The sequence below is a fragment of the Adiantum capillus-veneris genome, chromosome 26 (genome assembly GCF_014529385.1).
Source record: "Adiantum capillus-veneris isolate H3 chromosome 26, ASM1452938v2, whole genome shotgun sequence".
Classification (NCBI taxonomy): Eukaryota; Viridiplantae; Streptophyta; class Polypodiopsida; order Polypodiales; family Pteridaceae; genus Adiantum; species Adiantum capillus-veneris.
Genome location: NC_140956.1, coordinates 86,292,675 through 86,364,763, shown reverse-complemented (window position 1 = coordinate 86,364,763; position 72,089 = coordinate 86,292,675). Strand labels below are relative to the sequence as shown.

The following is a 72,089-nucleotide window of genomic DNA, read 5'->3' as shown; positions in this document are numbered from 1 at the left end:
TAAGGCACACTGTGTCCAAAAATGGCATTTCAATAGATCTTGAGAAAACATGGGTCATTTTTTCTCTTCCAAGACCCACAAAAGTAAGGGAAGTATTAACCTTTATGGGCCATTGTGGCTACTATAAAAGGTTTATCTATATGTACATAGTCATTGCAAAACCTCTCTATGCTCTCATCACAAAGTTCGAGTGGATTGAAGAGTGCAAAAAATCATTCTAGCTCTTGATTGGAATAAGTGTCCACGTTGATGCATCGGTATACGTAATTGAATGCATCCTAGCACATTCTGGAGAGAAAAACATGTATTTTACCATCACTTACTCCAGTAGACAACTTAATAATGCGGAAAGAAATTACACAACCACTGAAAGAGAAGGCTTAGGAATGGTCTACGCCATGAGAAAGTTTAGACACTACCTTCTTGCAAATAAATTTGTATTCTTTGTGGATCATCAAGCACTATTGTACTTGGTAAACAAACCATGCAATACTGGACGAATCATTTGATGGTTTATCATATTGCTTGAGTTTGATTTTTTCATAGTAGTTAAGAAAGGGACTACACATCAAAGGGTTGACCATTTGTCTAGATTAACTCATAGGGAAGCCCCTTAAGGAGTTGATGATGACTTGCCTAACTCATATCTATTCAATATTGAGATGGTATCAAGGTGGAGCGACATGCAATACCTTTTCTCACCATTGAATAATTGCAAATAGAAAGGTAGCCATCAATCATCGAGAAAACATCCAGAAAACATGAACACTTGTGCTAATGGCTGGGAGGCTGTACATGCATGGGAATGATGGAATATTGAGGCTATGTATAGAGCCAATAGAAAAGAATTTATACTTGAGACAAGCTCATGTGAAAATGATGGGGATTTAATATGGAAAAACAGAAATATTTCAACAATTAGTGTGGCTTGGAGTGTACTGGTCTGATATGCGACAAAATGTTCATGACTATGTTAGTTCATGTGACATTTGTACATTCCAAGCACCTATAGAACATGCAACACTATTCAGAGTGACGATTGCACCCAAGTGGAGTAAGTACATTGTGGATTACCTGGAAAAATCATCTTTCCAGAGAAGATGAGTAGATCCAGATGGAAGTCAATTTAGACGAAAGCTGAAGATTATGTGATAACTGAGAACCACCTCTACAAGCAGGGAAACGACAAAAACTTTCGAATTTGTGTCACGAAAGGTGAGTACATATCGATTCTTGAGCAAGCTCATGCCGCATAGCAGGGCAGACATTTTTTTGTAGACAAAACTACAAAAGCGACACTTCTTACATGAATTTGGTGGCCGGCCTTGTTCATGGGATAATGAGTTATATGTGGAATGTTGTGATGAATGTCAATGCACTAAAGTTCCTATGAGGTGCAACAAAATGCCATTACAACCTATGATGGGAGCAAGGGTTTTTTCCAAGTGGGGAATGCACTTTGTTGGACCTATTGCACCACCTACATATAGAACACATGCTCAATATATCATAGTGGCCACATATTATCTAACCAAGTGGGTTGAGGCCAAAGCAACAAAAAATATGATGCATGAATAAAAACACAATTCTTGTACAAGAATATCTTTACCAGATACACGCTATCGGATCAAGATAGTGAGTCATCAACGGACTCACTTTCTAAACAAAGTGACTGAATTCTTGTTGAAATATGTGTATCTTTTAATCAATCATAGAGCGTGGTGTTTTATTGTGTTGAATCTCTCTCTCCCTCTCTCTCTCTCTCTCTCTCTCTCTCTCTCTCTCTCTCTCTCTCTCTCTCTCTCTCTCTCTCTCTCTCTCTCTCTCTCGTTTTCCTCATCCTCGGTTGCACACTCAAGATGCCATGGTGATCCTTGCCAGTCACCATAGCCTGTCTCCAACACGTGGTACCAGAGCTGATGTGAAGAGACCTAGGTGCTAGGCATGCATCGTTCTAAAACACCATTGTTGTAGGCACTGGTCAAGGCAATGACTCATTGCAAGCACAACCCTGCAAAGGTGTTCCAAAATACTGGTGGATAGAGCTCGTACGCCTAGGCAAAGGTAGTGAGCATCAACATCTCAAAACGCAGGCCCCTCTGGTGGCATAGACAAGCAACACAGGAAAGCATTTTGAAACGCTACTGGTAGTAGGCAATTTTGGTTGATCTTTTCACAACATCTCAACATGCTGCCTATAGCTACTTGACGAGCTTCTCAAAATGCCATCCAATGGCAACGCACCAAAAGACCTTTGCACACGCAGCATATCAAAAGGCTGCTAGATACATGTGGTGGTTGTAGCATGCAAAGTGGTAAGAAGGTGCAATTTTGCACAGCTTATCAAAATGCCCTATCTAGCTACAAGCTATGAAGCATATGTAACAAGTGACTCAATGTTGCAGTACATAGCCCATCAACGACCAGCAAAACAAAATGCTCACATATCAAAAAGCACTACAAGGGTGATACATGTCAAGCATTTCTTATAGCTCTCAAAATGCTATCACAAAAGGACTCGCACACGGTGTAAGAATTGTTAAAAGAGGCGTTTAGGTTTGTGGGACTGAGTTGGAGAGACCGTATGCAAATTGATCTAATTTTAGTGACCTTTCTTCTCAATCAAATACCATTTGCAATACGAAAATTGATGCAGAACATGAAGATTTGCTTCGAGCATTCGTCGATACATCATCAACATGGCGTACAAAAAACTATTATTCCCTGTCCAGTGTCCTAGATTTTTTATATATTTTGTAGTTTTCAAGGCAATCACACATTTGGAAGACAATGTAAAATCCATAGTGCACAAGAAAGAAAAGCATTGAGATGCAATATATGATTTTTTTTCAAAATGCAGTAGTTGATCATGCAAACAATGGTGCAGCTAGGACACATAAGGCAAAGGTATGGAAAATCTTGGATGCAATATTTAAGTTTTGTGAATTGAATACATGGACTGATGTTGACTATACAAATTTTCAAGAGGATTTGGAGAGCTTCCATAGACTTTCAACGGGGCATGAACAATCACTAACTACATGGTAATGTAATCAGTTTGTTGATATGAAAATGTATTGATTTGCAAATGTGCTTCATTGTGATGTTTGTGCTTTCATTTTGTGCAACACCTTATAGGTAATCACATGCCTTGGTGCAAAAGGCAATATGGTATCTTGGGTTTTGGTCTTCATAGAGCATGTAGAAGGCCCATAACCAAGTTCATACTGGTTAGTTCATCCACACTCAACATGGAGGTTGATGTAGACAAAGCCAATAGCATAAAGGAGCTACATCAATAGATGTACCAAAAGCTTATGTACAAGTCTCAACAAAAGGAACAAGTCAAAGATAGTTAGATTGGCCATGCAATGAGATTAGCCAATAAATGGCAAAGGAAGGAAATATAGGAGTTATCCATGAAGTAAAACAACATGCAGATTGGTGGCTATAGAAAGAATGCATGGGAATGGTTTGGACAACACTAATGCAAGTTGTGGAAAACACTGTTGCAACACTCTCAAAGTTTTCCTCATGTGGGAAAGGGCCCGTTCTATAAGTTGAAGGATTGGTTGTTTATGTTTGAGTAGATCTTGCTTTTTATAGTGTGGAAATTGGCCTAGGTCTATGATTCCATATGTCAAACCATACGTAGCTTGTGTCAAAAAGTAGTGATTGCATAGGCCATAGATGCTAGGGCCAACACTACACATTGAAACTATTGCTTGATTTCTAGTATCATGACCTTCTCTGCATTCCATCTAACAGTTGCGCCTTCTAGATATCTCAAAAGTTTCTTCAATGCCATAAGAGAAAGATCAGCCTTGTCCTTGGAGAAGCTAGAATGGAAGATGAAAAAAATTGGATAGCTCAAACTCTCTAAGTACTATCCAAGTGAAAAATTCTTTCCTAGGTCTCCCTTGGCTTGCCCACAAGAATGAGAAATGAGCTTATCATTGAAGACGACAAGCTAGAATAAATTAAAACCAACTATTGGTACATACACAAGAAAGTCTTCATATTGTTGGAATTAGGGTTGCAGAGAAACACACACAGCTTGGAGAAGACGAAGGAAGCTCAAGGTACACAATAGAGAGTGTATTCCTTAGTGTGCAATGGAAAGATAGATAGCCCTAGAGTGATGGGCGTATATACAATGCACGGGGGAAAAAACCTCCTAAAGAGGGAAAAAATGCCCCGGCGGTCCTAGTGTGTTCACACACATCACTACCACATGTATATGGTAACAAATCCCCCCTGGAGTGATGCGGTGAACGAGAGCTGGCACATGAGTAAAGGGAAGTGCCATGCCCTGAGGACAGGATCAGTCCACAAAGGGGAGTAAGCCCAAAGCTTTGCGGAAAGCTTCAAGCTTCTCACGAGACAATGCCTTTGTGAAAAGATCTGCAAGGTTGTCCTGTGTTGGCACATAAGCCAAGCTGATCTCTCCTGCTGAGAGCCTCTCCCTGACATAGTGGTAATGCACCTCAATGTGCTTTGTGCGAGCATGAAAAACTGGGTTCCTCGCAACTGCCAATGCGCTCTGACTGTCAGTGTAGATAGTGTTGGCAGTGTCCTGTCCAACACCCAAGTCAGCCATAAGGCGTCTGAGCCATACACACTCAACCGTAGCTGTGAAGACTGCCCTGTACTCAGCCTCACAACTCGAAGTGGCCACAGTAGGTTGCTTCTTGCTCAACCATGATATACATGAACTGCCAAGCATGAAACAAAAACCACTTGTGGACACTCGCGTGTCAAAACAACCAGCCCAATCTGAGTCCGAAAAAGCATGTAAGTCTGGCGGCAATGATCCCCCCTTGGGATAAAACAAGCCAAGATGTAAAGTGCCACTAAGGTAGCGGAAAATCCTCTTGACAGCCTGCCAATGCTTAGACCCTGGGCTATGCATAAATCTGCTGACCTGCGAGACTGCAAACTGAATATCTGGCCTCGTGTTGCATACATAAATGAGGCAGCCAACAGCAGTTTGGTAAAGAGTGACATCAGCAGGATCGCCAGCATCATGTAGACTCAACTTCAAACCTGTTTCCATGGGAGTGGCAATAGGTTTGCAATCCTCAAGTCCAAACTTACATAGCAATGTCTCTATGTAACTTTTCTGACACAAGGCAATACCACCATCACACTGCTTAAACTGTATACCCAAGTAATGATGCAACAGCCCCAAATCTTTCATCTTGAAAGTAGCATTCAAATCAGCCTTAAATTCAGCAATATGTCTCTCATTTGGTCCAGTGATCAGCAAATCATCAACATAAAGAACCACAATGAGAAATACATCATCCTCACGCTTTACATACAATGTGCTTTCTGTTGGACTGTTACGAAAGCCTCGTTTAACCAAATGAGTGTCAGCTTTCTCATACCAAGCACGAGGAGATTGCTTCAACCCATACAAAGCCTTCTTACATTTGCACACTTTGTCCTCTTGTCCTTTTATGACAAAACCGCGAGGCTGCGTTACATAAACTTCCTCAAATATGTCACCATTCAAGAAAGCAGTAACAATGTCTGATTGATGTACATCCCAACCAAAATGAGCTGCCAATGCACATAGAAAACGCACAGTAGTCATACGACAAGTGGGAGCAAAAGTCTCTTCATAATCTATGCCTTTTTGTTGTGCATAACCCTTTGCAACAAGTCGAGCCTTATGGCGATCGATCTCACCATCCGGCTTGCGTTTCAACTTGTAAACCCACTTCGTACCAATGGCCTTTTTGCCAGGAGGCAAATCACATAAAGTCCATGTGTCATTCTCTATAAGTGCATCATATTCTGATTTCATGGCAGCAATCCAATTTTCTGAATTATGTGCTTCATCAAAGGACAGAGGCTCCTCAACATCATGTAAACTAGACACAGCCAAAGCATAACACTTTGATGCATAAGATGCATGGTGAGAGCCTGAACGAGTACGACTAGATAAAGGTGCATCCAATTTACTGTCACGCAAAGTGTGCACCAGCCATTTTGGCATACCTCTAGCCTGCTCATTTTCAGCCCTTTCCTCATCAAGTACATCATGTACATCTGCATCAGTAATAGGCTGTTCTATAACATTTTCAGAAACCCCCATAGGCTGTACATTTGCCTCATTGGAACTTACATTCGTATTTCCACCACTGAAAAGAGGCAACAAAGTGTCATAAATGTCCTGTGAGCTTACATTACTGTCTCTAGTACATGACAACAAGGGTTGAACAGAATCTTCCACAAACACTACATCCCGTGAAACCAAAATACGTTTTGTTTGCGGATGATACAACCTGTAACCTTTGCTTTCAGCACTATAACCAACAAAAATACATTTGACAGCCTTATCATCCAATTTTCTGCGCTGCACTTGTGGCACCAAAGCATATGCCAAACAGCCAAAAACACGCATGTGCTCAATAGAAGGTTTTCTATCATGCCATGCTTCATATGGAGTAATAGACTGCAAAGCTTTCGTAGGACACCTGTTAAGTACATAAGTGGCACACATGATGGCCTCAAGCCAAAAAGAATGCGGCAAAGCTTGACTTTTGACCATACATCGTGCCATTTCCGTTAGTGACCTGTTTTTCCTCTCAGCAACACCATTTTGCTGAGGTGTATAAGGCACTGTACATTGGTGTTTTATCCCACGACTAGCCAGAAATGCATTAAATTCATGAGACATATACTCCCCCCCTCGATCGGAACGGAGGGTGCCCATAGTACATTTTGAGACATTTTCAGCCATAGCCAAAAATTGTTTGAAGCACATAAAAACTTCGGACTTCGCTTTAAGCGGAAATACCCACGCATGCCTGGAGTAATCATCAATGAAAGTCACGAAGTACAGGTAATTGCCCAAGGACGGAGTTTGCATGGGCCCACAAACATCACTATGCACAAGCTGCAACCTGCATGTGGCCCTAACTGAACCATCCTTTGGAAACTTAGAACGCTGCATTTTACCCAGAATACAGCCTTCACAAACATGTTTGATAGGTGCTTCAAGAGGCGGCAAAGAAGCAACCATATCAGATTTCTGCAAACGCAGCAAACTGGCAAAATTCAGATGACCAAAACGTGCATGCCAAAGTTTTGCATCTGAAATAGCCCTTGAATCTGCAACAGCATTTGCAAAATTTTGTCCACACTTGTCATACAAAGTGAGCTTATACAGCCCACGGCACAAAAGCCCAGATGCAACAATTTCATCACCAAAACTGAGATCATGAACTGTACATCTGTCATCCACAAATTTGACTACAAGTCCAAGTCTAGCAAGTGCGGATACAGACAAGAGATTCTTCTTGATCCCAGGTACATAAAGTGCATCAACAAGTGTGAAGGAACTGCCATTAGCAGCAGTGAGCACAATCTTTCCAACTCCCTGAACTGGATAAGAGGCGTTGTTGGCACAAGTGACTGAATTCCCATGAGGGACAGACTCGAGAGAGGTAAACAATTCACGATGTGAGGTAATGTGCTTTGTAGCACCACTGTCGAAATACCACACATGTGAATCTGCAGCAACTGACAAGCATGCATCATGGACAACAGGATTGTAAGTGCACTCTGCGCTAAAAGCCCATTCTGCATCAACATCAGCATCACAATCTCCTTTCACAGAAGACTCAACAATGGCTGCATTTGTAGTGGAACCAGCATTTGCAGTGGAACCACCCTCTTTCTTCTTAGCCTCTTTGGCCTTCAACTTAGGACACGACTTGATCAAGTGATCATTGGCTTTACAATAATGGCAACGCATCTTCTTTTTGCCCTTATCACCAGAATTGCCAGACGAAGTGCTGCCAGCAGAAGCATTAGGAACAGAATTTTTGCCACTCGCAGCAGAACCATAAGAAGTGGCTGCATTACTGTTACCACCCTTTCTTTGAGAAGCAATAAAAGCCTGTTCAACTGCACGCTGCCTAGTCCTGTTTTTTCTAGAAAGTGACTCTTGCAACAGCAATGTGCATAATGCATCAAACTTGACAACTTCAGGATTTCCTTGGGTCATCATTCTCCAAGTACTAGCAAAAGTCTGGTAGGAATCTGGTAAGGCATCAAGAACAGTCTGCACAAGGGAACTGTCAGAAATGACTTCACCTGCAGAAATGAGTTGCTCATTGATATCCTTGACACTAGCAAGGAAAGTGTCCATATCATCTTCCTCATGCATAATCTTCGACTCTAGCTCTTTACACAGCAAAGCAATTTTAGCCTCATTGCGGCTTGCATAAAGACCTGCTAGAATATCCCAAGCCTGTTTTGCAGATTTTGCTGAACGGATGTGAGGAATAATGGTGCGCTTCACAGACAACGCAATCAATGCATGAGCCTGCGCATCCTTAACATCCCAACGAGCTTGTTCTGCTGTAGGCAAAACAACTCTAACAGCTGCAATCCTTGCAGCAAGACCTGCAACATCCTCAATATCGCCTACATCTTCAGAACCAGGACGTACATCAATGCCCTGCACAATGTTCCAGACACCTTTTGACACAAGAACGTGTTGCATCATATAAGCCCACATAGGGTAGTTGTCCCCATCCAACCTGTCCTCAGCAGCAAACATCTTGAACACATCTGTGTTGTTGTTGTCAGCCATGGTAAATGCTGCACCTGATGTGAAAACTGCCCGAAAATAGGAGAAATGGAGCGGGAACAACTTGTGCTATATAGCACAAACCGTAGAAGACTATAAGGCACCTGTTATGCAGAAAACGGCACTGACAGAAAATCTGCACAAAATGACGAAATAACCTGTGCAGTACTGCCCGTAGTGGAAACGGAGGCCGAAATGAGCCCAAATCAAAATTCTGAGCAGACCAAGCTCTTTGAGCTCCCCCAAAATATTTGTCGACCTGCGAACGCTTGCCAAAGCTCACTGAAATCGGAGAAAGTGAGCAGGCGTGTGCTGGAGCAGCTGGCGACTAAGCCCGGGAGGACGTGACCTGCTCTGATACCAATTGTTGGAATTAGGGTTGCAGAGAAACACACACAGCTTGGAGAAGACGAAGGAAGCTCAAGGTACACAATAGAGAGTGTATTCCTTAGTGTGCAATGGAAAGATAGATAGCCCTAGAGTGATGGGCGTATATACAATGCACGGGGGAAAAAACCTCCTAAAGAGGGAAAAAATGCCCCGGCGGTCCTAGTGTGTTCACACACATCACTACCACATGTATATGGTAACACATATATGCACTACCAACATAAAAGAAAAGAATTGTATAAAATAGAAGTATAACTCATCTTCCTCACCTCATGCGGAATTCCATAGGCTAAGGGAGCTATCCATCTTGTAGAGAATGAGGAGGTCACCAAGGATGTTGACGGAGGAGTTCCCACAACTTGGTGATTCCCAAGCCCTTCTTGTATTTCCCTAAACTCCTCCTCTGTTTGACGCATCACTGCACATGTGTGGTTACATCCCTGTATATTGGTGATTCCCAAGCCCTTCTTGTATTTCCCTAAACTCCTCCAAGGTTTGACGCATCACTGCACATGTGTGGTTACATCCCTGTATATTGTTTCTAGTGCCTCTATAAGTTCAATAATTTCACCTACTATTACATGGCATCCATGATAGAATACTTATCATAAATAGGGTCAATTATGTTATCATCCTCCTATAGATTATGACCAAGTATAGCAAGGCAATAGTCCTCTCTCAAGTCAGACAACTCCATGATGCCATTAAGCATTACATAATGATGATCACCGATGGGGAGAGTAGGAAGCACATTTATTGACAAAGTCCCCTACAAGTTGTACACTCTCTGATACCCATAAAGCGCCACTTTGTGGTGACATCAACTCGTCACACTCTCATCCATAAATCATATCATCCAAACTCCCACTAGAACTATGATGGTTGTCACTACCAAAGATGCTCATAAGGTTTGTTGTGTCCAAATAACCTGTGACTGCCCATATGCATGTAAAACTGTACTTGAGAGCTATTTTTGAGAAGCCGTCAATGGCTATGCATAAGCAATACCATAGAGAACATACATCATGACCAAATGCATATGGAAACCCAAAAAACTACTCTCAAAAATTGCATGAGACTATTGCTAAGAGTAATTTGTAACCTATCTTTCATTGCCAACACACTATCTCTTTGTGTTGTTCTCTACAATTCCAGAGAGCAGGTAAACACCCGTAGTCGATGTCTCCAAAAGTGATGCCGATGTCGGGTGTCACTTTTCTATGGAAGAGGCACCTCACATGTGCACGTCAATGTTGGAGGAGAATTGGATGCCTCAATCCGGGAAAATAGGTTGAGGATGCCGAGAAAATTGGGTGTCAATGCCGACTTCATCACCGAAGTCTCTCACCTACTCAAACATGTTGGATTCACCAAAGCCAAAAATCACAATGTGAGTGAGTGTGTGTGTGTGTGTACCGAGAGAACTTGTGGATACCAAGGGTATGTGTCCTCAAGGCCTTCAATGTTGAAAGTGAGATGAAGCTATGTATTTCTCTCTTTACACTCTCTCTCCTTAGTTGTAATGGAATTAGCCTTTTAACTTGAGTTGGAGCGGAAAGTGAATAACATATTGAGCATTTCCTTGAGCATTCTTTTGTGTGTAGATGTATAGTGAGAAAGAAAGTTCTTGGATGGAGAGAGCAACACTAACACATTACTTCATTAACATGGCATGAGCAATACTTGTAAAAGAGAGTGAGAGTTTAGAGAAATTGACACCAATAGAGGACCGGATTAGTTGGAGCCGGTCCCCCCTCCAATAGTCATTTTTATTATAGATTCTTCCATGACGGAAGACTTGTTTACAATACGATTGTTTGTGTTCCTTGAGACCTTCTTGATGAGATGAAGATGGTAAGCTTCACTCACCAAGCATTAGCATGGTAACAACAATCAACATGATTAGCATGAACTTGAAGAATGCCCAACCTCAATCCCAAGACCTCAAACACCATGAAAGGTGAGGAGAGCTGGCAAGGAGTGAGGAAGAAAAGAGAAGTAGAAGTAGCTCTACAAGAAAGAAATAAACCCTTGCACATAATCACTCATAGCTCTTGTAGCATAGCTTAGCATAGTGTTAATGGAGATTAAAGAGATTGATAAGCAAGCATAAGCATTCTCTTGTGTGGATTTGCATTCATAGCCAAGAGCTTGTGGTAGTAGGCACTCAACTTCTCAAGCTTGGAGAAGGAGATGGAGTTCTTGCTTCACAAGAGTGTGTGAAGGGAAGAATGAGAGTGAGAGAGCTCGTGGGATGCTCAAAATGAGAGAGAGAGAGAGAGAGAGAGAGAGAGAGAGAGAGAGAGAGAGAGAGAGAGAGAGAGCTAGGTCGACCCCCTTTCCTAGGCTTCCCTTGAAGCTCATTGGACCATGTAGCCCTCTAGCCAATGAGAGATTGGCTCCCTTTCAGGCAAGGTGAGTAGCCTCTTGACAAGTGTCTTTCTTTCCCCTTGTGAGGCTAAGCTAGCACCCCCCTTGCTTAAGCACATCCCCTACTTGCTTGCGCAGTGTGTCTCTACACTTGAATGTGGCCCCTTTCCTCCCATGAGATTATGGGTCCTTGGTGAGGTACTCACATAATATCCACCTCCCTCCTTTGTAGGGCTCGCCCCCTCATTTGTAGCAAGTACTTTGAACTTGGTAAGCAGGCAAGCCCCGTGCTTAAGCACAGCCCTTGCTTAAGCTAGCTGCCCCCTTGCCTGCTTGGACCTTAATTGACTAGAGAGTAAAAATTAAAGACTATGTCTTAAGGCTTTTAACACTTACCTTTGGAGGCTTTAATGAAGCCAACCCTAAGGTCTTTTGCTCCATTGGTTAGCCTTGCTCTTTGATAGACCATTTCTCATTTGGGTCCCTTTACCATTGGCCCCATGTTGAAATAGATCTATAAGCACGTCTATATCTTAACCCTTGTTCCCATTTATTCTCCCACATTAAGTGATCAGTTTAATATGAGAAAATCATTTGGGTTGGTTAGATATTAGATTTTATGACATTACCTCTCTCTTGAAATCATAGTCGTCGTCGACTATGAGGTAGAAGAGATAAAGTCGTAGTCATTAGTCAATTTTACTTAGCGGGTAGAGGATCCCTTTTTACCCTACGACATCCTTCCAAGATGGATGACTAATCCATTTGGTGCTTGGGAGATATAGCTGCCGCAAGCATGTCTGATCTTTAGTCCATTTCATTCTCCCAAAGTAGAGTGACAAATTCTACTTGGTGTTTGAGAGACGTCGTCATCACAAACATGATTCTAAGCATGTATACTATTTACATTTGTGCACAATAAAAAGAGAATTAGTCTTATAAGACAAAAACATGAATCATTTAAAAGCAATTTGTACATTTGCTTATTCTAATGTAGCATTGTAAGCATTAACAAGGTTTATACTATCCTTAAGCTATATTCCTTGCATCCATCTAGCATCTTCAAAAGGATAATTTTTGAACTTAATAAGATACCGCCTGATGATCTTACCATATCGTAGTACCTTGTCTTCATGGCGAAGGATAGCTTTGGGTTGTAGCACCTTTTCTTGATCTTCAACTTCGGGAGGGTCTTTAATAATTGGTTCACTTGGTGGCTCTCTCTTGTAGGGCTTCAGTAGGCTCACATAAAAAGCATTGTGTATGAGCCAATGGTTGGGTAATTTGAGTTGGTAAGCCATCTCATTGATGGGCTTCATAATTTGGAAAGGACCATAGTATCTTTTTGCTAGTTTAGCATAATACTTTTGATGGCCGGTAGGATTCTTGCTCGTCGTTTGCCTTAGTCGAGCCTTAGGAAACTTAAGTAAGACCCAATCATTTTCTTTGAATGTTAAGGCCCTTATGTGCTTGTCAACAACAGTTTTGTGCCTTTGTTGAGAGATGGATATAACCTCCTTAATCTTTTGAAAAGATTCTTGTAGAAGAAGATCTTCCCATCTACTCATCTACTAATCGGGGAAGAAGATCTTCCCATGTACCTTAAGTAGCAAGGGACTTTTGGATCTTCCCTCTTTTACCTCTAAAGATATCTTTCTTGGAGTAGTATGTACAATGTGATTGTACACATTCTCTACTAGAGGTAAGTGCTTTTTCATTATGATCAGTATTGTACATTCATGACAACTTTATTCTTAGATTCAAAAAGAATACAAACCCTTCCTAATTTTTTTTTGGTGATTCTAGGATCTCTATCCAACACATTAGATGTTCGCAAACCATGGTATTTTGCTATTCCATGCATGTGGAACTATACCCTTGTCTATTTTTTTTAAATGTTTGGCCAATAGAGGTATTACAGAGAAAGTGAATAAGTCATAGCTTTTTGCCATTTAGAAAATAACCATTCCCTAAGATGAGTGGCTCTTCTTTCTTTCCTAATGCAGATGCTATTGCTGCTTGGTATTGCCACCCCAATTGACCCCTTTGGCTGATGTGAAAGTGTTGGTCATTTGATTGTGCTTGCCAAAATGTGAGCGATACAAATTAAATTGCAAAAAGAAATATTGCTTACCTTGTTCTTTTGTTGAAAGAATTGACTTGTGTCATGAAGTACCTGGGATTTCAGTGATTTGTTCATAGAATGAATGGAGTCTTCCATAGATAGTGCTCATTGTGTCTAGGATGATAGTATAACTTGTAGCTCCTTTGGTATATGCCCAACATTTACTCATTGTAGTCAAATTTTTAACTCTTATATGCTATGGCATACTCTTTTTGAAGTAAAACTTACTCAAAGGTAATCACCATAGATATTACATTAAACCTCAATTAACTTTGAGTTTTTCATGTAGATCCCTTGGGTTAGGCCAACCTTTTATTACCTCTATCATTGCTGGATCCATATGGATGCCATCTTGAGAGGCAATATTGTGACCTAAACATTGAATCTCTTGTAAGAAAAATTCGCTTTTCTTTTGGTGGAGAAAAAGCTTATTCTCCCTCAATGCTTGGAAAATCACTTGGAGGTATTTTTATTATGGATTCTTCCATGACGGAAGACTTGTTTACAATACAATTGTTTGTGTTCCTTGAGACCTTCTTGATGAGATGAAGATGGTAAGCTTCACTCACCAAGCATTAGCATGGTAACAACAATAAACATTATTAGCATGAACTTGAAGAATGCCTAACCTCAATCCCAAGACCTCAAACACCATGAAAGGTGAGGAGAGCTGGCAGGGAGTGAGGAAGAAAAGTAGAAGTAGCTCTAAGAGAAAGCAATAAACCATTGCACATAATCACTCATAGCTCTTGTAGCATATCTTAGCATATTGTTAATGGAGATTAGAGAGATTGATAAGCAAGAATAAGCATTCGCTTGTGTGGGTTTGCATCCATAGCCAAAAGCTTGTGGTAGTAGGCACTCAACTTCTCAAGCTTGGAGAAGGAGATGGAGTTCTTGCTTCACAAGAGTGTGTGAAGGGAAGAATGAGAGTGAGAGAGCTCGTGGGATGCTCAAATGAGAGAGAGAGAGAGAGAGAGAGAGAGAGAGAGAGAGAGAGAGAGAGAGAGAGAGAGAGAGAGAGCTAGGTCGACCCCCTTTCCTAGGCTTCCCTTGAAGCTCATTGGGCCATGTAGCCCTCTAGCCAATGAGAGCTTGGCTCCCTTTTAGGCAAGGTGTGTAGCCTCTTGACAAGTGTCCTTCTTTTCCCTTGTGAGGCTAAGCTAGCACCCCCCTTGCTTAAGCACAGCCCCTGCTTAAGCACAACCCCTACTTGCTTGAGCAGTGTGTCTCTACACTTGACATGTGGACCCTTTCCTCCCATGAGATTATGGGTCCTTGGTGAGGTGCTCACATACTATCCACCTCCCTCCTTTGTAGGGCTCGCCCCCTCATTTGTAGCAAGTACTTTGAACCTGGTAAGCAGGCAAGCCCCTTGCTTAAGCACAACCCTTGCTTAAGCTAGTTGCCCCCTTGCCTGCTTGGACCTTAATTGACTAGAGAGTAAAAATTAAAAACTATGTCTTAAGGCTTTTAACACTTACCTTTGAAGGCTTTAATGAAGCCAACCCTAAGGTCTTTTGCTCCATTGGTTAGCCTTGCTCTTCGATAGACCATTTCTCATTTGGGCCCCTTTACCATTGGCCCCGTGTTGAAATAGATCTAAGCACATCTATATCTTAACCCTTGTTCCCGTTTATTCTCCCACATTAAGTGATAAGTTTAATATGAGAAAATCATTTGGGTTGGTTAGATATTAGATTTATGACATTAGTTACTCAACTCAAAAATTTAGACACACCTCCATTCCAAATTAGCTAACAAGCTCTTCTACAAAGTTGTAAAGCTCGAAAAGAGCTTCATTTAAATTTTAATTTTTTAAAATCCAAACTTTCTAGCTTAAACTATCAGCAAAATAGTGACCTACTGTCAATCTGGTCTGAACTGAGCAACTTGCTTCTCTCTCTCTTTGAGCTCACAAAATGCTCAATATCTCACCCCTTTTGGCTTGTGGTGTTTAGCTCCTTGCCACCTTGATAAGTGAGCTCTATGTGCCGAGCTCACAATGCCTCCATAGCCATGGAAGCTCCGAACTTTGATCCGTTGTTGATGGGGGAGAGGAGTAGCACCAAAACCTTCGGCTATGATACCACTTGTAGAGTGGGTGGTGCGTACGGAGTGCGAGGGAGAAGAATAACAAACACAAGTACAATGTGGGTGGAGTTCTCAATGAGGATTGGTTATCCCTCAATAGTGCCATTTCCCTTTCTACTAGCCTACTCATTCTAGCTCTTGGTCAATAGTGTAGCCAGATTGACACTTTGCGAGGAGAATTTTAATTTTAATACTCAAATAGCTGTTTGCAAGATAATGGAGAGTGCTCTAGGATAAGCATTCATGATAGGCGACGTGGGTACCCTTCTTTGAAGGTGTTGTTAGTGCCATTTCTCTTTCTATGAGCCTACTCATGCTAGCTCTTGGTCAATAGTGTAGCCAGATTGACACTTCGCGAGGAGAATTTTAATTTTAATAGTCAAATAGCCGTTTGCAAGACAATGGAGAGTGCTCTAGGATAAGCATTCACTATAGGTGGCGTGGGTGCCCTTCTTGATGGTGTTGTTAGTGCCATTTCCCTTTCTACTAGCCTACTCATGCTAGCTCTTGGTCAATAGTGTAGCCAGATTGACGAATGGGAAGAGTGTTGGAGGGGAGGGAGGGTTGGTAAAACATGTTGGGGTATAGGCGTCTGTGCCTTGCCCGGCCGCCCAGAGTCTGGGCGCCCACTGACTTGTATACCTTATACATAGCATAAGTGTATAGGGGGCTGCTCACTCTTGGAGTCTCCCCACCCACATCGTGTCTGTCTCCTTCTCTCTCTCTCTCACTCTCCGTCTGTGGTGCTCCCCGATCCCCTTCAATTGGTATCAGAGCTATGGTGACCGCGGAGAGCACGACGGCTTTGAGAGCTTCGAGGCGATAGCTCGCTCGCTCTCGACGGTGGAGTTCGATCGCGGAGTTTCACGGAGAGCGATTTTAGCTTGAGGAGCATTGTCTTTGGAGCTTAGGAGCTTGGTGTGGTCAAGCTTGGTCGAGGAGGCGGTTGCGGCTTCCTTGGTGAGAGGAGCTTTTGAGCTCAGTGGAGCTCGTTAGAGAAGTGCTCGGCGGAGGAGAGCTTGACATTCGAGTGCTTGGATGTTGTTGTGGCAGAGCTCTTGTGTTAGAGCTTGCATTGAGAGGACATTGCATCACGCAGAGTGGAGCAGGAGCAGGTTCAAGACTGTGTGCAACTCGTTTTTGCCATTTTCGGGCTCTAAAACACAGTTTTTTGTGTAGCTCCGTCATACAGAGTCAGATCTACATGATCCAAGAGTCTAGGTCAGGGTTTTGGCACGCTTCGGACGCGATGGTGATGTCTATTTGCTGAAATTATGCTTTGAATTACAGCAGGTACAGCAGCAAGTTTATTTGTGCACTCTTGGGTCCCAAAAACACTGTTTTTGGCATAGCTTTCACACCCGGACTCGGATACATATGATCCAGGAGTCTACCTTGGGGTTTTGGCATGCTCCGGACGCGCTCGTCATATCAGAATTTTAAAATTCTGAACGCTGAATTTTCTGCATCAGCAGCAGTTGTTTATTGTGTGTCGAGAATTCCACACATGGTTTGCTCTCAGATGTGAGAGTGATATTTGCTGCAAGTTTCCTCACAGGTGGGAGGATACGATGTATGCCTTATGTGGTTTGATGCTCAGGGAGACTAATGTGATTGCATTCTGAGCTCGGCAATGTATGCCTTGAGCATGTTTTTTGGCAGTCACAGGTAGAGCAGATATTTGTGTACTAGATTTGCAGGTGTTTGCAATGATGTATGCAAAATGTGGAGATTGGTGCATGCATTTGGAGTGTGGTTTGATGCGCTTTGGTTGCTCATGGTTTTGAGCGTGCAGTCAGTTTGGTTACTGGGTTTGTGGCCGTTTTACTGACGAAACTCTGGCGAAATTTTCCCAGGAGTTTTATGCGTATCATTTATGCGATCTAGGTAGAGATTGCGGGTTGCACTCAACATTTGCGTGCGGTGTTCTCTGCAGGTGGGAGATTGGTGCGTGTGTATGCATCGATACCGCACAGTGTGGGCTTGGTGATTAGCTCACGGGTTTGACAGGCGTACAGTTATCTTGGCACACTCACAGGAGTGAGTATTGTGATGTATGCTTGTGTGGCTACGAGCTAGGTAGCCGGATTCGAGCACTAATGGCTTGAGGTTTTTCAGCAGGTTTCAGCTACAGGTTTACAAGTTTACAGGCAGGTTTGAGGGCTTATTTGGGCGCTGAATTTTCAGCCATTGTTTCCTCTTTGCAGGCGTCCATGTATGGCTCAGTTGTAGGCTGATCTGGGACACATTTGTGACTTGTTTATGCAGCTGTTTAAGAGCTGAATTTTGGGGCTGTTTTGGGGCTGATTTGCAGCCATATCTTACAACCATATTTGCAGACTTTTGTTGATGCAATTCGAGCCAGTTTAGGGCTAATTTGGTTGACATTTACTACTCATTGTTGCTTGCTCTTTTGCGAGCATTATGGCTGATTTTTCATTTGACTTCCAGCGTTATGGTTTGACACAGTTTGATGGTGCAGATTTTGTTGCTTGGAAGGAGCATATGCTTGTTGCATTGGCGGATTTGGGGCAGGATAAACCCTTGCGTGGCTTATCGGCGAAGCCCAAGTCTATGCGTGATGATGATTGGCAGGATCTTGATGAGTTAGCCATGTCTACAATTCATTTGCATCTGGTTGAGTCTGTTTACTGGCAGGTCTCGAGGGAGACTACAACTCATGCTTTATGGCAGAGTTTACATGCTATGTACGCGACATCCATGTCTACAGGGAAGTCTAGTCCCACTTCTATGTCCATGGGAGAGATTGATCCCACACGCAAGTCTCGACAGCATAGAGACTTGACATGTTGGCATTGTGGACATAGAGGGCACATTAGGCGTCGATGTTTCAGGCGTTTGAGACAACGGAGGCGACAGATTCGTGATGCAGATTTGGGCATGACAGATGCTAGTGAGATCAGTACGGTGGTTACTGAGTATGCTTGTGACGGCGATGTCACATTTACATCTAGCTTGTCTTCAGATGATCTTATGTCTACGGATTGCATATCGGATTGCACATTGTCTTCACATTGGTTACTAGATTCAGATGCTACTTTCCATGTCACGTCGCATCGTGAGTGGTTTAGCACGTTTTCTAGTGGGAGACTTGGTTGTGTGCACATGGCTGATGGTGCTGTGTATGACATTGAGGGTGCAGGAGACGTATGTTTGTCCTTGCCCAGTGGTATGAGATTTACCCTGCGTCATGTGCGTTATGTGCCAGATCTGAGTCGGGATTTGATCTCAGTCAGACAGTTACGGGATAGTGGATGTCAGATTTCGCTACGAGAGCGAGATTTTGTGATGCATTTGGGTTCGCTAGTGATTGCGAGAGGTGCCAGGAGTGGTACAGGTTACCCATTGCATGTGGATCACGCGAGAGACGGTGTTGTCTCTGTGATCATGCAGCCAGGTACACAACGAGAGAGCAGGCGAGTCTCTTTTGCTTGTGGGTTGCAGGATACTTTGCATGGAGTGCAGAGTAGTGAGCTCGTTGTGCACACAGTTGGGGCACGACTTGAGCAGTCACACAGAGAGGTGACAGAGTCAGACATGCATACTTTGCTAGTGACTAAGCAAAGCAGAGACTCAGTTGTGCTAGATACTTCTATGCAGGATAGACAGGTAGAGCGGTCTTGCTCTAGTGAGTCACGACAGGAGGACGTTGTGCAAGAGTCTATGCATACGGAGTTAGAGCATGAGAGCTCTAGTGAGTCACAACAGATTGAGTGTTCATGTTTGCAGTGGATGATTGCAGAGGAGGCTGAGATGTCAGCGATTATGCAGTCATTCCTTTCTATGCTCGACAGTGAGCATGGGGATATAGTTGTGCAGGATATGTCTTCCAGCAGACACCTAGAGCAGCTGGTTTGCTATGAGGTTGCACGACAGGTTGATGCGTCTTTTGCGGACAGTCAGGAGATGCATGTGGCTGACACGCCTTGTCAGTCAGAGATGCCTATTGCCAGGGACATATATGTTGATGCATGCTCCGTAGAGCTAGCAGGGCCCGCTAGCATTGCATCGGCATTCGGTGGTCTCATGTATGAGATGCTGATCTTGAGACCGGATATCGCAGCTATAGTGGGAGCATTTGCAATTGGGGTTGTCAGTCATTTGTTGACTGATGATGGCATAGTGCATGAGGGAGATATGTAGGTATTGCGTACATACTTGAAGTACGTGTGCGGTACGTCTGGTGGTGTATGGACTTACACGGGATCAGGACAGCCGGATGCACACGATCACAGCCAGCTAGTGGGCATCGGTTGAGAGCGGTTTTCTCTCGGCTTTTGTAGTCTTTAGACTAGGTTCTCTTGCTTAAAGGCACAGTCGCCTTTAAGTGGGAGGTTGTTGGGGTATAGGCGTCTGTGCCTTGCCCGGCCGCCCAGAGTCTGGGCGCCCACTGACTTGTATACCTTATACATAGCATAAGTGTATAGGGGGCTGCTCACTCTTGGAGTCTCCCCACCCACATCGTGTCTGTCTCCTTCTCTCTCTCTCTCACTCTCCGTCTGTGGTGCTCCCCGATCCCCTTCAAAACAAGGGATCTGGAGATAGACGTTAGCACTGCCTTTCACTCCGATGAGAGAGAGAGAGAGAGAGGGAGGGAGGGAGAAGGAGGGAGAGGAGGAGGAGGAGGAGGAGGAGGAGAAGAGAATAAAGTTGTAGGAAACTATCCCAAGAGACCATAAAGATCTATCTGATGAGGAGAGTTGAACTCAAGACCTGTTATATATTAAAGAGGAAAAAAATAAAACATTCCTTACAAAATTTGAAGAGTGCTCTGTTGTACACGGGCTGAAACTCCCTCGGCGTTTACCCTCCCTCTCTGCCGAAAGGAAGTGCCAACAAAACTGCCCCCTTGCTTGCCATGAATTCTGCTTGGCTCTATCTTGTGTTGGTTGTAAAACCCATTTTGCCACTTGTCAATATTTGAGAGTATTAGCTAGGAGTAAAACCAAGCTTATGACAATTCATTGAATCCTGTTCGCTCAGAATGGCGTCGTGTGTGGTTGCGGTTCAATCACATGGCTACTCCAAGCTGGATGCGGTTCAATCACATGGCTACTCCAAGCTGGATGCGGTTCAACTACCCTCTTCTCTCGCGAGCAGCAGAAGCTTCTGTCCTCTGCAGCCCCCTTATACCCTAGTCAGCTCCTCTCTGCGCCTCCCACAGGCTCGCTCACGACATGCAAGTAATGTCTATTATGTGATGAAACGATGCGGGTACTCCCACATTCGTCCCGTTTGCTTAGTTTGCTCTCAAAATGTTTTTTCGCAGCTGTAATTGTCCATGCTTCAACTGGTTCTGATGCTGATGCTTCGCAAGAACAGTCACAGTTTGGGCTTGGCGGACCTGGAACATGGTTTGGATTTGGAAGGCGGCAGGAAAGAGCAGTGGGCCGCCTTGCTATGGTGGGATTTGTGGTAAGCCATACTTATTTCAACCCATAGCTTCTCATACTTGAGTGTTGTATACCTACAATACTTTTTGAAATTTACCAGAAGGCCAGATTTTTTGTGTGAACAAGAGCTTTCCTTGATTTCTAAAGCTATACAATTGGTGGTCATTCTCCGACTCTAACCTAGTACCTACGCCTACCCCTTCTGAAACTCTCACAAAGCTTGGGCTTTTTTGAGTCTTTTACCTTTTCCGAATCAACCTTCTTATTGGGGTTGACTTCACTAACTTGTCAAAATTGTGTTTCTACCTCATCTAAGTAGAGGATCTTCTAAATTGAATCCCCCTATTGGCAATGGGATATGAGTACATTGGCCTGATTCCTCTTGCAAAAAAAGGATCATTATGGAACTAGGACTCTCCTGAATACGTCTATTTAGATCTGCGGAAGCATCAGGGTTGTGCATTTGTTTAGTATGATGTGAGAGAGAGATTCTACTGCTGTAATAACAATCCGGAGAGGTCATTTACTTTGAGAGACAATTTATAATCTGCTTAACGTTAAAGGGTATTTGAACACAAGACGTGTTGAATAACAAGGACGACATCATCATCATTTATGGGCTGCTGCACATCATCTTCAGCCCTATTTTTAGCATGTTCTCTTGGCTGCAATCACCTTCAGGTGCATGCAATGGTTGCCCAACATCTTCTGGCTCAATAACCATTGGCTCATTAAGAATTTCGGGTCTTTGTGATGCATCCTGAGGTTCAATTTCAGAACTAATAGGCGGCTGAACATGCTGGAATTCGACCTTTTTAGAGTAGACATCATTGTTTTTAAGCAGCTTTGCCCCATTAAACACAATATCTCGATTGCGTATAAACCTTTGAAGTTGAGGTAGTGAGACTCTATAGTCCATTTCTCCTTCATCTCCATATACCATGAAGATTCTTTTCATGGACTTAGCATAAAGCTTGCTCTTCAACTTAGGCCTTATGTGCACAAATGCCTCACAACCAGAAATGCGTAAGTGGCCACTCTCCCCCAAATCCTTGAGGGAGATTAGTGGTGGACAACATGCATCAGACACTCTCACACGTCGTCTTATTATTTCTCGTAGCCACACCATTAGACAAAGAACTAAAAGAGGCTGTTAGCTTTCTCTTGATACCATTTTCTTGAAAAAACTTAACAATCTCAGCTGATGTGAACTCACCACCATTGTCTGTACACAAGCATTTCAACTTCTGACCTATTTGGGTAGTCACAAATGCATGAAAAATCTTGAAAGAAGGAAATGTGTCACTTTTATTCTTGAGCAAATAAACCCATATTTTCATAGAAAAATCATGAACAAATGAAACAAAATACACAATTGTCTCACGAAATGGGCACATGGTGCCAACGGAAAGAATCAAACTGAACAGACTTTTAGCACTTCAATAACAACTGAATTGAAAGAGAGAGAGCACACACGACTCAGAGTGGCGGAGTTCCCCCCCAAGAGGGCCCTGTCCCCAAACATTGACGCCCCTTTCGGTATTTCTTTATATTGCTTCAATTGAGTACAATGCCGGTACTCCAATCCGTGCACCTTCACACTGAAGCATGCCAGAGAATGAGCCCTTGCACATATTTAAAGGCCCTTGGCCTTGAAAAGCAGTTACATGAAAAGCAGTCAAACTAAAAAACAACAGGTCCCAAAAGCAGTAGCGCCAAAAGCTGTCAGCGTGTTTTGCGAAAGTCTGTACAACTGCCACATCAGCTTGTACATGCGAAATCCGGGATTCTGTTGTCACGTGACACATCCAACCCTATGTGTCCGTGGACAAGCTACAACATGACCAGGGTTTAGTTCAGTCAAGCCAGTCTAGTATAGGAAGTGATCTGGCACTTTTGTGAGTCTGTTCGCAGACCGTGCATGTCCAGACACTTAGAGTAGATGCATATCCTCTGGTTGCACACAGCATCATCATCAGTATTCCCATCAGATTCCATCAGGATTATTTTACAAGGCAGAAAACCTATTTTTCCTATTGTTGACATTTTCACTTATCTATTAAGTGACTTTTGTTGGGAACTGGGTAGGGCAATTTGACTGAGTGAATATATAAGCAAACCTAGCACTAGCACTTTCTGCCAGAAGAGGAAGAAGTGCACAGGCAAAAGACTTGCAACAGGCATCTCTCTCTCTCTCTCTCTCAAGCAAGAACCTTGAAGGCCTGGCGTTTTCCAACAGTAAAGGCCAGCGTTTTTCAGCAAGAAAGCCAGCGTTTTCAGCTTGGATTCATCGGCGATTTTCAGCATTGATCCAGTGTTTTTCAGCATTGTACTACAACATTTTCCAGCCTGCATAGTAGCGTTTTCAGATGCAACAGACTAGCGTCTTCACAGGCAGCAGATCAGCGATTTCAGCCTAGCAGTTCAGCGTTTTGAAGACATCAAATCAGCATTTTTGCACGTGCAGCATCTAGCGTTTTTGAGTAGCAAAAGCAGCGTCTTGCACCAGCAAGGGCAACTTTTGCAACAGCAGAATTCAGTAGATAAGGAACAACCCAGAATATAGCATTTACAGCCATCGTCGTTGCCATCCTCGTCGTCGCCGTCATCCCCAAGTCTAGATCCACCTTGCTGATAGTCTCACGACTTGCATTAGCATCTTGTACCAAATTGTGCAATCAATAGCATAGACCGCTCACGCCATTGAGAGTGGGGCCCTTGGAGGAGGGTTTGACAACTTCCTGGTGTCGTAATCTCTTCTCTCTCTATCTCTTAGTCTCAGCACCTTCTTTCACAGTGTTCATTTACTTTGTTTGTGATCACTTGCACTCTCTCATAAAGAACGGAAGGCTCTCCCTTCCCTAAGTAAAAGGAACCTTGAGCACAGTTTGGAGCACTCATCTTGAGCAAAGTTAAACATTCACTTCCGGTGCACCTTACATTGATATCAAAGCTTTGACAGTGTTCTGTATCACTCAAGGAAAGAACCACATAATTTTTTTTTTGCTTGTTGCGGTTGCGTATAACCCAAGTTCTCTTGGGCGTGTCGTTTCCTAATCGTGTTTTTGAAGAGTGACAGGAAACCCAAGAAAGAAGGGTTTGTCCAGCCTCCCTTTGTGCCTCTTTTCACTCATTGAGAGCGGACCATGTACTTAGCGGCCGGCCAATCTACGTGAGGTGGAAAAAAGCAACCTTGGTGTAAGCACAAGGCCGCCAAGGGGTGCACCCGTGGAAAGAGCAGAACTCGGGTGAAGAAAAGATACTTCTCTAACACAAGTTGCAAGCGAAAGAAGAACCTCAAGAACTCAAGAACGTCAAGAACCCAAGAACCTCAAGACCCCCAAGAACCTCAAGAACCCAAGACCCACAAGAATCCAAGTTCCTCGTGAACTTAAGAACCAAAGATCACAGTGTATGGTCATCACCTGAAGCGGAATGGATAATTCGCATGGAGGTGATGGGCATGACAGTAGCGAAGAAGAATCTCGCCACCAAGGAGGTTTTTCGGATCCTCCCCCTTCCCCATCTACGCCACGGATTGTACCAAATCCTATGGAGGCTTTGATCAAGTTGATGATGGACATGATGGCACAACAAGAAGCGAATCGCGTTGTGATGGCACAACAACAAGAAGCTAATCCCGTTGCAATGGCACAACAAGAAGCGAATCGCATTGCGATTGCTCAACAAGAAGCGCAACGCGTTACCTTGGAGCGTGAGCGCCAAGAATAACAGGCAGCCTACGACGAACGGATGATTCGCGAGCGTGAACAAGCGCGCTTGGCGGACAAGGAACGAAAAGAAAGAAAAGCAGAAAGAAAGGCAGCTTTGGAGTGTGAGCACGATGATGCGCGCTTGGCGGCCGAAGAAAGACAAGCGGCCTTGGAGGCCGATCGTGAGGCACAGAGAGAATTACGCATCCAAGAATTGGTTTGACAGGTTCTCGCCTCGTAGTCCGAGCCAGCCAAAGATGTTGGTAGTTCATCAAGTGGCGCAAGCCGAGATTCGGACTTCAACAACCCAGTCATAGAGAAGATGATGTTCAGTAAGTATAATGGTAAGATGGATGCTACGGTTATTCATTCTTGGTTGCATCAATGTAATGCTTATTTTGCGACAACTAAGAAGACAAGGAATAGCAAGGTTTTGATGGCAGCTATGTACCGTGGCGGTGATTCCATCAATTGGTACCACGCCTGGCAAGAGGCACAGTTGGCAGCGCACCTAGAGGAAGCCAACGAAGACACGCCCCTTTCTCTCAATTGGGCCGACTTTCAAGACAAGCTCAAGGCGCGGTTTATGCCACCCTAGTACCTTGTACGATTGAAGGACGATTGGTGCAGTCTCAAGCAAAATGCTATGCCAGTTATGTCTTTCTCTAATCGTGTTTTGCAGCTCGGCACTCAATTACGCAAATCGGATGCGGAGCGCAAAGAGGCATTCCTTTATGGATTGGACGAGTATATCAAGTATGATGTCGAGGTGCTCGATCCAATTGATCTCAACAAGGCGGTAGCAATTGCTCTCGTAGAGGAGATGAAGCATAACAAGGGAAAGCCTAAGGAAAACAAGACTTCAACAAATACCTCTCAAACTTCGCAGAACCCTCAGAACGGTAAGAACGGTAAGAATGGTAAGAACGGTAACTCTTCTAACCAATAGTCTCTCAGAAAAGAACTCTCCAAGTGAACCTAAGGGTAAGGCTAACACAATTGCTAAACCTAAGCTCACTCCAGATGAAAAGGTAGAACAAGGAATTTTAGGTAGATACATCACGTCGGAAGAGCAAAGCACTTATTCTAAGAAAGGTCGTTGTTTTCATTGTCACATCAAGGGTCACATAAAAAGAACATGTCCTAAGCTTGAATCGAATGAACCCAAAGCACCCACAAAACCCACTTCCTCTGTCGATGCAATAAATGAAAACACGAGTGTGACCCAAGTCTCTCATGATCCTCCCATTGATGAGTCTCTCATTAAGGGTTCTGGTCATGTGAATGGTCAGCCTTTTGTGATATTGTTTGACCCAGGCAGTATGCATGATTTATTAGTGACTCTCTTGTCAAAAGTGCCCGCTTGGAGGTTCGCAAGAATCTCCTTTCGAGGTGTCTGGCTTCTCTCTCGGTATGGACTCTCTCATCACGCAAGAGTGCCTGGATGTTTTGTTCACTGTTCAATAAGTGTCCTTCCGCAGAAAATTTGTAGTCTCTCCTCTTTTAGGACGTGATATGCTTTTGGGCATTCGATGGTTTCGTGAGCATAACCCTCTCATTGATTGGGCAAAAAATACGTACATTTTCAATGCCAAAAGTGACTCTCCCCTTGTCATTCGTGGAGAGCAAGTTGTTCATTCTCCATCTCTCATTTTAGGCGAAGATTGAACGGATTCAGGAGAAGGAGACTCTCTCAGTCTCGTCTTCTCCAAAGCATGACACACATGATTTGCATGATAATGACAAACATGATGAATTGATAATGACGAGCATGATGATTTGGATAATAAGGACAAGCATGCTGATCAAGATGTGATTTCTCACAAGCATGATGATTTGCATGAAGATGATGTGATTGTTCACAAGGATGGTGTGTTAGTTGATACTTTCTGTAGTGAAGCTAACCTCCTTGCAGATTCGATCAATCACGAAGAACCGATCTTGGCTCTCGAGCCTAGGTCCAAAGAACCCCCACAGGAAGTACTATGTGTTCGCATGATTAGTTAGCACGCATTGTTCGAGTGTTTCATTCGTGATCGTTTCCTGTATTTTAGTTAGCGTCTTTATGTGATCCCTTTCCAAAGGCATGACATATTGTTCACTGAGCACGATTCACTCATGAATGAGCACGGATGTATGCGGATTTCTGATGAAAAGCTGAAAAGTATGCATTCAAGGAAGTCACATTCCATGTCTCTTCCTTGGCATGACACAGTTGTAGAAAGAGCTCAAGAAGGATTGAGCATCAAGCATCGGCATTTCCATTGTGATTTGCTACAGTTGATTGACTTAGATCAGAAAGTCACGATTCGACCCCATTGTTTGCGTGTGTTTGATGAATGGTTTGGCACTCCGTCTCTATGTTCATCTACATTGCATGCATAGTCTTTAGAGAAGAAGAGATTTTTTTCAGTCACTTTACATGGAATGGGTATGTTCATGTTTTTGTGTTGGAAGTGGTTTCATGAATTTTCAGCCTCGGAGATTCTTGAAGAAGGTAGACGCATGATTATAGACGAAGTGGAAGCATTGAAGATGACTTTGTGTCGCTTTCGGTGCGGCCCAAAGAAGAAGGCATTGCAGACCTTTGTGAAGTTCAAGTATCGCACGACCCACACATCAGAGTTGGTCGGCGAAGAGTCTTTTCTAGGATTCCAGATGCAATTGGTGATCTCCCTCGACGCTATACAATTCGGTACCAGTACCTCACTTTGAAAAGGAGGGGATGTCACTTGACACATCCAACCATATGTGTCCGTGGACAAGCTACAGCATGACCAGGGTTCAATTTAGTCAAGTCAGTTTGGAATAGGAAGTGATCTGGCACTTTTGTGAGTGTGTTCGCAGACCGTGCATGTCCAGATACTTAGAGTAGATGCATATCCTCTAGTTGCACACAACATGATCATCAACATTCCCATGAGATTCCATCAGGATCATTTTACAGGGCAGAAACCTACTTTCCCTATTTTTGACATTTTTCACTTATTTATTTAGTGACTTTTGTCGGGAAGTGGGTAGGGCATTTTGACTAAGTGAATATATAAGCAAACCTAGCACTAGCACTTTCTGGCAGAAGAGGAAGAAGTGCACAGGCAAAAGACTTGCAACAGGCATATCTCTCTCGCTCAAGCAAGAACCTTGAAGGCCTGGCGTTTTCCAACATTAAAGGCCAGCGTTTTTCAGCAAGAAAGCCAGCGTTTTCAGCCTGAATTCACTGGCGATTTTCAGCATTGAACAACAACGATTTTCAGCACTGATCCACAGTGTTTTTCAGCATTGTACTACAACATTTCCCAGCCTGCATAGTAGCGTTTTTGGCTGCAGCAGACCAGCGTTTTCATAGGCAGCAGATCAACGATTTGAGCCTAGCAGTCCAGCGTTTTGAAGACATCAAATCAGCGTTTTTGCACCTGCAGCATCTATTGTTTTTGAGTAGCAAAAGCAGCGTTTTGCACCAGCAAGGGCAGCGTTTGCAACAACAGAATTCAGCAGATAAGGAACAGCCTTGAATATAGCATTTTCATCCGTCGTCGTCGCCATCCTCGTTGTCGCCGTCGTCCCCAAGTTTAGATCCACCTTGCATCATAGTCTCACGACTTGCATCAGCATCTTGTACCAGATGGTGCAATCAATAGCATAGACTGCTCTTGCTATCGAGAGTGGGGCCCTTGGAGGAGGGTTTGACAACTTCTTGGTGACGTAATCTCTTCTCTCTCTATCTCTCAGTCTTAGCACCTTCTTTCACAGCGTTCATTCACTTTGTTTGTGATCACTTGCACTCTCTCATAAAGAACTGAAGACTCCCTTCTCTAAGTAAAAGGAACCTTGAGCATAGTTCGGAGCACTCATCTTGAGCAAAGTTCAACATTCACTTGTGTTGCACCTTACATCCGTACATGCTGCCACGTCATCAGTTATTACGCTTTGTCTGTGTGTGTGTGTGTGTGTGTGTGTGTGTGTGTGTTGGCCCTGCTTTAATTTTTAAGGCCTTTAGGTCACTTAGGCCCCATCGGACGTGGTCCCATAAGTGGAACCTATTCATCTCTTATATAAGGAGCCTTTGTATCACAGTTTCAATGAATCAAACACAGAGTTTCCTAAGTCTTATCACTGAGTCAAGTTTAAGTTTCTAATGTCTTAATCATGAATTTAAGTACTCAATTAAGGATTAGTAACTAGAATCCTTATAAGAAGAGTGCCTCAACCCCTTTCATTGTCGCATCAATTCCACGATTTCTAGCACATGGTGGAGCATGACATTTCATCAAAACCCTGAGCCGTAATTGTTTAGTAAGGCATAACTTTCCATGCATCATGCAAAAGTCATTCTTAAGCATGTAGTGTTCATGATGTTGCCCATCAACAAGCTGATCGTAAATTCTTGCAAAATCTGAATCTTCAGCATATTGTCTCTTCATTTCGTCTAGTTCACAATGGTACGGAATTGACACTGCTGAAATTTGGGGCTTTCGTGACAACGCATTAGCCACCCATGTTCTTTTCCCTTCCACATGCACATTGTGAAAATGGAACATTGACAAGATGTTTGCCCATCGCATGTGTTTCTCAGACAACTTTGTTTGCATGAGAAAGTATTGCAAGGTTTGATGATCTGTTTGGACAAAAAAATTAGCCCCTAGCACATAGTGTTTCCAACTAGTGAGGGCGTGAATTACTGCCAACAATTCTTCTCATAAACTTGCAAGTTCTTTTCAGTCTTCAAAAGAATTTTGCATTAGAACTGCACCAAGGCTGTGGCCACATGTATCACATTGAACCATAAAAGGTTTCAAAAGAGCTGGCAAAATTATTACCGAATCTGAAGTGAGCTTTTCTTTCGAGTGTTTGAAGGCTAGAATTTCCTTGGCTGTCCACTTGAAAGTAACTTTTTTCCCTTCGTAGCGTATGGAGTGGAGAAGCAATCTCAACAAAATTTTGGACGAACCTCTTGTAGTAGGAACATAAGCCTAGAAAGCTTTGAATGTCATGTACGGACTTCAAGTCTGGCCATGACCTAATTGCTTCCACTCTGGCGGGATCCATACGTACCCCGTCCTTTGAAACAATGTGCCCAATGTAGTAAATCTCTTCCAAAAAGAATTCGCTCTTCTTTGCATTAATGAGTAGCCTATTAATGTACCCATGAAGTTTCTATGTGGTCTAAATATTCTATCCATCATTCTATTGAGCGTGGCAGGAGCATTTGTGAGATTGAATGGCATGACAAGAAACTCGTAGAGATCAAATGTTGTCCTGAATGCAGTCTTATTCACATCTTCTGGCCTAATGCGTATCCGAAGGTACCCACTCTTTAGGTCTATCCTGATAAACAATGACGCTCCCTCAAGACGATCAAGAATGTCATCTATCCTTGGTATGGGGAACTTGTGCTTGATGGTATTCTTATTCAAAGCGCAGTAGTCAATGCACATGCGCCATGAACCATCCTTCTTTAGCACTAGGAGTACAAGCAAACAAAAAGAGGATGAACTGGGCTGAATCAGCCCCTTCTCTAAAGGCTCGTTGACTTGACTCATAATCTCTTTCTGCTGGATTGCACTAACCTTGTACGGTGATCTGTTTGGTGGACTAGAACCTTGCACAAGATCTATGGTGTGATCCTTAGGTCTCTGATGAGGTAATTCCCCTAGCAAAGAGTCCGAAAAACAATCACGGAAACCACTTAGAAAAGTTGACCTATCGTTATCCAAGGTAGATAAATTAGATACAACTCCAGGTACTTTTTTTGCAAAGATCAAGTACGCAGAAAGACGATTCTTTATTACAGAAGAAATAGCAGAAGCAGAAACAATTGGAAGAGACTCACCAATCTTTTTGTTGTAAGTATCCACCATATTATGCAACTTGTAACACCATGCGATACCCAATAACACATCACAACCCTCAAGTGGCATAATATGGAATTCTTATGCATCCACATAACTTTGAATGTGCAAACGAAGTTTCCCTAGAATGGGAGTAACAAGCTTTGAATGACCTGGGCATGCCAAACATGCTTCACCTGTCATACCCATCTCCTCTGCACGAATGTCCAATTTTGATGCCAATTCTAGTGAGATGAAATTTGCACGGGCTCCTGGATCAAAGAAAACCAATATTGTTTGGTCTAACTTTGCCTCAAGCTCTGCACAACTCTGTGGCATCTATGTTTGATTGGTCACCAACCAAATCTGGGACAAGTTCTGCCCTGGGCTTTGGCTTCTTTCCTTTATGCCCTGACTTGTTATCCTTTTCGTGTGACTTCTTTTGTGGGCATTCATTCTCAAAATGTCCCTCCTGTTCACAAATGAAACATTTCTTGGCCTCTCTTGGAGCTTTTCTTTCTTCAAAAGATTTGCCGAAAAAATGCCTTTTCTATCCTTGTCCTCGCCCAAAAGAAGGTTAAGACTGCTTCTTGGACGTGTTAGCTTCATCAGTGGAGAGTTTCTTTGGGGGAGGCTTTGAAGACTTTGCTGCAACAATGCTCTTTGTTGAAAACTGTTGCTATTAAATCCATCGGAATATCCTTTCGATAGATTGATGGCCACTCTCGCATTCTCAATCAATTGTGCCATATTCATGACAATAGTCTTTGTGCAGTAGTCCTTGATCTTCTTGGGCAATCCGCAACAATACTTCTCAATCTCTTTTGACAATGGCACAAACCTATAGGAGGTTACTGACAACAATGCGGCCTAGAACTGTTTATTGTACTCATCAAGATTCACACATTTTTTAGCATTCAACTCGTGCCATTACGTCATCACATTCACTTCAAAAGTGTTTGTAAGCCATGCAGGTGCAAAAAGATGTTTGAACTGGACCCACGTTGTAGGGGCTTGACCCTGATTCAACAATGTGGTCCACCATTGAAGCGCATTTCCTTTCAAGAAAGTGGCAGCCTTGCGTATCTTCGAAGACTTCGTGAAGTTTTCTCCCGCATAAGCTGCATGAAACTGTTGTATGAAGGTCAAAGCCTTCAATTGATCTTCAGTTCCCCTGAAAGTTTCAAACTTCACTGCCTGTGTCACATACAGATGATGTGGCATGACAACTCGGGTAGAGACTGCGGACAGATGATGACGTTGTAGAATTTTCACAGTTCGCACTGACAACTGATGACGTGGCAACCTGTACGACCCTCTGGCAAAAGCGTTGATAGCATGCTGACGTGGGAGAGCTGTATGGATTTTCTGCAAATTGCGTTGGCTGCGTTTGTTGGCAGATTCTTGGGACCAATTGCTTTTGGGACTAATTTGCTTTTGAGTTTAACTGTTTTTGGGGCTTTGCTTTTGGGGCATCCCTTGTAAGAATAAAAAGGACCCAAGGGGCCTCACTCTTTTGAGCATCTGGACGTAGAGTCTGAGAGCAGAGGACCCCTTCGGGAGTTGTACTTTGGTCAAGCATTAATATAATAAAGAAATACCGAAAGGGGCGCTAGGTTTGGTGGCCAATACCTCTAGGCACGGAACTACGCCGGGCAGTGTCGACTAACTTATTAAAGTGTGATAAAGTTTTGAAGTATTTAAAGTGGTTCTCTCATGTGGTGCTAGATTCCAGATTTGGGGTGCTCAAGCCTGTGACAATGGTATCAGAGCATGGCCAACTTCTCTTCTACCGGGTAATCCGATCCTTTTACCGTGACACACATGGATTCAAACGACGAATCTCGCAAGAATGAGACGAACCCTCTTGACACTTTAGAAACAGGAGACATCACGGGAAATTCAAACGGATCAGCAGATCCCGATTACGGGCCACCTTGTTCTACGGGATATCAATTGATGGAAATGCAGCGTCAACAACAGGTTGATGATTGTGCAAAGTAGATGCTTCAGTTTGCAAAGGATCCCCAGTATGCCAAATTTTTGCCTCGGCACCGATTGATGAGGTGCATTCCCAATGGCAGAAAGCCATCGGTTCCCCAATAAAGTAAGCCCTCAAGAAACCTCCTGCCCCATGGATGTTTACTAAAGATGAACTGGAGGACGTGGGTGAAAGAAGAGTCAACCAATTGTTGGGGGTAAAGAAGAAGCAACTGAAGAAACGTAATAAGGGAACTGACTTCCCTGGTTACGTGGGCCAAAAATCCTCTTTTGAGAATGCCAAAAACAAAAGCGTGTATGCTTCGAAGGATTGTCCAGCTCGTCCTCATCTTCTTCTGAGAGCTCGAAGAGTTCATCCTCTTCTGACTCGAGTGATGAGGACAAAAAGGGCAAGAAGCGAGGAAAGGACCATACGTTATTAAAAAAGGAAGCACTTTTACAGAGCCAATCAGTAAAGTTTTCTCGAAGACAAGGGCAAAAAGGCCAAGGAATTCAAAGAGGGAGGATAGACAGCAAAGTTTGAGTACTTTTCAGGGTTTCGAGATGCTCCCAAGGCTTTAGCCTTTATCCAACGGTTTGACATAGCATTTTCTAGAGGCCGCTATACAGAGCACTCCAAGATTAGACGGGCAACATCCTTTTTGAAAGGCAATGCACGGACATGGTGGTCCACTCTCCTGTTAAGAAAAAGAAGCACCGTAAGAAACTCTTTATTTCTTCATGGCTCACACAAGAATACGAACGAGACGTGATTACTGATTGGAATCATATTCGGATGGTCAAGGCAGAACCTTTGGATACTTACTGTGAAAGATTTTGGGATGTCTTCCTACCTGCTTCATCCTTTAAGAAGATCAGTTTCAAGGAGGAAATTGAGCGCTTTTGCTGTGGACTTTCTAAAAAGTTTGTGCAAGATGAGATGGCTACATAGGGATCTAGGTGCATCAATACTTCTCAACGGATGAGATAACTAGATGATTGAAACACTGTGTTCAATATGAACTAAGTGTATGATTTGTGAACTGCATGGAAATTCCCCAAGATGAATTTGATTTATGTATGAAATTAATGTTTTTTGGAAGAACTTAATGAGATGATGATGAATTCAGAGCAATGACAACTCCAGAATGAACCTGACAATGAAAGGAATCATTAATTTTGAATCACGAATGATCTAATGGAACTATCGTGAGCGCATCAAAAGTTCCTGCGGGATGAGATGGCCACACAGAATGATTGAACCACTCTGTTCAGTATGAACTTAGTGTGCTATGGATTGGGATCCCCAAATGATTACTCGCACACAACAGTGCTTGAGCGCAAATGAAATGATTGACCAAATGGCTGCAGCATTTCGGTCTCCCTAGATTAGAACGAACTCTATGGACGTGATCGCAATATGGGATTAGTCAATCCCACATCAGTGAGATCTGGGATAGATCTAGATGCGATTGCTAAATATGTTGCCATGGTCCTAGATTAGAACGAACTCTACGGACGTGATCGCAATAGATTAGTTAAATCGACATCCGTGAGGTCCGGTGCAGATCTAGATACGATTGGTAGTTACGTTGCTAGGAATCACGATCCTAGATTCTATGTGATGTGATCTGAATGTGACTATCGTCTTTGTACAAGTGCTGGATTTGTGTCGTATAGTGCGTCAATATGTAGAGTTAGTGTCTACTGAACTGGTTTATGGCTTATGTCTGATTTTGCAGGCGTAATCGAGGGCGATTACAATTCTTTCAAGAGGAGGGTATGTCACAAACAGATGATGTGGCGTGACCACACCCGGGTAGAGAGTGCAGATAGACGATGGCTTGTCAGAATTTTCGCAGTTTGCGCTTACAGTTGACGACATGGCAGCCTGTACGACCCTTTGCAAAAAGCGTTGATAACATGCTAACGTGGTAGAACTGTATGGATTTTTCGCAAATTGCAATGGTTGCTTTTGCTAGTAGATTTTTGGGATTAATTGCTTTTGGGACTATTTTGCTTTTGAGTTTATTTGTTTTTGGGGCTCTTCTTTTGGGGCATCCCTTGTAAGAATAAAAAGAACCCAAGGGGCCTCACTCTTCAGGGCATCTGGACGCAGAGTCTCAGAGTAGAGGACCCCTTTGGGAATTGTACTTTGCTATAATATAGAAATACCGAAAGGGGCGCCAGGTTTTGGGGCCAATACCGTTGGGCACGGAACTACATCGGGCCGTGTTGATTCACTTATTAAAGTGTGATAAAGTCGTGAAGTATTTAAAGTGGTTCTTGTGTGTCGTGCCAGATTCCCGACTTGGGGTGCCCAAGCCTGTGAGACAGCCTGCCCATCTTATAATCCTAAGGCTGACTCAAGGAGTCAAATTGTCATAAACAAGTGGCGGTGCTTCGGAATTGACCATTCCAACACTCGCATCATTTGTTTTACCTGTCATATCTGCATTTTGGGCATATGGCTGCGAAAAACCAGCCATACCAAGTTGTGTTCTAGGCATTCGTTGACCATACGCACCCTGAAAACTTGGTTGGACACCCATGTTCCCATACATAGGGTTAACCATGCCTAATTGCATTTTCACAAACACATTGCCCGGCATATAACTTGTGGCAGGTCCAGCCATAGCTTGAAACACTGAACCACCTCCAAAATAATCAGGATATGAAGTAGGTAATGGAAGGGTCTTACGCATAGCCTGTTCATTATACCCTTGACCATTTACAAACGGTTCCTGCCCAGGTAAAGCAAATTCACCATTGGTTGCTCAATCACATGGGCTTTCCCTCCAGCATCATGAGACCTCTGTGCATGGGAAATCTCCTTTTCTTGCAATAGCTCAGTCATGCCTTGCGCCGGAGCGTGAAAACCCTCTGTCGGAGTCTGTAAATCGTGTCTAGGAACCTGTAAGAACTCCTGCATCCTTGGATTGTTGGCCAACCACTGAAACATTTCCATGCAGCTACGCAGTTGAGCTCTAAACAACCTGTCCTCTTCTTGAAGAGTTGAAGGAACTTTCTCTGTGCCATGTGAGGAAGATCCCTCTTCAGGTACTTGGTCTCTCTTCTCTGCCATATTGACGAGCTATGTGTTGCTTTCACCCACAACAATCCACACTGCACTTTTTGAAGAAAAACTGGCTATCCCGTCGGTGGAACCATATAACTGGCCTCTACATAGTAGAGGGCGCATAGAGCATTGAGAAGAAAAGAGAACACGAATGCGTCCAGTGACTAGATCGTCATTGCGCACACGAAGACCGACACCCTGTAGGTCCCAAAGACTGGCGCCCCTTTCTGTATTTCTTTATTCAATTGAAAATAGACAATCCGAACACTTAGACCAAACTCTCACAAGCAGTCCAAACTTGGCGAGGGCTGATGTCACAAGACGGGCACCACGTGCCAATAGAAAAGAATAGACTGAACAGACTTTTAGCACTTCAATAACAACTGAACTGAAAGAGAGAGACGACAAGCGACACGGAGTGGCGGAATTCCACCCCAGAGAGTATTGGCCCCAAACCTTGATGCCCCTTTCGTTGTTTCTTTATATTGCATCAAAACAGTACAAGCTGGTACTCTAGACTCTGCACCTTCTCCAGGAAGCATGCCAGAGAATGAGCCCTAGCCTCATATTTAAAGGCCCTAGGCCCCAAAAGCAGGTTTTCATGAAAAGCCTTCAACCTCAAAAGCTTCTGGTCCAAAAGCAATGCCAGAAAGTTGCAAGCGCAAATCACGGAAATCCGTACAGCAATCAGCGCAAAATGCGAAAATCCGTACAGGCTGCCACATCATCATGTCGATTTTCGAAAATTTGCCACGTCATCAATTTGTGTGTGTGCGGGTCCTGCTTTATTTTAATCCTTTATGTCACTTGTGGCCCCATCGGAGGGGGTCCCCATATGTTGGTAGGAACTCTTCTGTTACTTGTTCTTCTTAGGGTTTAGGCCCCTCGGCCGACATCTGCAAGTTGGCTCCCTTCTTCAGGGCTTTGACACGTCAGCAGTTTGTGACAACTGAAATTGTAGATTTTTGACCCAATTTCGGCGACGTAACGACGCCAAAACCCCTGTAGGTCAAGTACATGTCTAGGACGGATTCCTTCACAATTTAGAAGCTTTCTGGTGAGCTATAACAGAATTTCAGCGTGCTGTAGTTCTTTGTTTTGCCACTGTCGGGTGCTCAAAACCCTGTACTTGCATCCCAAGGAGGCTCCTCTGGTGATTTCTTGCAGTTTAGGTGCGAAACCCTAAACCTGCAGAAAAACACCATTTTGTAATTTTCTGTTTTGGATTGTTTTGAGCGGAGCGAACACGTCTAGGCATGTCCCAGGAGCTCTTTGTGAGATTCTTCATCTCCAGATGCTTCGCACACTGTCTACAGGCTTCGCACACATCACGTGCATTGGTCCTTGGTTGTGGGTTGGCCACCCGTACACCTTCTGGACAGGGATCTCAGGCACACTTAGGGTTGTTCATCACATTTCCCACTTTAGACCTGTTTTGGTCACATATTCCCCCATCTATATTGGAGGGTCATATTTTTAGGTCATTGGGCTATATTGAGGATTATGGCCCGACCAGCCCCTATTCTCCTATATATAGGAGGGGGGGCACCCTCTTTCTCATTGTCTTGTCTCACACCATGTAGCCATCTGGAGTTATTGGGCTGCCAGTCTTTCCACCATCTGTTTCATGTCATGTCTCTTCTCTCTCTCTCTCTCTCTCTCTCTCTCTCTCTCTCTCTCTCTCTCTCTCTCTCTCTCTCTCTCTCGTGCCATTGTCTCTTTCTCTCACCTTTCGCTGCACACTCTGACATGGTATCAGAGCTTCTAGGCTGAGGATTTGCCATCGCTATCCCCTGGGAGGACCTTGTGGCGGATTTCATCGCGAAGAACTTCTTCATCTCCACCAACGTTTTCTGGCAGTGGGGTTTTCTTCTTGGAAAGCTGCGTTTTTGCTCTCAGGCCTGCATGTTGTGGACCGTAGCCTCTTCTGCCATAGTTACATGGGACGGCGGGTCGGGGTCGGGAATGGGGACGGGGACGGGGACGGGACGGCAATAGTCAGGAAACGGGGACGGGGTCGGGACGGCAAAAAAAAAAGAAGAGTTTTTTTGGCATTTTTTGACCTATACACATGCCACACACATAGTGCATCACTTTGACCACAAATTTACACTAAATAGACCAAAGAACATGATTCATATAGACGCAAATGTGCTAATAAAACATCGAGAAATGAGGACCCAAAGGGTGGCTTTTATAGCCATTGGGGTGCTTCAAAGTTCAAACATATGGCTATTGGAAAGAAACTAGCCTCTAGAAATGATCAGGTTTTCAAATTTTTAAAAAAGTCCCCTCCCATCCCCTTCCGTCCCCTGCCGTTCCCTGCCGTCCCGGGACGTTTGCCTGCGTTCCCACTTGGCAGTCCTTTTTCCGTCCGTCCCCACCCGTCCCCGTCCCGGAAATGGGCGTCCCCCGTCCCTAGGGTCCGTCCCCTCCGTCCCCTGTGACTATGTCTTCTGCACCTTTCCTCTGCCATCTTGCTGCCCCTCCTCTGCACCAGTGTTTTTCAGCCACCATTGGCCTAGCGTATTTGTTGCAGGAGGGTCATCATCTACTCTAGTGTTTTTCAACGAGCATCTGCGTTTTTCAGCCCTATGATCTTGCGTTTTTTGGGCAGGACAACAGCCAGTTGCACTAGCGTTTTTGGCAGCAGCAGCAGCTTACCAGCCTTTTTTTAATTTCAAGCCTTCCTCCTTGCTGATCTTGGACAGCCGGAGCCCCGCTCCTTGCCCCTTGGTCTCCCCACTAGGAAGCTGAATAGTTGGTGACTTTGCCGGTGATTTCCCGACTTATTTCTTGCTGATTTTCAGCCTGTTTTGGTGTATTTACAGCCCTCACCTTACACTCTTGGCATTCGGTGATTCCATTGCTTGTCGTTTTGCTCAAACCCTTGCGTTCTCGCGGTGTTTCCAGCTCCCTTTTGCTGCGTTTTCAGGTTTTGGACAGAGTGTTGCTCTTCAGGGGGGGTCCCCATGTCTTGTCTCATGTTGCTACACTGGGTTCCTCCATCTCAGTGGTGATCATCACTGATGGGCTATTGGACGCCCATCTTGTAAGGATTCTAGGTACTAATCCTTAATTAAGTACTTAAACTCATGATTAAGACTCAAGAAACTTGAACTGAACTCACAAAAAAGACTTAAGAAACTTGAACTGAACTCACAAAAAAGACTTAAGAAGACTCTGTGTTGATTGATTGAATGACTTGAAACTGAGTACAATAGGCTCCTTATATAGGAGACGAAGAGACACAAATGAAAAGAGACGTCTCCTGGTGAAGAGACACGACTTTAGACGTAAAGACACATCCTTTCGGCGAAGAGCTGCAACCATTGGGCGAAGAGTTGCACCCGTAGAGCGAAGGGGTACGACCGGTCGTCGAAGGAGTGTGGCTTTTGGCGAAGGGTCGTGACCATCCAAGCGTAGGGGTCCTCCTTGGCATGGCACTTCGCGTATCTGCAACTAGGAGTAGATGTAATACTTCAACATAGTCACAATCGTGACATTCCCTCCCTCTTTAAATAAAACCCAGGGTAGTTGTAGAAAGTCCGAGAGAAGGAGATGTATTGTTGTTGTGCTTCTGCATCCAAAGCTCTTTCTGTTAAGTCCCATGTTATGGCACTGTTATTGACCATAACTATTTTTCCAAACTGTAAACTGATCATATTTGTAACTTGTCTCATCTTTGTCAAAAGTATAAGTATCACATTTGCAACTCGATAATGTCTTTGTCAAAGTCATTTGTAACTTCGAGCTTTGTCCGATAAAAGATTGAATCTGTATCTACTTCGAGTGAAATTATTGGTAAACTGACTTGAGTTTTCTTTTGAGTGAAGAACACTGGTTGGAAATCTGTAAGGTATTCCATTGGTTTGTCTGGAACAGTAAAATCCTCCTGAAGGGATGTCGTAGATTGAGACAGAGTAGTGTTTGGAGGTATATCCATCTGTAAAGGTTTAGCAATAGAACAAGTTGTGTCTAAAGATTCATTTGCAGCGACTAAAGTCGTGCTGCAAGAGTTTGCATCTGATTTATTATTTGCATCGTTGAAGGCAAGGAATAGAGTCTTCAAGTTTGAAGAATTATCATTCACCACTGCATTTGGTATCTGTTCAGAGACAAAGACTTTATTCTGCAAGGACGGTGATGAGGCGAGTTTTTCTACCTGGATCACGACCAAAGAAGGGGTTTTGTGCTTGTCCGTTGTCACACAAGAACTGGAATCTTTTGAATCTTCAGCTTTCTCAACGAGTATTAAGGCTTCCAATTGAGAAGGGAAAGGTTGAAGGAGTTGTTGCCTCTTAGACCTCTGAAGAATCCTCTTGCACAAGGAAAGGATCAATAAATCTTTGATTTTACCACCATCAGATAAGAAAGACTTAAATGTAGGGCATGGCTCGCAAGGGGGAACTTGTCCAACGTCGTGGCATTCACGACCGAGTACTCGACTAGGGTCGGATATATGTGCCACTAAGTAAGTCCATCTTGATATCGCTGATGATCCTTTGGAAGCTTCATGTTGCTGCTTTCGTTGCTGATGATTCCAATAAGAAGTTGGTTGCTTAAAATTGTAGCTTTTCCAAGAATATTCATGTTGAGACTTTTGCTACTCGCACGAAGGTACTTTGTGTCTAGTTGTCTGTGAGAAACCATGTTTTGGGTGAGAAAGCTTCGGTTCCGAAGGCTTATGTTTGAGTTGTTCTTTCTGGTCGACCACTAAAGCGTCGGAGGAAGATGGCGGATAAGCAGCATTAGTCGTCCGAGAAGTAGTAGGACGACTTCGACCAGTGTTTTGCATCTGCATCTGCTCGAAGCGAGTGTGAAGTGATGCGTGGCTCGTGGAAAGTGCTGTCATCTGCTCTTTGAGAACTGCTATCGGGTCCTCGGGTATAGAATTGTTGCCATCTTGTGATTCGGCCATGTTGACTTCTCAGCGAAAGTAACCTATAACTTAAAATAAGCTCACGAACTGATACTTCGAGAGCAGAAACTGCTTCTGGAGCGGGTTCCGGCTCTGGGGTAGGAGAATCTGGGATAATTATCACTTCGGGTGTAGGAGGGTTTTCTAGCAAGTCGGTATCCGGAACCTCGTCTATGTACGAAAGAAAAAGGATGGGCACCCAAAACTCATAGTCTACAGTGGGTGCGGTTCCGATGGCGCACAGAGGAGAAATAGAGGGCCAGCGCTAGAGGGTGAAGTAGTGGGTCAGCGTGGCCAATCTGATAACGCTCGCTCGCATGCATTGTCGGTTTATTTATTTTTCTTTGTTCAAGAGGTGCACTTAATAGGGTGGTTCACATTGGGAATAATTTAAGGGATGGACGGGCATTTTAAAATCATTAAAATTGGAGCTATGTATACGCTGCTGCTGGAATATATTGTAAAACAGCCAGCGTAAAGAGTTGCCGAAGGGGTGCAGCGCATGAGATTTCAACAGCGAATTGCACAAAGGGGTGCGAGCAAGGGACAAGGGGTGACCTTTCACTAATAGGCATGCCCATTGATCTGCAGCAGTCAGCGAAGGTATTCAGCCCAGCAAAGCATGCGCCAAGGGTGCGAGCATGAAGGGGTACGCCATCGGGAAGGGGCACGAACACGAAAGGTTCAATTCAGCCCTTCGGGTTGTGTGGAGAAGGGTGCCACGTAGGGGCATATCACCTTTGGTAAAGGTGCGAGCAAGGGAGAGTTGGGTGGCCTTCTGTTGGGTCAGCGCCCTTTCTATCACAAAGTGATGACGTGGCTGCCCGAAACCCTAACCGCTGAAACCCTAATTCTGCTGCCAGAAAACCTAACTGCTGAAACCCTAATTCTGCCAAAAACCCTAACCTTAATTTTGGCATGACACGTGGCAACAGTACGGACGTCCGGGATTTGCGTCGGATTTTGCGGTGGAATTTGCGCTGGCTGTTTACGGCAGCTTTTTGACATGCTTTTTCTACGCTAATTGAAAGAGAGAGAATGAGAACCTTTTTGCTTTATGTTTACAAGCAAGAGAAAGAAAAGCTTTGTTTGCTTTATTTGCCTCTCTCTCTCTCTCTCTCTCTCTCTCTCTCTCTCTCTCTCGATTATCAGAGACAGAGAAAGCTTTTGCTTTAGCTTTTGATTTTCAGTTTTTGGAAAGCTTTTGGGGCTCTGTTTTTGGCAACCCTAGTACTTTAAATAAGCGGGCTGCCCTCTCATAACTCAGAGCATCTGGACGTAGAGTCTGAGTGTGAGCGCCTGTTCGCACTCTTGTACTTTGAACTCAGATTAATACAAAAAGAAATACCGAAAGGGGCGCCAGTCTGTGGGGCCAATATCTCTAGGCACGGAACTCCGCCGGGCCATTATAAATCAATTGTGAATTGTGAACTGTTTTGAAGTGGTTATTTGGTGCTATCGCGGTAGATTCTTGACTTGGAGTGTCCAAGTCTGTTATAGTGGTTTCAGAGCATGGCTAATTTCTCTTCTACGGGAAATCCGATCCCAAATTTTTTTTTTTCCGCGGCACCTATGGCTTTACGCAAGGATCAGTAGACTCCCTCTGCATCCGGAGATGCGGCGAGGGATCACAACGAAGATTCCAGCAAGGAGTATGGCCCGCCTCGGCCTACTCAGGCGGAGCGACGAGAGATGGAGCGTCGTCAATTGATCGGCGATGCAACAAAGATGATGCTCAATTTTGTGAAGGACCCAAAATTTGCAAAATATATGAGTGAGACTTCTTTTCAAGAAGTGCATGCGCAGTGGTAGAAAACCACAACACCACCCCTGAAATCCGCTCTCAAGAAACCTTCTGCTCACAAGAAATATTCAGAGAAGGAATTAGAAGAGGTGGTTGATGCACGGATTGCTCAGCTTTTTGACGCGCAAAACAAAGCTAAAAAGCACGGTAAAAAGCAAAAGAAAGGCACTGACTTCTCGGGTTATTTGGGACGTCAGTCGACATTTGAAAAGGCGAAGAAACAGAAGAAGCGTGTTCGATTTGAAGAAGTACCCAGTTCTTCTTCTTCTTCTTCTTTTGACAGTTCTTCTAGCTTATCTGACTCGAGCGAAGAAGACTGCAACGGCAAAAAGTGAAGCAAGAAACAACGCTTCGGAAAGGGCAAGAAAAAGGCAAAAAAGTTTAAATCTCGCCCAGTGAGCGACAGTTCTACAGAGGACTCGTCTACAGACAGTTCAGACTCTGACGACAGCAACTTTTATGCAAAGAAGAAGAATTTTTATAAAGCCAACCAATATGACTTTCTGGAAGATAAAAGCAAGAAAGTCTGAGAGTTTAAGGAAGGTGGACAGTCAATTAAATTTGACACGTTTTCGGGATATAGAGATGCATGCTTCGAAGGCTTTGTCTTTTGTACAGCAGTTTGACATCGCTTTCGCGGGAGGACGCTACTCAGAGCACTCTAAGATTCGGAGAGCTGCCTCTTACTTTAAGGGGAATGCTCGAACTTGGCGGTCCATGCTTCTTTTTTTAAACAAGACTGCGCTAGTTAAATGGCTGAAATTTAAGAAGATTTTTATTTCTTCTTGGCTGACTCAAGAGTATGAACGCGATATACGAACTGCATGAAACCATCTTCGGATGACCAAGAAAGATACAGTGGATGCTTATTGCGAGAGATTCTGGAGCTCTTTTCTACCTGCCTCTTCATTCAAGAAGGTCTCGTTCAGAGAACGGATTGAGCGGTTTACCTTGGGTCTACCTACAGAGATCCCAGATCACTGCTTGGAACGAATGTTAGCTTCTATTCAGGAGTTGATGAGTCATGCGTAACGGGGTTTTGCCATTCACTGTGGCAGTTTGACCTACCCCACCGATGAGGTCATGACACAACGAGCCGAACAGACTTCAACAAATGAAAGTAGAAAGAGAAAGAGCAACCCAGAAAAGAAGGATACACGACCCAAGCTTACTCCTCAGGAGAGAGCTCGCTTCATCAAGGAGGGGAAGTGCTTTGGATGCGGGGAACATGGACATATCCCCGCGAAGTGCCCTACAAAGGCACGGAAAGGACAGAATGACAAGGACGACGAAAGGCCTGAGAGTTCGAGAGTAGCTGAGGAACGTGGAAGAAAAGGCAAGATGAAAACAGGATTTGTAACTAAGTCAGACTTTGTAAATAATTATCTAATTAGTTGTGTGCACATTAGAATAGAATTAGCAGTTCTGGGGCCTCAGGTGCGCCCAAGTGTGGGCCAGTGCACCTCAGGGAGACCCTAGCAGAAAATACCCTGAAGCCCTAGCGATTGGGAAGTCGGGTCTTCAATAAAGGGGTAGATAGTAGCCTCAGATTTCAGGCTCAGAAAATTACGCGCGCTAGTGCAAGCACAGGAATGTGATGGGGTCCTTATATTAATAATAACCCTAAGGCCTGATTATTTTACGACCTTAGGATAAGTTAGTTAAAGTATTCTTAAATGATTTGCGCTAGACCAAATGGCCGGATAAGTGCGAACAGGTAATGCCAGAGCAGTGTCGGTACGGCAATGCGCTAGGGAGCAGCTAACATTTTCATTTGTTGCATCTATGTGTGTAGTTGTGCACTTAATTGCACATTTCATTAACTAGCATAGGATTTTTAAAGTCAAAAGTTGAATGGTTTTTAAATTTTAGAGTAAGTGTGCCACTTGGCACACTTTCCCAGGCAATCTCTCTCTCTCTCTCTCTCTCTCTCTCTCTCTCTCTCTCTCTCTCTTCATGCTAGCGCCCCCTCTTCTGGGAGACTATAAGAGAGCAGCCCCTCCCCCTCTTGCCAGGTTGGCAGTGCCTGTAAAGAAGAAGAAGAAGAAGGACAAGAGAGGACAAGAAAGAATAGAGCACGGAAGTCGCTTTTTCCTCTCTCAGTCAGAAGAAGAAGAAGAAGGACAAGAAAGAATAGAGGACGGGCTTTCGCCCCGTTCCTGTGCTTGTAAAGAATTCTCCCTTAGTAATAAAGATATTCTCTTTATGGGGGGGGACCAGCCTATCTTCTGGTCCCCAATGATGTGTCAAGCTTTCTCTCTTTCTCACCAAAGTCTCTTGAGTATATAAATTGCATTTGACAGTCAGTTTTCGCTTCCGTATTTTTGTGACAGGATTGGTTTCAGATTGTGTGGGTACCGATTCCAACACGATGGATGAGAGTACAGAACTTTGCCGAGCTTGGGGCAAAGTGAAAGACCAAGAGGCCCTGATCTTCTTTGATGGAGGAGCCAAGGCCAACTTCATTTCACCGGAATTGGCGGCGCGGCTCGAGATCACTCCCGATCGGATGGGACCACTTGTGGAGGCTGTTCTTGTCACAAACGGGAGCGCATAACAATATAAAATATACTCGGATAAATAGAATTTATCACTTAATACTGAAGCCAAAGAATATAGAGAGAAATAGATAGAGAGAGAGAGAGAGAGAGAGAGAGAGAGAGAGAGTGAGAATATCAACACAGTGCTGGGGACCAGAAGATGGACTGGTCCCCCTCCCTTAGAGAGAATCCTTTATTAGGGAGAATCTTTTTACAAGCACAAGAACCGGAGAAAACCCCTCCGTTCTAGTTCTCTGACTCAATGGTCGTTCCTTCCCGCAAGGGAAATTCGAGAGAGAAGCTCTCAATCCTTTTTCCGTTCGTACTCGGAGTTGAGACTCCGCAGACAATTTCCGAATTCCATTTCCGGAATTCCCAAGCGTAGGCCGAAGCCTTCTCGCTTCTCCTTCGCAATGAAGTACCTGCAAACACACACGCAAACATGCGACAACAATTCGTATGGCGAATCCACAATAGATACCTGTCGCTCTTGCGCGGGAAAAGCGACTTCCGTGCTTCGTAGTCTCGCGATCTCTGGTGTTATCTGGCGGCCGAGTCTTCTCTTGCAGACGTTGGTAACTTTTTTTTCAGTGAGGGCATGTGGTGCTTTTATAGCTCATTGACCACGGCACGAATAGCTGCTCACGTAGAGATCGCGGCCGTTTTTTTTAAAAATTTTTTTTTTCGTTTTTTTTTTTCTTTTCTACCCGAAATAGGGAGAGAGAATTCGCTGGCTGGTTTTGTTGCTTTATTTTCTAAGTGGCTGTCCACTTATTAAGTGGACGGCCGACATATTTTAAAATTGGTATGAACCTGCCCAAAAACTCAATAAAACCTTATAAGTTTAAAACAATGCTTTTCACAACACTTCCCAGGCGTCCCTGGATGCAACCACATGCACAAATGCAATGCAGACATAGATTCCTCGTGGGAAAGCGTTTGCTCTTCCCGAAAAACTCGTTAAAATTTTTCGCTTTTTAAGAAAAGCTTCTCAGAACCCATCTTTATTCTTGTGCTTGCATCTTTACGTGTATTCCTCTTTTCCAGTTCGGATATCCTCTCGACTATTGATATCCCCTTTCCGATGCACCCATCACCCACCTTGTGACGCATCAGGAATACCCATCACCTAGTCCTTTCCTACCAAACTTACGGTACAATCCCCTTCACGATGCTCTATATCACCCATCCTATGACGCATGAGAGATGTCCGTTCTCGGATGGTCGGATACTTCTTACTGATGCTCCCTGTCACCCATCCGTTGTGACGCAGTAGAAGTACCCGTTCTTGGTGGCCTTACAGATATTCCCTTTCATAGTGTTCCCGTCATTACTTTGAATGACGCACTAGGGATACTCTGTACTCGGATGTCTCCAATGAGAAAAACACTCTCACTTAAAATTCCAATTATTCATTTAGAATTATTTTTCTTAGTGTTCCAAGCGAGAAAACCCTCTCGCTTATAAATCCAATAATTCATTTAGAATTATTTTCCTGTCAGATAAAGCCAATTTAGCAATAGTTCTAGCGGCATCCGGCAGCCATTACACCTGTCATTGGCAAACTTCGGTTGCATTGTCACGTGTATTTGGGGCATGAGGACTTTTACATAATGCCTTTGGAAGGTTGTGATGTTCTCTTGGGAATTCCCTGGTACCACAAGAACAACGCCGTGGTCGATTATCGGGCGAGGAAAGCGACATTGACTACAGAGAAGGGCAGAACCATTGTACTTGACATTAAACTGAAGGGCGAGTCTGTCCCTATTGTATCTGCTTCGGCCATTTCTAAATTAATGAAATACAGTCTGTTTGTTTACTCGATCTTAATGAAAGAGTTGAGTGATGAGGATAGGACAAATATGTATAAACTTGATAAAGAATGCCAAGATTTTCTCCACTCTCATGTCGATTGCTTCTCAGAGGGCCTACCAGGCGAGTTACCACCTGCTCGTCCTGAAAATCATACCATTAATCTGATACCTGGAAGCACACCACCGAACCGGCCACCTTACCATGTGAGCCGAGCATAGAATGAAGAGATTATGAACCAAGTGAAAGACCTCTTGGAAAAGGGTCTTGTCCAGCGTCCTGCGACATTTAACCGGATGATGGACAAGATTTTTCGAGAGTACAGGCTATTTGTTGGCACTTTCTTTGACGATATCATTGTTTTCTCCAAGAATGAGGCAGAACATAGAGATCATCTGCTTCAGTTCTTTCAGGCATTACGAGATGAAAAGTTAGTGATTAATGCAAAGAAAAGTGAATTTTTCCTACCAGAGATACACTTTTTGGGACACATTGTGTCAGCAGCAGGAGTGAAAATGGATCCGGCCAAGATAGAGACTATCCGTGATTGGCCCGATTTGAAGAATGCCCATGAAGTAGAAGCTTCTTGGGACTGTGTTCGCACTATAGGCGGTTCATTCGAAAGTTTACAGAGGTTGCTTCCCCTTTGCATATCTTGACACAGAAAGGAGTCCCTTTCTCGTGGGGACCCGACTTTGAAAGAGAAATTGACTACGGGACCAGTTTTGACTCTGTCGGACTTGCAGAAGTCATTTGAAGTATATTGTGATGCTTGTGGTCATAGTCTGGGTGCGGTCTTAATGCAAGAAGGCCATGTCATTTCTTACGAGAGCCTATTGTTCTCAAGGCCGGAAATGATAGCACAGATTTATGAGAAAGAGCTTTTGGCGGTTATCCATGCTCTTACTCAGTGGCGGCACTACCTACTCGGAGCGGATTTTATTGTCTTTACAGACCACCAAAGTTTACGCTACTTCTTGTCATAGAAGCAGCTATCGGAAAAGCAGATGCGGTGGGCGAACATCTTGTCACAGTTTCACTTCCAGATTGTCCATGTTCAGGGACAGAAGAATGTGGTGGCAGATGCTTTGTCTCAGAAGCTGTTGGTTCCGGCTATTTCCGCTATACATCATAGGAGCTTTGAGGATGTGGTCGACCAATATGCCACAGATATAGATTTTGCCGTTGAGGGAAAAGGTTGTGATTGAATGCCACTGTCCACCTTTTACGGGTCAGCGCGGCATCGCTACCACCATGAAAGGGGTAGAGAGATACTTCTTTTGGCCAAGACTCAAGAAGGATGTGGAAGAGTTTGTGCGCAGTTGCTTGATATGCCAGAAGGTCAAGTTTCATAGGCATAAAGCACAGGGATTGTTACAGCCTTTACCCATACCCACCCACCACTGGGGAAGTATTGCGATGGATTTCATTTTTGATCTCCCGAGAACACAGAGTGGTCACGATGGTATCTGGACTGTTATTGACAGATTTAGCAAACATGCTCATTTCATTCCAGTAAAGAAAACAGTCAAGCCGGATCACTTAGCCAGACTGTTTGTGGCCGAGATTTTCAGATTACACGGCATGCCTGAGACGATTGTCACGAGGACGTGGCAATTGCTAACCTTAGTTGTTGGTTTCTTTCCAATGATTTTTATTTAATTTTTGAGACCCTCTTTTTGAAGTTGCAAATGGTTGGACATTGTATGACCAATGTGAACGGTAGTTTCACCCGCAGACGAGAAGTGGGTAGGCACTAGAATTTGTATAGTAAGAGGATGTCTAGGCTCAGTGCAAGATCATGTAGGTCCTCCCGTCGCACCTAGCAAGTTCATGGATACTAGGAAGTGAACTCAATAAAGACATTAAGTCAAGGTGGGACTACCCACAAAAAGTATTCGACAGTTGGGCCATATTGCACTTTTGGATGCGGTCCCAATGAGGATAGATGGTCAGATGACCAATGGGAGTCCAACGGAAGCATCCTAGGGAATTGCTATTTTAGACCACGAAATCTATTCGCGTCATTAGCTTCAAAATGACAAGGGGAACATTTTGTTACTCTGCTGCAAAGTCAATTGATGCACCAGCTAAGAAATTTTTAAGCAGGAAGCCCAATGCGGGGAAATTGCATGCATGAGTGCCAAGTGGCACTTTTTGGCCAATTTACCAAGTTTGGGAGAACAAAACTCGTAACTGACTTTTTGGAGCAGTTTTGGAGATTGATAACTCTGATTTTCAGCCATTTTTCTCTATTTTTGAGCTTCCCATGACTTTACCTAGGATCAAGGAGCTCATTTTCAGCTTTGGAAGGCATCAGATGCGTGTTTACAGGGTTGTTTTGCTGCATTTTCAGCGATACACAGGTTTTGGCAGCCATGGAAATCTTCCCCTTTTTGCATCTATTTGTTCACAGATGCATTACAGGTCAAGCGCAGAAGAGGGGGGGCGCCGCGCTCGATTTATGCTGGGGGGATGCTTCATTTTGAGAACCTGTCACAGGTTAAGAGCTATGGAGTGGTTTCTTTCCCTCTCATGTACAGTGTGGTGCTAGGAGTGATGCCCTGCACACTACACACTGCTCTCTCTCCCCCTATGTGCAGTTATGTGATGCCCCACAAGAGGGCTCTTCATTTGACTGATGTACAACTGTGTGGTTTCATGCGTTTGTGTTGAGGCAAGAGCCTCCTTGAGCAGGAGCAGGGGTAGCTAGCTGCTACTCCAAAGCAGGCACTGGTGAGGGTCATAACCTCACCGTACAGGTGCAAATGCAGCGCTGTGTATGCGCAGAAAATTGACCATTTTTCAGCCATATGGACGCCAGAACCCTTGGGAATCGTGCCCCACTTGCAGAGGACATCTAGGGGACTGTTTGGGGCTGAAAACAGGGCAAAAACCAGTAAATACAGCGTGCTGAATTTACTGTTTTTGGGCAGGAATCAGAGGGTATACGCTAGTGGAAGTGAGTTCCAACAGGGGAATTGGTTTCGCGCAAGTTTTGGGGTTATTATGCTGCCCAAATTTGGCCAAATCAGGTGGTATCTAGTGGGATACAGGTAAAGGATTCCTAGGACTCTACTTTGTAATTCACCCTCTCAAGGAATAAAGAAATACCGAAAGGGGCGCCAATTTTGGGGCCTACAAGTTGTCGGCGTCTGCTCGGCTTCCGAGCTGTGTGTGTATTCAAGTGTTAATTCCTGTCGCAGGTTTCCTTTGCACGTTCTCTCTGTGTGTGTCTGAAGTAAAGAATTTTGGGTGAAAGCCAACGCCTACCGCCCTACGGGCCGGTTTCAAGGTTCCATTGCCGGGATATCAATCACTTTTTCCTCAAGAAGTGAGCCTCGGTTGTTTTGGGTAAAGACACAGAGTACAGGAACGTAGGATTACACTATGGGCCGACAAAGGGAAGGGCATTATGGAAGAGGGTTCCTCTTCACAGGACAAACAGGAAATTCCATATGTTCACCCTGCCAGAAAGTGGTCAAATTAGGGTTGATTTTTTACTGTGTTTTTAGGGTTTGCAAGTATGAACCCGTGGTAGATTGGCCACTAGATCTCTAGCGGGAGTGATGTGGGTTTGCCAGGTGGCACGCTACTCGCCAATTCTCTGAGGCGATTGCTTGGATTCTTTGACGCATTGGTAAATCATCTTGAAATTTGAGCTTACTTGGTCGTGGGTAGTACGCTACAATGTTGCGGAATTATGCTCGTTTGCAGAGGCAAGCGCCTCTTGCACAGGTAAAAAGTTAAGGGACAGTTTGCAAAATGCTATGTGGTGAAGTTCAAGAACTATCCACCTATGGATGCAATGTGGATGGAAGAGCATGAACTGTCAAAGTCACCAAATGTATTGCAGCTTTAACTTGAGGTCTTTGGGTTACAACCTATTTATGCCTCAACCCAACGTGTGCAAAAGAGGGATAACGATAGAACTAGCACATCAAATGTACATATGAATTCAATGTAATAGATGGAAACGACAAAAGTATGAAGGTCTCATTAAGTCATTTGTATCTATGTGTTACGACCTTTCTTGCGGATACATGCGATGATAAAAGAGTGCTAACAATACAAGATCATCAATGGCATGTATTTATGGTATGCAATCAAGGACGTTTGCGATTTCAAGAGGGAGGTATGTCACGAGGACGTGGCAATTGCTAACCTTAGTTGTTGGTTTCTTTCCAATGTTTTTGAGACCCTCTTTTTGAAGTTGCAAATGGTCGGACATTGTATGGCCAATGTGAACGGTAGTTTTACCCGCAGACAGGAGGTGGGTCGGCACTGGAATTTGTATAGTAAGAGGATGTCTAGGTGTAGGTCCCCCTGTCGCACTTCGCAAGTTGGTGGATACTAGGAAGTGAACTCAGTAAAGGCATAAAGTCAAGGTGGGACTACCAACAGAAAGTATCGGATAGTTGGGCCATATTGCACTTTTGGATGCGGTCCCATTGAGGATAGATGTCAGATGACCAATGGGAGTCCAACAAAAGTACCCCGTAAAATTTAGGGAATGGCTATTTTAGGCCACGAAATCTATTCGCGTCATTAGCTTCAAAATGATAAGGGGAACATTTTATTACTCTGCTGCAAAGTCAACTGATGCACCAATTGAGAGATTTTAAAGCAGAAAGCCCTATGCGGAGAAATTGCATGCATGAGTGCCAAGTGGCACTTTTTGGCCAATTTACCAAGTCTGGGAGAACAGAACTCGTAACTGACTTTTTGGAGTAGTTTTGGAGACTGATAACTCTGATTTTCAGCCATCTCTCTCCATTTTTGAGCTTCCCATGACTTTACTTAAGATTAAGGAGCTCATTTTCAGCTTTGGAAGGCATCAGATGCGTGTTTACAGGGTTGTTTTGCTGCATTTTCAGCGATACGCAGGTTTTGGCAGCCATGGAAATTTTTTCCTTTTTGCATCTATTTGTTCACAGATGCATTACAGGTCAAGCGCAGAAGAGGGGGCGCTCGATTTATGCTGGGGGGATGCTTCATTGAGAACCTGTCATAGGTTAAGAGTTATGGAGTGCTTTCTTTCCCTCTCATGTACAGTGTGGTGCTAGGAGTGATGCCCTGCACACTACACACTGCTCTCTCTCCCCCCTACGTGCAGTTATGTGATGCCCCACAAGAGGGCTCTTCATTTGACTGATGTACAGCTGTGTGGTTTCAATGTTCATGCGTTTGTGTTGAGGCAAGAGCCTCCTTGAGCAGGAACAGGGGTAGCTAGCTGCTACTCCAAAGCAGGCACCGGTGAGGGTCATAACCTCACCGTACAGGTGCAAATTCAGCGCTGTGTATGTGCAGAAAATTGTTTGTTTTTCAGCCATACGAACGGCAGAACCCTTGGGAATCATGCCCCACTAGCAGAGGATAGCTAGGGGACTGTTTGGGGCTGAAAACAGGGCAAAAACAAGTAAATACAGCATGTTGAATTTACTGTTTTTGGGCAAGAATCAGAGGGTATACGCCAGTGGAAGTGAGTTCCGGCAGGGAATTGGTGTCGTGCAAGTTCTGGGGTTGTTATGGTGCCGAAATTTGGCCAAATCAGGTAGTATCTAGCGGGATACAGGTAAAGGATTCCCAGGACTCTACTTTGTAATTCACCCTCTCAAGGAATAAAGAAATACCGAAAGGGGCGCCAATTTTGGGGCCTACAGGTTGTTGGCGTCTGCTCGGAGCATTCTAGCTTCCGAGCCGTGTGTGTATTCAAGTGTTAATTCCTGTTGCAGGTTTCCTTTGCATGTTCTTTGTGTGTGTGTCTAAAGTAAAGAATTTCGGGTGAAAGCCAAAGCCTACCGCCCCTACGGGCCGGTTTCAACGGGGTCTCCGATAGAGACCCCAGATTTACGAGTTTGTTTTGGAAGGCAATTTGGGAGAACATTGGCACGCGGTTGCAGTTCTCGTCATCGCTCCACGTGCAGATTGACGAGCAATCTGAGATTGCCAATTCAGTGGTTTTAGATTTATTGAAGTCTTATTCTCAGATCAGAAGACTCAATGGGAAAAGTATCTACCTTTGGTGGAATTTGCCTACAATAACACGATACACTCTTCGACGGGGAAGGCGCCATTTGAGATTGTTGAAGATGCTGCGAAGGTTCTACCCTTCCTAAGCACGAAAGATAAGATTTTTGAAGCGGATGAGTATACGCGCGACTTAGACAAGGCTTTTGCCAAGGTTCGCGAGGCTTTGCAAAAATCTCAAGACCGATAGAAAAAGGCAGTAGATCGCCATCGTCGCGATTTGAAATTGAAGGAGGATGATTGGGTGCTCTTACGTTTTGAGAAGGCACGCCTGAGAAAGAAGAAGGGAAAGGAGAGGCTTTTTCCAAAGCTTAGTATGCGATACTACGGACCTTTCCAGATCTCTGATAAGGTCAATGATGTCTCCTTCTGACTGAAACTGCCTGACACTTGGAGGATTCACAATGCATTCCATGTGAGTCTCTTGAAACCTTTTAGAGGTGATGTGCCTGATGATGGGGAGCCTGATGAGCAACCCGAAGTGGAAGAAAACGAGGAGATCCTTGTTCCTAAACGGATTTTGGCACATAAGGACACAAAGAATAAAGGTAAAGTTCGAAGGCGGTTCTTGGTTAAATTCAAGAACTATCCTGCATTGGATGCGAAGTGGATGGAGGAGGAGGACCTAGCAGATACTCCTCAGATTGTGAAACTTTACCTCGAAGCTTTTGGTTTAGTATAGTCTACTCCAAATGGAACCCAGAATTCAGCTTGGCCGGAGATCTGGTGCTGTGGGATGCACAAGAGGGGAGTTACTCCGCTCCTTTGTCAACAGATGCCTCGATTTTGATACTAGAGTCATTGACGTCTCTTTGAGCTTCAGGGATACTGAGAGCTGACAGTATTCTGCTGTATGACTTTACGAAATGGAATTCCTGAATATGAAACTGATTTGTTCTTGACTTGTTTGTAAATGCAGGAACTGATAGACGAAATGATTGCAGCATTTTGGTCTAATTGATCTCGAATAGACATGGTTGCAATAGGGGTTAGTCAATCGGGCACCGATGAGGTCCCGATTGGATCTAGATGTGATTGCTAGCTACATTGCCGATAAATCATGGTCTAAGATCCGAATGAATGTTGAGTGTCATGTGATGTCTTGTGATGTCGAGTGATGTCGAGTGATGTCCTGCGATGTCGTGTGATGTGACTGTCAATTGGTACATGTGCTAGATGTGTGTTCCTAGTGCGTAGGTACTAACAGTCAGTGTCTGCTAAGACAGTTTATGGCCTCTGTCTGTTTTGCAGGCGTAATCGAGGGTGATTACAATGCTTTCAAGAGGGGGGTATGTCACAAAGTGATGATGTGGCTGCCCGAAACCCTAACCCCTGAAACCCTAATTTTGCTGCCAAAAACCCTAACTGCTGAAACCCTAATTCTGCCAAAAACCCTAACCCTAATTTTGGCATGACACGTGGCAGCAGTACGGACGTCCGAGAGTTGCGCGGGATTTGTGCTGGCTATTTACGGCAGCTTTTTGACATGCTTTTTCTACGCTAATTGAAAGAGAGAGAATGAGAACCTTTTTGCTTTATGTTTACAAGCAAGAGAAAGAAAATCTTTGTTTGCGTTATTTGCCTCTCGAGAGAGAGAGAGATTATCAGAGACAGAGAAAGCTTTTGCTTTAGCTTTTGATTTTCAATTTTTGGAAAGCTTTTGGGGCTCTGCTTTTGGCAACCCTTGTACTTTAAATAAGCGGGCTGCCCTCTCACAACTCAGAGCATCTGGACGCAGAGTCTGTGAGCGCCTGCCCGCACTCTTGTACTTTGAACTCAGATTAATACAAAAAGATATACCGAAAGGGGCGCCAGTCTTTGGGGCCAATATCTCTAGGCACCGAACTTCGCCGGGCGAGTGTAAATCAATTGTGAACTGTGAACTGTTTTGAAGTGGTTATTTGGTGCTGTTGCAGTAGATTCTTGACTTGGAGTGTCCAAGTCTGTTACACTTTTGCATGAAAGGGTGCGCGAAGTTCTCCAGGTACGCACGCACACACAGCTTTGTTCTTTCTTTCTTAAAGAATTGGAACAAATTTTTTTTCAAGTTACCTCATGCTCGTATATGTGTGTGTGTACCACCTTTCTTCTGCTTCCATGCAACTCTGGGAAGGGGGGGAAGAGGGTAGCGGCGAGGGTGAAAGGCTCACAACCTTCGGGTCCCGGAAAAACTTTGCTCTGATACCATTGTAAGGATTCTAGGTACTAATCCTTAATTAAGTACTTAAACTCATGATTAAGACTTAAGAAACTTGAAATGAACTCAGGATGGATATGATAAGATCATTGCTGTTGACAAACCTTCATTATTGAGTCCGGAATGGCCACAACCCGATGTGTGGTCACTCCACTCAATGAAGGAGAAGATGCTTTCCGATATTTGCTCCTCATGAAAATTTGGGAAGGCTTCTAGATCAGTAGGGCTCAGTTGGTGCTGCCCCGTGCATGTTTTTGTACACCTGTTCAAGACATTGCCATTCTGTGTCACACCTACTATGTTTTGTAGCAAGAATGTCATGTATGAAGAACTAAAACTGGTATTTGGAGATAACTGGGGAATGGTTGAGGGAGTGCACCAAGGAGATAAATACAAGTGTAAGGTGGGGGCTTCAGGTATAGGGATACGATATTTGAAAAACAAGACTTAAGAAGACTCTGTGTTGATTGATTGAATGACTTAAAACTGAGTACAATAGGCTCCTTATATAGGAGACGAAGAGACACAAATGAAAAGACACGTCTCCTGGTGAAGAGACATGACTTTAGACGTAAAGACACATCCTTTCTGCGAAGAGCTGCAACCATTGGGCGAAGAGTCGCACCCGTAGAGCGAAGGGGTGCGACTGGTTGTCGAAGGAGTGTGGCTTTTGGCGAAGAGGCACGTCTCTTGAGAGAAGGGTCGTAACCATCCAAGAGTAGGGGTCCTCCTTGGCATGGCACTTCGCGTATCTGCAACTAGGAGTAGATGTAATACTGCAACATAGTCGCAATCGTGACACATCTTAGGTCATTTCCCTATATATATCCTCTTCACCGACTTATTCGGTAGCTTGCCACTCCATCAGCTTCCTTGTGCGACTTGATCGGAGTTTCCTCACCCTTGGTCATCATCACATCCGTGCTGTACGGATTGTCGTGTTGTTTGGTTGGTGCTCCTCATCCTTTTCTCTCGGGATTTACATCTTCTCCAGATTTACCAGGCGTGTTGCATTCTCCTCGACAGCTTCTCCGTATCTGTTGTCGAGGGGGGGTGTTAGATTCTTCATCTCCAGAGTCCAGATGCTTCGCACACTGTCTACAGGCTTCACACACATCACGTGCATTGGTCCTTGGTTGTGGGTTGGCCACCCGTACACCTTCTGGACAGGGATCTCAGGCACACTTAGGGTTGTTCATCACATTTCCCACTTTAGACCTGTTTTGGTCACATATTCCCCCATCTATATTGGAGGGTCATATTTTTAGGTCATTGGGCTATATTGAGGATTATGGCCCGACCAGCCCCTATTCTCCTATATATAGGAGGGGGGGCACCCTCTTTCTCATTGTCTTGTCTCACACCATGTAGCCATCTGGAGTTATTGGGCTGCCAGTCTTTCCACCATCTGTTTCATGTCATGTCTCTTCTCTCTCTCTCTCTCTCTCTCTCTCTCTCTCTCTCTCTCTCTCTCTCTCTCTCTCTCTCTCTCTCTCTCTCTCTCGTGCCATTGTCTCTTTCTCTCTCTCACCTTCCACTGCACACTTTGACACTCCTGCACGCAATGGGACAGTTCCCCTTTGAATCAGACAAGTTTTCACACGAGAAAATGTCACAAACTGGTGACGTGGCGTGCCACAACACACATACACTCTCTGCCAGCTGCTGTACAGAAATGCTGACGTGGCGAGGCTACCCAAAAATCACGGAGGAAGTGCCACGTGGCACGCTGTACGGACGTCTGTGTTTGGCGGGGCTTTTTGCGGGCAGATCAGCGGCAGCTTTTGGTTGCTTTTTCTACGCAAGAGAACTTGAGAGAGAGAGAGAGAGAGAGAGAGAGAGAGAGAGAGAGAGAGAGAGAGAGAGAGAGAGAGAGAGAGAGAGAGAGAGAGAAAACTCCTTTTGCTTTATTTTACAAGTAAGAGAGAGAAAGAGCCTTCGCTTTATTTCTAAAGGCTTTTGATTTTCAGCTTTTGGGCTCTGCTTTTTAGCATCCCTTTGTAATCTTTAAATATGCTGGCAGGGCTTCAGAACTCAGAGCATCTTGACGCAAAGTCTGAGTGTGAGTGCCTGCCTGCATTCTTGTACTTTGAACACAGATTAATACAAAAAGAAATGCCGAAAGGGGCGCCAGCCTTTGGGGCCAATATCTCTAGGCACGGAAGTCTGCCGGGCCAATGTCGAATCAATTGTGAACTGTGAACTGTTTTGAAGTGATTATTTGTGGTGTCGCTGTAGATTTTCGACTTGGAGTGACCAAGTCTGTTACAGAAAACTCTTCGTTTCCAGAATCCTTAGTGACGGAATTGTGCGTACCTACGGGGGATTCGCAATTAGCTAATCCAATAGCTATTCAAAAGGCTCTTGCCTTGCCAAACGCGCATAAGACCCCAAGAACTGTACATGGTCAATTGAGAAGCCCAACTAGTGGGGCATTATTATATGTGCAAAAGGGAGAGAGAGATGCACGAGAGCAAATCATCGCGCCACATGAGACAAAGGAGAATCATGCTTTCCACTAAAGCTGTGAACCTGCACCCACTACTCACACACACACACATTGTAGATGCACACTGACTCAAAAATTAGCCTCCACTCTCATTTGGGCGCCCCCTCTTACTGAGGTGTCCTTCTGGAGCTGTGTGTTGACCTACAGGTTGCTCTCCTACTGCCATGTGTCCAGTTTGCCCCTTTGGTTTAATTTCCTAGTATCCACCAACTTATAAGTTGTAAGTGACTTGCCGAGTGGCACAAATTCCATTTTGGCGCACACAAGCTTCCATATTCATCAAAATCCAGTGCTAAGTGGCCGACCACTTCCACATCGATCGACCTAGATTCTTGACATGAGAAACCCGTTTAGTCCATTTCACACTGGCCATGCAATGTCCACTTGCACCTTATCAAGGGTTTCAGGGAAAACAAGTAAAAATATGTAGTATATATTTAAAGAAGGCAACATGAAAAATACACCTCCTAATAACAAATGCTATGAGGGGAGTAGCTTATGCTTCAACTTGCGGCTCTCTCATGTATGGTATGGTTGCCACTAGACCTGACATTGCTTATTTAGTGGGAGTATTGAGCAGGTTTATGTCTAATCGTGGCAGAGCACATTGGGATGCTGTAAAGTCAATAATGAGATACTTGAAAGTTGAAAGGGACCAAAAGCAAATGCTCGTGTTATGGAAAAGCTCCATTGAAACTACAGGGATATTGTGATTCTGACATGGCAGGTGATGTTGATACTCGTAAGTCAACTAGTGGGTACATTTACACCGTGGCAGGTGGTGTCACAAAAATACGGAAGCGCGTTTAATTGCACTTCAAATACTCAAGAGAATTAGAGAGAGAGAAAGCTTGACACTTCATTGGGGACCAGAAGATGGGCTGGTCTCCCCCCATAAAGAGAATATCTTTATTACTAAGGGAGAATCTTTACAAGCATAGGAACGGGGCGAAAGCCCGTCCTCTATTCTTTCTTGTCCTTTTTCTGCTTCTTACTGAGAGAGTAGAAGAACTGCTCTCTGACTACTGAGAGGATCTATCCTCTTCTGCGAGATTTTGGGAAGCTCTCGTAGGGGGGAGTCTACCTTCCACAAAACTCATCGGAAGCTCTCACGAATGAGGGTCTATCTTCCGCTAACTGTGCCACTTTGGACGTAATCATTCCTGCAATTAACCAACCACAGAAAGATGCAAAACACACACACATACACCCGTTGCTGTAATTTTTTGCACATAACCAGAAACTGTTACCTGAGCGTGTTCCAATGCCAAATTGGAGGTCCTTTTCGTGATGGAAATGCTCCAAACTTGGTGTATGTGTAGAGTAGGTAGTGGGGAATGAGATTCTATTAAGACTTTGCTGAAATTCACCCTAATACAAGTGATTAGGGGCTGAAAATAGGGAATTTGCAGAAGCTAGACAAGGGAGAAAGAGAGTTTTCTACTACTTTACGCGATGAAACTTCTCCCAAAGCTGCAAGCAACCATGAGACTCGATGAGAGGCCTTGTTCTAGGTGATGGGTGCTCAGAGGCTCCACATACACCACAAGGTGCTGCTCTCAAGCTTCAATGGAGAGCCTCACTGCGTAGAGGATGGTCAACTGGGGGGGGGGGGGTAGTGCACTGCCAACCCGACAAGAGGGGGAGGGGCTGCTCTCTTATAGCCTCCCAGAAGAGGGGGCGCTAGCATGAAGAGAGAGAGTGAGAGAGAGAGAGAGAGATTGCATGGGAAAAGTGTGCCAAGTGGCACACTTACTTTGAAATTTAAAAACCATTCAACTTTTGACTTTAAAAATCCTATGCTAGTTAATGAAATGTTAATTGCACAACTGCACACATAGATGCAACAAATGAAAACTTTATCTGCTCTCTAGCGCATTGCCGTACCAGCAATGCTTTGGCATTACCTGTTCGCACTTGTCCGGCCATTTGGTCCAGTGCAAAATTACTTAAGAATACTTTTAACTAACTTATTCTAAGGCGTAAAATAATCAGGCCTTAGGGTTATTATTCTAAGGACCCCATCTCATTCCTGTGCTTGCACTAGCGCGCGTAATTTTTTGAGTCTAAAATCTGAGGCTACTATTTACCCCTTCATTGAAGACCCGATTTCCCAATCGCTAGGGCTTCATGGTATTTTCTGCTAGGATCTCCCTGAGGTGCATTGGCCCAAACTTGGGCGCACCTGAGGCCCCAGAACTGCTAAATCTATTCTGATGTGCACACAACTAATTAGATAATTCTTTTCTCGTAAATAAATTAATTATTTACAAAGTCTGACTTAGTTACATCCCTCTTGGTTCTAAACAGTTGACCTCAATTGTAGAGCGTCAACATAACTGTGCAAGATGTCTGGGTAGTCCTTAAGATCGGACTCAGTCATCCACTTTGCATCTAAAGGAGTGTAATTCTTGAACTTGACTAAATACTTTCGATGTAGACTCCCCGACTTGAGTTGTCTCTGCGAGTGGTGTATTATCTGTTCAGGTTGAAGGATTTCCTCAGTCTCTTCGACTTCTGGAGGATCTTCTTGTACTGGCGCCACTGGAGGAGGTCCAACATATGGTCGGAGACTGACATGAAAAGCAAGGCAAATACAATCTGAAAGTCACATCATTGACTTTATCTGTAATTTTGAAAGGGCCGTAAAATCTATGGGAAAGTTTGACAACTTTCCCTTTGTCGACCCGCTTTTTCAATCTAGCTTTCTCAAACCGAAGCAGGACATATTGTCCTTTTTCAAGATTGAGATTCCTTCTGTGCTTGTCTGCTTTTCTCTTCTGTTGCTCTTGAGTACGAAGAATCGCTTGCTTTACTTGTTGATGGGCACTATCAATATTGCGCACAAATTCATCTGCGGCGAAAATGTTTTCTTTGGTCACCATAATAGGAAGTAAGAGTGGCTTGCCATAAATAATTTCGAAGGGAGCTTTACTAGTTGAGGAATGTATGGTATTATTATACGCAAACTCAACTATTGGTAAGTATTGTTCCCATTCGGATTGTCGTTCCGAAACATAGCACTTGAGGAGATCTAAAACAGTGGCATTAGCGATTTCGCTTTGACCATCTGTTTGAGGATGATAAGCTGATGAAAAATCAAGCTTAGTTCCCAAGTTTTCGAACAATGCCTACCAAAATAGACTAGTCATGCGGGGATCTCTATCGCTGACAATAGTCTTTGGCAATCCATGGTGTTTAAAAATCTGAGCTAGAAATATTCTAGCAATGTGATCAGCTTTGATCGTCTTCTTTACTGGAAGAAAATGTGCTTGCTTACTGAATCTGTCTACTATAGTCCAGATTGCATCATTTCCATTCTTGGATCTAGGAAGATCCGTAATAAAATCCATGGCAATACTTTCCCATGGCGTGTTAGGCACAGGGAGCGGCTGAAGCTTGCCATAAACTTTATGCCTGTCATATTTTACTTTTTGGCAGACTAAACACTCACGTACATGTTTTTCAATGTCCGCACGGAGTGTTGGCCAAAAGAAATACCTTTCGACGGCACTAGTGGTGGAAGCAATTCCCCGATGCCCGGCATAAGGAGAATTATGTGCTTCATCCATCACCTTCTGTCGTAAGGGCTGAGCTATGCATATTGCTTGTTGACGATAGAGCGTATTATCCCTAATGGAATAAGGTAGCCTTGAGTGACCAGCTTGAAGATCTGCCCAATTGTGGCGAAGTCTGGATCTTGAGGATACATCTCGCTGAGAGATTCTAGTTCCTCATGATAAATTGTTGTTAGTGCATTGATCTTTGGACGCCTGGAGAGAGTATCTGCAACTGCATTCTTCGTTCCAGAAGTATGTAAAATCTGAAAATGGAACATTGAAAGAAAGTTGGCCCATCTCATCTGCTTTTTTGATAACTTTCTCTGTGTGAGAAAGTAGCGAAGACTTTGATGATCTGTCTTGATAATAAAATCAACTCCTAACAGATAGTGTTTCCAAATGGAAAGAGCATGCCATTAACTCTTTCTCGTATATGGAAACATGCAACTCTGCATCTTAAAGGCGCCGACTTTCATAGGCTATTGCGTGACCCTCTTGGTTCAAAACTGCTCCTACACAATCTCCAAATGCATCGCAGTATACCTCGAAAGGTTTGCGAAGATCAGGGACGGTAAGAACAGGTCCGTGACTGAGTAGATACTTAAGCTTTTCGAAAGCTTGTTTTTGTCCAGACCCCCAATGGAATGGAATCCGCTTCTTTGTCAGGTCATGGAGGGGACCTGCTATCGCGGCAAAAGCTCGAATTAAACGCCGATAATAAGAATAGAGGCCAAGGAAACTTCGTACATCATGTACTGTAGTTGGCGTAGGCCATTCTACAACTGCTTGAATCTTATCAGGGTCCATTCTCACGTGATTGTGAGATACTATATGGCCCAAATAGTGGATTTCTTTTAGAAAGAACTCACTCTTCTTAGCATTCACAAATAATTTGTGTCTGCGTAAATCTTCAAACACTAAGGCGAGATGCTTATAGTGTTCGTGTTCCGTCTCTGAGAAGATTAAGACGTCATCAAAGAAAACGCCTGTGAAGCTTCTATATGAGTGGAAGATTCTATCCATCATTCTGTTGAATGTGGCTGGTGCATTAGTGAGTCCAAAAGGCATCACTAAGAATTCATACAACCCGAAGGTTGTTCTAAATGAAGTCTTATGCACATCCTGAGGAGCTATGCGGATTTGATCATAATCGCTCTTCAAGTCTATACGACTAAAAACACTTGCTCCTTGTAACTTGTCAAGAATGTCGTCAATCCGAGGGATTGGAAATCGATTCTTGATTGTGATCTTGTTTAGAGATCTATAGTCTATGCACATGCGGAATGTGCCATCCTTTTTCTGTACTAGCAAGACAGGTGAACAATATGGAGAAGTACTAGGCCTTATTAAGCCCTTCTCCAAAAGCTCGTTAACTTGCTTGAGAATTTCCTCTTGCTGCATTAGACTAACTCGATAAGGGGGCTGATTTGGAGGAGAACTTCCTAGGATCAAATCAATTGTATGATCCTCAGGTCGAGGAGGTGGGAGTTCATTTGGAAGTTCATCTGCAAAACAATCTTTATAACTTTCTAATAACTTAAGTCTTTTTTCCTCTAAAGAGGAAGAAAGTTGTGAAACAGACACATCTCTCTCTCTTGCAAAAATCAAGTACGTTGAAACACACTTTTTCATTTCTTTCTTGATGGCAATGTGATTGGCGATAGGGATACACCAATCACCTGCATCTGCAAGTACAAGATACTCCTTTCCTTTATAAGCAAAGGATAAGGTTTTGTGAACATAGTCCGGAATGGGATGCATCTTGTAGTGCCAAGGCATTCCCAAGATAACATCACATCCTTCAAGTGAAGCTAGTAAGAAAGACTCTTGATCCTTGTAGTCGTCGACCTTTAGATTCAACTTCCCTATGATTGGAGTAGAGTTTGAGTTCTGCCCTTTGAAAGCAGATTGTGCTTGAATAGAAACTCCAAAACGATTGGGCTGCAAGTTCAGGTCATCAGCTAGCTTGGTAGAGATGAAGTTGTCTGTACTGCCAGGGTCAAACAAAATGAGAGCTCGTTGGTTGTTGATGCTACCCCATGCTTTAAGAAGAGCTCTTTCTTTTCCATCCTTGGTTGTATTTCCCTGTACATCTGGGACTGCATTGGAAGAGGGTGGTTGTGGAGGTTTGGTAGGACAGTCACCCTTCATATGACCAACTTGTCCACACTTGAAGCATCTTCCTTCACTAATGTAGGTTCGCAACTCAGCAGGAGAGAGATGTCTCCTTTTCTTGGGCTGATTTGGCTTTGCTTCTGCTTCGGAGGCGGTTCTTTTCTTCTTTTGAGAAGAAGAAGTAGAGGTAGGCTGCTCATGGAGAGCCTTCTACTTGGCATGGTAAGTGCTTTGCTCCATCTTCCTGGGAGTACCCTTGTCATGTATTCCATCAGCTATGCGGACTGATTCCATAAGTATTTGCAAGCTACCTCGAGGGTAAAGCTTCATAGCCTTTTGCAAGGCTTCATGCAATCCTGCTTCAAACTTGCGCATCTTTTCCGAATCATCAATCTTCTTGAATGGAGTGACTTTCAAGAGAACGTCCCAAAACCTATCCACATAGCGTGGAACAGTTTCGTTCTCCGACTGTGAAAGTCGATCCCATTCTTTCTTTACCTCTTCCTCATAGTCTGGAGGAAGGAACTGTGCGTAGAACTCCTTCTTGAAAGCAGTCCAATCTTGGGGTTTACGATCTTCCAGGATAAGGGCTAACCACCAACTGCTGGCAGTGCCTTTCAGGTACATACTAACATGGCAAAGCTTGGATCTTTCTTTAAAATTCCCTTCAGCAAATGCAACTTCTAATTGGCGGATGAAAGCCAACGCTTTGTCATTATCACGCTGCCCATTGTAGGTGTCGAATGTCACATCTTTGTCTCTCGACTTGAATGTTTTCTGCCTGTGGTGCTTCTTCTTATGGTGCTCCTTCTTTCTATGCTTAGACTCCTTATGGACAGGAGTCTTTTCCCTTGAATGCACTTCTTGCTGCCACGGATCGTCAAGGAACATGTCTTCCGAAGCAACGATGTCATCCAGATCCTTCATGAAAGAGAACTGAGGGGAATCAGGGGGATCTTGCTCTTGAACCTTTGGGTTAAACCGCACATGACGTTCTGGAGGTTTCCTATGCCTCTCGTGCATGCGGGAGGTTCCAATCAAAGGATCTTTCCTTGGTTCTGGCGCCTTTGGGTTCTGCGGGATTTCTCCTGACCCCATCGGCATTTTCTCCTTCCCTTTCTCAAGAGTATGGAGAATCTTTTGGACTTATGGATGGGGGAGAGCTTTTTGCAACTCTTCCACCTGTTGTTGAAGGAGAGAGAACTCTTATCTCGCGTCCTCCCATTTCTGCAGTTTGCCAAGAGTCGTCAATCCCTTAAGGAAGAGAGAGATGGCCTTGCTCTGATACCACTGTCACAAAAATACGGAAGCGTAAACTGACGTTTAATTGCACTTCAAATACTCAAGAGAATTAGAGAGAGAGAGAGAAAGCTTGACACTTCATTGGGGACCAGAAGATGGGCTGGTCCCCCCCCATAAAGAGAATATCTTTATTACTAAGGGAGAATCTTTACAAGCACAGGAACGGGGCAAAAGCCCGTCCTCTATTCTTTCTTGTCCTTTTTCTGCTTCTGACTGAGAGAGTAGAAGAACTGCTCTCTGACTATTGAGAGGATCTATCCTCTTCTGCGAGATTTTGGGAAGCTCTCGTAGGGGAGAGTCTACCTTCCACAAAACTCATTGGAAGCTCTCACGAATGAGGGTCTATCTTCCGCTAACTGTGCCACTTTGGACGTAATCATTCCTCCAATTAACCAACCACAGAAACATGCAAAACGCGCACACACACACACACGCTTGCTGTAATTTTCTGCACATAACCAGAAACTGTTACGTGAGCGTGTTCCAATGCCAAATTGGAGGTCCTTTTCGCGATGGAAATGCTCCAAACTTGGTGTGTGTGTAGAGTAGGTAGTGGGGAATGAGATTCTATTAAGACTTTGCTGAAATTCACCCTAATACAAGTGATTAGGGGCTGAAAATAGGGAATTTGCAGTAGCTAGACAAGGGAGAAAGAGAGTTTTCTACTACTTTACGCGATGAAACTTCTCCCAAAGCTGCAAGCAACCATGAGAGGCCTTGTTCTAGGTGATGGGTGCTCAGAGGCTCCACATACACCACAAGGTGCTGCTCTCAAGCTTCAATGGAGAGCTTCACTGCGTAGAGGATGGTCAACTTGGGGGGGGGGGGGGGGTAGTGCAGTGCCAACCCGGCAAGAGGGGAAGGGGCTGCTCTCTTATAGCCTCCTAGAAGAGGGGACGCTAGCATGAAGAGAGGGAGTGAGAGAGAGAGAGAGATTGCATGGGAACTTGGCACACTTACTTTAAAATTTAAAAACCATTCAACTTTTGACTTTAAAAATCCTATGCTAGTTAATGAAATGTGCAATTAAGTGCACAACTGTACACATAGATGCAACAAATGAAAACTTTATCTGCTCCCTAGTGCATTGCCGTACCAGCAATCTCTGGCATTACCTGTTCGCACTTGTCCGGCCATTTGGTCCAGTGCAAAATTACTTAAGAATACTTTTAACTAACTTATTCTAAGGCGTAAAATAATCAGGCCTTAGGGTTATTATTCTAAGGACCCCATCTCATTCCTGTGCTTGCACTAGCGCGCGTAATTTTTTTGAGCCTGAAATCTGAGGCTACTATCTACCCCTTCATTGAAGACCCGATTTCCCAGTCGCTAGGGCTTTAGGGTATTTTTTGCTAGGGTCTCCGTGAGGTGCACTGGCCCAAACTTGGGCACACCTGAGGCCCCAGAACTACTAAATCTATTCTGATGTGCACACAACTAATTAGATAATTCTTTTCTCGTAAATAAATTAATTATTTACAAAGTTTGACTTAGTTACAGGTGGTGCTATTTCATGGTGCTCTAGACTTCAGAGGATAGTTGCAGTCTTTACTAGTGAAGTTGAATATATTTCAAGTTATTGAAGCTTCCAAAGGAGCCATATGGTTAGCCCGCCTAGTCAATGAGCTTGGATTGGCTGATGACACGCCTGTCCTTGGTTGTGATAGCCAGACTGCAGTTTGTTTGGCTAAAAATGCCATGTATCATGCGCATACCAAACATATTGATGCGCGAATACCATTTTATCAGTTGATGATGGTTTGGTCTCATTGATCAAAATCAGTACACATGAGAACCTTGCAAATGCTCTTACCAAAAGTCTGCCAAAGGCACAATATGAGCATTGCCTACAGATGGTGGGAGTTACATAGCTTAAAGGCGACTCGCTGGGCCTTATAAGTGGGAGGTTGTTGGATAGATGCCTAGATGTCACCTACGGACCGTTTCCACCGTGTAGCTCTGATCGAGAGCTTCACATATATATTTTCTGTATATTTTTAGCCCACCATTTGGGCTTGTATAGGCATTATACCTGATTTATTGGCCTTTGGGCCACTTGGACTATTTTTAAAAGTTTCACAATGTCCAAGTGGCGTCCCAGAACCTCATCACTTGAGGTTGTTAGGATTCCATAAAAATCGTGTACTCTCTCCTGTAGTTGGCGCAAGACCTCAAATCTGCCTCTCTTTGACCTTCTGCACTCGACCTACGCGCGCACACACTGTTGCCCAAACTCACTCAACCTGGGTTCGCGAACCTCCTACTTCACTCTTGTACTGGGCACCCATTGTATCAGTGGTCACACATACCCCACACAGTTCTAGCTAGTAGCACTTGTAGATTAATTTTAGCGTCTCTTTTTTTGTACCCAGACATTGTAACGGATTGGTCTCATAGGTCATTTTGGCCTTTTGAAGATGTTAATATATCATTTCATTTCATCTCTCTCTCTCTCTCTCTCTCTCTCTCTCTCTCTCTCTCTCTCTCTCTCTCTCTCTGTGAGCAGGATGCCAGGGTGATTTTAACACTATACAAACTGTCCTCAACTTTTGCTAAAGATTCCCTTACACTCGTGCCAAAATCCTCACTAAAAGTACCTGCAAAAACACATTAGGTCAGACCTGCTCATGCTCATACTCTGTAAATTTTGTATGGTATGGGGCAGCAACCATGCATCATAGTAGTCCTAGGCTACATACTATATCATTGACAGATGCCGGCAAAATGGCTCAATCAGCTGAGTACACCTCATACAATGATCTATCTGGGCATAGAAGTCTTGGAAACAGGCTCAGGATGGTGCAAATAGTAGATCCCTATAGATTTGCTCTGGGTCGTAGTTGCATGAACACTTATAGAGTGTACATATCAGTAGTGGGATTTGGTGGTGGTCTCTTTGGATGCGCATTTGTTTGTCGTTTGAAGCTTGTTCAAATACCATACTTTTGGAAACATCACTGCACAATGTAACCACGTCCGAATTGGAATGTGTTTTAGCTTGTTCTTACTGCAGAAACTGCATCACGTGTTTCGTACAGGGCTCTCATGTGAAAGAAAAATTGCCAACTGATCGTTTTCGTGATTCTATTTGGTTTGCATGTATGAAACATGAAGATATTCTATTTGGGAAATTCAAGGCATTCTGTTTGTTCTAAGTCATCTGTCAATCCATTCCAAATTTCTTTTCTACAAATATTTATGTGTTTTAGATTCCTTAAAACAGACTTTGTTTGGTGGTGTTAATTAGGCAGGTGTTGTGATGGAGGTTTTGACTGGAAAGGGGGTTTTAGCTCAGCTAGGCATTGATGCAGTTGCGGTTAAATACCCATTTCTTGCGGGTCTTAGTTTCCTTTTTGTTGGCGGCCTTCTTGGAGGCTATGTGGTTATAAACAACCCTCCAGACTTTGAAAAGGTGCCCCCCAATGAGGGTGCTGGTCTGGAAAGAGATCCTTTGAAGACTTATGATCCGAAGAATATTGACCCATTGACTACATACACAAGAGGGAAGAAGGTACTGAGTAGTATTACACACAGATTATAGGTTTGTTTGTTATTCTTGGAACCCTTTGACCTGTTGCTTCGGGTGTGGCAGGGCGAGGAACCTTATGCATCAGACCTTGACTTGCCGCCTTCCAACAAGGAGAAGTAGATTGATGACCAATCTTGTAAATTTGTGACCTTGAGTTTTAATGGGATGGTATGATCAGTTTTTTCCCGCGTGCGACTCGACAGCTTGACCCTGGTCATGAGCTCTATTCAAAAAGGCATGTCCCTTTTCTGTTGTAATATGGAAAGAGGAGGAAAATGTAATTCCTATATCGTACATTTGCTGATTTGTGCCCATTTTATATGATTGCAATTGGATTTTTATGATGGTGTATGTATGATGATGTTTTTTTGGGCAGACGTCAAGCATTTAGGACACTTGATATTACTTCGAGTCAAGATTAACTGGGTGGTCAAAGGTTTTCTTTTCAAATTTGGAAGCAAACTACTGTAAGATTTGCTAGAGATTTTCTGTTAAAATGTAATCTAATTTTCAACTCTAATTTCTGTATACTTGTATCTGTAATATTGTAGTTTCCCTTTGGTTTTTTCCCATGTGTACGTCTCACAATTCAAATGGTAGAGTATGTTTGAGTATGATTTGAGATTTCATATTCCAGCATGGGCATGTCATGGGTGACCCAAATTTTGGGCCCAAAACTGTTTTTTTTTTTCTTGTTTCTAAAGTTTGATAGTTTGAAAATAGAGAAAATTCCATGCACCTTGTGATGTTCCCCCTGCCTTTTCTATGGCTTATGAATTTAGTGTATGGTATTTAGGGAGTCTGAATTTTATGGTTTTTTCATTTTACTGTATGCGTATGCCGTTTGATTCCCATATGAAAAAATTATTGTATTGTGTCAAAAATAAATTAACTGAATTGCGGTCGGTATCTTCTCTTGAAGAAAGGGTGGCAATCTAGAGTACTATATTTGAAGTTAAAACTTTTGGGTTTTCAACCATAGGACAAACAATCATGCAAAACGGAATGGTTTGATTAATGAAAATAATTTGAATTTAAGATTGAAAGTTAATTAAGAATATGATGGACCCAATATTCATGTCGAACAATTAAAAGTTTCCACAATTCGTCTTTGTCTAGTTTGGGGTCACATGGACGATGTTCTCGATAGTTTGGATTGAATAATCAAAACTTGGCTGAAATTAGAAGGATAGATTGATGTAAGAGATACGTTCAGTACAATTTGTTTTGGTTTTGGAGATAAAAGAAAAATCCTTGCACATTCACTCACACTTATGTTTTTCTAGTGATAGTTGTCAAGTTAAAGAGGTCGTGTGCACGAGAAGTGATGCAAGGTCTTGTGTGATTATGGAGGTAATTGAAGAAATGGAGCTTCAGAAACAAGTACAACTTGACAAAGTGGGCGATAAAGAGCTTTGGATAAAGATAGACTCCAAAGTAGAACATTGCACACCATATAATGCAAAGTTGTGAAGAAGTTTTTATGCCATGTGTAATTTCTTGTTTAGATTTTTTTTTTTTTTTTTGCTTCGAACACTTCCCAACAAAGTCATATGCAAGATAATAACAAGCAGTTTTACATGGTGCTTTTATGTATTAATTCTAGCGTCAACATCTACTGATGTGTCTTGTTGAGTTCTGACAAGTGCAATTCGGGACAATTACTCCTCATTTACGAGAAGGGCATTCCATCAAAATGGTGATGTGGCAAAGTGCTAAAGCAAATGATGGACACTATAGTTGCATCTTGAATAGAATGTGCCTAGACATACTATACAGCTAGTTGTCGACCCTTGTATCAGTTGATCCAATAAGTGACTCGTAGTTGCACTAGATACTATGAATATAGCTAGAAATTAGCAAGTTATTGATCTTCAAGTGAGTTTGGAAGAAAATTGATAGCATACCATGTGGCAAAGATATTCCAAACAATTAATAAAGTGGCATCAATACTAAGGATAGCTAGCATATCTGGTTGATATGTGAGCAGATTGCCACCTTATCACTTGTCGCATCAATGAGGTGTCACATCAGCAAGTTACCACATTAGGGTTTAGGGTTCCACATAGAAACGCCATATAAATTTCATAATGATTATCTTACGTAAGCTTTATCTCTATGTAGATGCTTTTTAGCAGTGTGTCTATATTGTAATTTGAGTTGAGGAGTCATACATGTGGACTTGGTATCCTAGTTTGTATACACATAGATTTGGATTGGATTCTATGAGTTTGCATAGATGTGTAGGGGCAACTAGTTGCTTCAATAGGTGCCTATTGTAGGGGCCAATACTCTTTGAAAGGGATCCAAGTAAAGCATTGTAATCTACTCACATATCCTAGGATGATAATAAGCACGATGTTCATTGGCAAGTGAGTGCGCATCAAGGATGAAGCACCCAACCCATTTGTAATGTGATATACAAACATATGCTAATCTTGGAGAGCCAATCTCTTTACCACTCCTCCAAGCGACTCCATGCGCCTATCACAAACATGTAACTTGCAAATCACGTACTAATAAAGAAGTGAAAAGGGGTGGTGGAAATTGTTGTGGAATCCCTAGGTCCCCTCTATAATGGAAATAAATATTTGAATATTTTGACTATTTTTAAAGTTGGATTTGATTATATTTTCGGTATACTGATGACGATATGATATTGTACGATGTGATGTGTAGTAGATCAATGAGTTGGCTAGGTGTCAGAGTGATGGCTTCAAGTCTAGATAGTGCAACCAAATCTATGCAGATGGCGTGCGCCAATTATTATTAGGGTAGTACAATTCTGTTGTGAAAGGAGTCTATGAATAGTTCCTATTTTTAACCAAAGTGAATTGTATCTATTTTGAAAATAAATTTTAATCCATAATTTAAATACATATAGAACAATCATGTTCACTTCTACATGCAAGGAGATTCTACCCAATGCTCGTGCTGCTCTACTTCTCTCTCTTCTACCTCTCCTCCACTCGCTCTCTATTCTCTCTTTTTTTGTGATTTTGTTGTTATTTTGTAGTTGAACTATGAATCTACAGCAGTATTATCCTCCTCCACCTATGAGTCATATAATAGGAGTTAAATTTTAGGGAGGAACCTCAAATTCCTTCAATGGTTTGCCCTCATTTGGAGGTTCATGAGGAAGTTTCTCCCAACGTTTGAAATTAGCTTCTCCCTCCTTGTACTGTAACAATGGATTGTCTACATGTCCAAACTATATTTATATTGAGAATTGCAAAAATGGATTATACATCTATTCTAAATATATAACAATGGATTTTCTACATGACCACAATTCTCAAGCATGGAGAGAATATATATGAAGCTGATTATAGACTAACTACATTAAATGTTTGAAGGGATCTCCAAATGTAGATCCAAACTACTCTAGAATGTGAGACACCTTAACTTGAGCGATAAGGCTAGAAAGGAATGTTTCATGGAACCTTGGCAAGTGACACTTGTAAAGTCTTTGGCCAAAAACATTGCCTTTGTAGTAGGGGAGAGAAGAAACTAGCACCTTTGTGTGACTTTTCTTCAAAGACGTATAGTTGCAGACGGTCCTCAACCCAACATATCAATACATATCTCTTATGCCATCAGGGGGCTTCTAGTGAGTACCTGATAGATCTATGAGAGAGAGAGAGAGGTCTTCCAATCATTCATCTAAAAAAGACTCAATTTGACATTGTGCCGCATCATAAGTATTGTTGTAAATGCAAAATATCTTTGCTTGCAAATGGTCCCCAACCCAACAGAACAATGTCATCAATACACATCTCTTATGCCATTAGGGGGCATCTATGAGAGAGAGAGGTCCTCCAATCATTCATCTAAAAAAGACTCAATTTGACATTGTGCTGCATCATAAGTATTGTTGTAAATGCAAGATATCTTTGCTTGCATCAAGGCCTTCATCTTCATTGATTTTTTTGAGATATGGAAATTTAGATTAAATTAAAGTATTGTACAAAAGAAAACATATGTATTTAGATTAGATTAAAGGATTGCAAAAAAGTATTTAGATTAAATTAAAGTATTGTACAAAAGAAAACATATGAGCTCAGCCATGGGTATTAAATTTATGGCCAACTAAATAAATATTTGGTTGGTCATCTTACACTGGGTTTTGTTGTAAACCTCATCCCACTCCAAACCCTACATCAAAAGTA

General features: G+C 43.5%; 1 protein-coding gene across 2 annotated transcripts; it reads left to right on the top strand.

Moving 5' to 3' along the window:
• The first annotated feature begins 20,557 nt into the window (after positions 1 to 20,557).
• On the top strand, positions 20,558 to 68,487 carry LOC147423783 (uncharacterized). Of its 2 annotated transcripts, XR_015186649.1 has the most exons (5): positions 20,558 to 20,791; positions 20,878 to 21,023; positions 67,639 to 67,902; positions 67,984 to 68,155; positions 68,297 to 68,487. XR_015186649.1 is itself a non-coding variant. In XM_086501991.1 (4 exons), the coding sequence occupies exons 1-4, from the start codon at positions 20,593 to 20,595 to the stop codon at positions 68,038 to 68,040; spliced, it is 666 nt and encodes a 221-aa protein (XP_086358117.1). In that variant the 5' UTR covers positions 20,558 to 20,592; the 3' UTR covers positions 68,041 to 68,259. The 2 variants fall into 2 exon arrangements, 1 of the variants encoding a protein (XP_086358117.1); XM_086501991.1 differs by lacking the exon at positions 68,297 to 68,487 and having other exon boundaries at positions 67,984 to 68,259.
• Positions 68,488 to 72,089: the final 3,602 nt, after the last annotated feature.

What these genes read in the sequence shown, in the direction of transcription:
- LOC147423783 (XM_086501991.1), top strand. Translation starts at nt 20,593, where the DNA reads ATGGCGTCGTGTGTGGTTGCGGTTCAATCACATGGCTACTCCAAGCTG. An exon ending in GGCTCGCTCACGACATGCAA is followed by an intron (nt 20,792 to 20,877) that starts GTAATGTCTATT and finishes GTTTTTTCGCAG; the next exon opens with CTGTAATTGTCCATGCTTCA. An exon ending in CATACACAAGAGGGAAGAAG is followed by an intron (nt 67,903 to 67,983) that starts GTACTGAGTAGT and finishes CGGGTGTGGCAG; the next exon opens with GGCGAGGAACCTTATGCATC.